General features: G+C 46.0%; 1 protein-coding gene across 1 annotated transcript; it reads right to left on the minus strand.

Moving 5' to 3' along the window:
• Positions 1-9,992: 9,992 nt before the first annotated feature.
• Positions 9,993-47,963, minus strand: LOC141198591 (uncharacterized). Its single transcript, XM_073663013.1, has 15 exons — positions 47,877-47,963; positions 45,846-46,121; positions 37,540-37,842; positions 24,403-24,561; positions 24,097-24,273; positions 23,899-24,022; positions 23,718-23,815; positions 23,429-23,519; positions 19,019-19,176; positions 16,391-16,540; positions 16,085-16,261; positions 15,888-16,011; positions 15,708-15,805; positions 15,420-15,510; positions 9,993-12,370 (listed from the first exon to the last, which is right to left on the minus strand). Exons 4-15 carry the CDS (start codon positions 24,493-24,495, stop codon positions 10,173-10,175), a joined length of 3,579 nt encoding a protein of 1,192 aa, XP_073519114.1. The 5' UTR covers positions 24,496-24,561; positions 37,540-37,842; positions 45,846-46,121; positions 47,877-47,963; the 3' UTR covers positions 9,993-10,172.
• Between the last annotated feature and the right edge of the window lie 24,126 nt (positions 47,964-72,089).

The raw sequence follows: 72,089 nt of genomic DNA on the forward strand, positions 1-72,089 counted from the left end.
GAGCCTTAAGTGATTGGGGGGCAAAAGGGGGAGTCTTCTGAGATATCATTGAACACTTTGGCTAAAAATTGTAATAACAGAGGTGCAAACATGTTATAAAATCTATTATTGAACCCATCTGCCCCAGGGCTCTTCCCGATAGGGAATGATTTAATGGCCTCTCCTATCTCTTATTCAGCAAAAGCTTTGTCTAGTATCTCCTGCTCAGGGATCTGTAAGGAAGGAACGGCAGTGTCCTTAAACCCTTAACCCCCAAGGGTGGTTTGCACGTTAATGACCAGGCCAATTTTTACAATTCTGACCACTGTCACTTTATGAGGTAATTACTCTGGAACGCTTCAACGGATGCCCCTGATTCTGAGATTGTTTTTTCGTGACATATTGTACTTCATGATTGTGGTAAAATTTCTTCGATATCACTTGCGTTTATTTGTGAAAAAAATGGAAATTTGGCGAAAATTTTGCAATTTTCAAAATTTTAATTTTTATGCCCTTAAATCAGAGAGATATGTCACACAAAAGAGTTAATAAATAACATTTCCCACTTGTGTAATTTACATCAGCACAATTTTGGAACCAAAATTTTTTTTTGTTAGTGAGCTATAAGGGTTAAAAGTTGACCAGCGATTTCTCATTTTTCCAACAAAATTTACAAAACCATTTTTTTAGGGACCACATCACATTTGAAGTCACTTTGAGAGGTCTTTATGACAGAAAATACCCAAAAGTGACACCATTCTAAAACTGCACCCCTCAAGGTGCTCAAAACCACATTCAAGAACTTTATTAATCCTTCAGGTGCTTCACAGGAATTTTTGGAATGTGGAAGAAAAAAATGAACATTTAACTTTTTTCACAAAAATGTTACTTTAGACCCAATTTTTTTTATTTTCACAGGGGTAACAAGAAAAAATGGACCCCAAAATTTGTTGTGCAATTTCCCCTGGGCACGCAAATACCCCATATGTGGAGAAAAACACTGTTTGGGTGCACGGCAGGGCTCGGAAGGGAAGGACCGCCATTTGACTTTTTGATTGTAAAATTTGCTTGAATAATTAGCGGACGCCATGTTGCGTTTGGAGAGCCCCTGTGTGCCCAAACATTGGAGCTCCCCCACAAGTGACCCCATTTTGGAAACTAGACCCCCCAAGGCACCTACCTAGATGCATAGTGAGCACTTGGAACACCCAGGTGCTTCACAAATTGATTCATAAAAATGAAAAAGGTTTTTTTTTCACTTTTTCATTTTTACGAATCCATATGTGAAGCACCAGGGGGTTCCAAGTGCTCACTATGCATCTAGATAGGTGCCTTGGGGGGTCTAGTTTGCAAAATGGGGTCACTTGTGGGGGAGCTCCAATGTTTAGGCACGCAGGGGCTCTCCAAACGCAACATGGTGTCCGTTAACAATTTGAGCCGATTTTCCATTCACTTTGTTAGCGGACACCATGTCGCGTTTGGAGAGCCCCTGATGTGCCTAAACAGTGGAGCTCCCCCACAAGTGACCCCATTTTGGAAACTATACCCCTCAAGGATTTTATTAAGGTGTATAGTGAACATTTTGAACCCAGAGGTACGACACAGAATTTGATAACATTAGGTCATCATATTGAATAAGTTGTCATTAGTCTTGAGCGCAAGTGCTCGCTACTTGAGTTTGCATCGGGTACTCAGGTATGCACCATGTTCAGCGTGTGCTCGAGTGACATGCTCGAGTCCCTGCTCCGCATGTTTCACGGTTATTAGACACCCAAAAAAAAAACATGCGGGGATCGCTCGTGCATGGCAGGCAATCCCCGCAAAGTTTTTTTGGCCGCGAAGCATATGGGGCGGAGACTCGAGCATGTCACTCAAATACCCACGATACTCAATGCATACCAGAGCACCCGATGCAAACTCAAGTAGCGAGCACTTGCGCTCAACACTAGTCGCCATATCGTCATCTTTTTTTCTTACTTTTGAAAAAAATCCCAATCCCATCACAACCCTAACCCCAAACCCAGCCCTAACCCTAGCCCAACCCTAACCCGAGAGTTTATTTTTTACGCCGTTCCTCGTGCGGTATAAGTGATTAGACGACTTTATTCTTCGGGTCGGTGTGATTACAGTAATACCAGAATCATATGGGGTTTTTATGACTGACAGCTGTCACACACTAAAAGACACATTTTTTGTAAAATCTAGTTTTTGCATCGCCATATTTTGAGAGCTATAATTTTTCCAGATTTTGGCAGACAGTCATGTGACGGCTCGTTTTTTTGCGGGATGAGTTGACGTTGTTATTGGTGCCATTTTCAGGTACGTGACATTTTTTGATCACTTTTTATTTCGATTTTTGGGAGGCAGAATAAACAAAAACCAACAATTCAGGAATTGTTTTTTTTTATTCTGTTCTGCGTGTGGTAAAATTGATAAGGCAGCTTTATTCTTTGGGTCAGTACGTTTACAGCGGTACCACATTTATATCGTTTTTCTATGTTTTGCACTTTTACATAATAAAAGCAATTTTATAGAAAAAATTATTTTTTAGCATAGCTTTATTCTGAGAGCTATAACTTTTTTATTTTTCGGCTAATGGAGCTGTATGGTGGCTTGTTTTATGCGGGACGAGATGACGTTTTCAGCGGTACCATTTTTATTTATATTTGTCTTTTTGATCGCGTGTTATTCCATTTTTTGTTTGGCGGTAGGGTGATAAATAATTGTTTTTTGCTTCGTTTTTTTTTTTACCATGTTCACTGAAGGGGTTAACTAGTGGGACAGTTTTATAGGTCAGGTTGTTCCGGATGCGGCGATACCAAATATGTGTACTTTTATTGTTTTTGTTTTTTTTATAATATTTATTGATGGGTACATTATATTTTTATTTTTGGTGGATTATTTTTTTTTTTTTTCACTTTCTGATAGTTTTTATACTTTATTACTTTGTCCCACTATGGGACTTTCACTTTTTTTATTCTGATCGCCTGTATAGCGCAGGGATGCAGCACCATTCCTGTGTTATATAGGCTGTCAGGGCTGCACAGGGAGAAGATTCTTTTGTCATGCACTGCGCATGTCCAAAAAATCTTCCTGCTGTCTGGTGACCCGGATGTTGTCATGACGACATTGGGTCGTCATGGCAACATCCTGGAAGCCACGGCAGACAGCGCTGGAAGAAGAGGTGAGTATCTGCGATCACCTCCCCTTGCCACCGCAATGCTGCGATCGACTTCGATCGCAGCATCGCGGGGGTTAATGTGCTGGGAGCGGTGCGTGACCGCTCCCTCCACATAGTACCAGGTGTCAGCTGTGACAATCAGCTGACACCCGGCGACGATCGCCATGACGTACTAATACGGGTCTGGCTCTTAAGTCCCAGGGCACAGACGCGTATTAGTACGTCTAATGTTGTTAAGAGGTTAATATAATTGTCATTTTTAGTTTCAAGACTATTAGGTGGCATGTCGTGGTGTTGTCCATGAATATTATATAGCGAACTATAAAAGAAACTAAATGCTTCCGCTATGTCAGAGGGGTTATGAATTTCTGGCCCGGGTGCCCCTTTTATTTTGGATACGTATGTCCTTTACACGTGTGGATGTAACCTTCTTGCCAATGAGAGACCACATTTATCTGTGAATTCGTACGAGTACCTTCACATGTGATCTTGGCATTTTGTATATGTTTGATCTAGTAAAGACCTTCGCTCCTTTCTTTTTTTCAATCAGATCATTTTTATTTAACAAAACTAAGAATTACCAACATTTTCTTTTTTTAAATAAACTTTGTGACAAAAAAAAATAAAAATAAAAACCAGTAACAATACAAGAACCGGTTTACAATGATATAAATCCCAATATCGCTCTATAGTACAAGGTTTTGGAACAGTAATTTTACATTTGTACATAAATATCTGAATACTTCCTGACGGCTTATTTTTTTCCCTATTGAGACTTCAAAAGAAAAAGAATATATCTAAGAAGGGACAATTGTGTGGACTGAGATTATCATTTGCTGACACCTTGGATATAAGGATATACATTCCTGGTTTACTGTAAGGAAATGTACAAACTATCCAGGATAGTATTTCTGAGAAGGTTCTTTGAAGCAATACCCGGTGTATTTAACCATTGATCCCATATGTGTATGGATTTCTTGAGAGCGTTCCTTTAATATAAGATCCCCTTTCCAAGCATAGAGTGTTATTTATCCTGGATTTTAGTTCTGTTATCGTTGGGGGAGAATTGTCTATCCAATGTAGTGCCAACAACTTTCTGGCTTGGAATAATATTCTTGAGCTAGCTATTGCCATATGGGAGTCTGGATCTACGTCTTCTCCCAGGAGTCCTAGGATACAGATTTTAGGTTCCAACTGAAGTTGCATCCCAAATACAGATAGTACAAGAGCGATCACCCCCTTCCAGTAGTCGCCAATATTTACACATTTCCACGTCATATGCATCAGGTGGGCGTCCTTTTGACCACATCTAGGACATGTGTCATCCGTTTGTATTTCAATTTTAAATAAAATACTTGGGTATCTATATACCCTATGAATGAGAAGAATTTGGGACAATCTTTGTGACTCTGACAATGAAAGATTCGGTGTCAAATCCAGTATTTCCCCCATTGCTCCTCAGATAACGGACTCACATCCTCCTCCCATTTTGTCTTAACTAACAAAGGATATTTATCCAAATGTAGGGCCAGTAACTGCCTATAAATAAGGGTTAATAGACCTTTTGTATCCACTGCTTTAGCAATGGTATCCATTGGGTGATGTATCAATCAGTATGGCGTTTATTCTAGTACCCCTATCCTCCCACTCACTAATATTATTTAGCTTCTATAGCTCTGGTAAGTTATAGGTGTGCCATAAAGGAGTATAGTTTGTGTACTTTCCAATCCCCAGAATATTTTTACCCCTATCCCACACCTTATATATTAACTTTAGTGTACGACATTTTAAGTCATTTTCTCGAGGAGGCCCCATATCTAGTACCGAGAATGGAAGCTTCCACTTGGTTCCTTCCATAAGTAAATGCCCTGAAATTACACAATATTTGCGAGTACCCCATCCATGAAACTACTTTTAGCTCCCTTCTAGTGTTAAGCCGGTCTACATATACCTGGAGGCAAGCAGATCATTTATGTTGTTTGCCAAGGAGATCAATCTGCTCAAGCAAATGAGACTTTAGCTGTTCTCTCCTTTTTTTAGCTTTTATCTAGGTTTTATTATTATACCTCTGAGGACACATGTGAGTGCTTCCCATTTAAATGGTAAGGCAGTTTCATCATGCTCATATATTTGAAGGAGTCTATAGTCTCAAGAAGGTTTGAGACACAGAGCGAGTCTTTCAGCAGATTATCATTTAGGTTCCAACATCTGAAGCCTTGGTGGAGGCCGGCATAGTCAGATCTATAATATAACCGGGGATGCATGTGTCTGTCTGAAGCCTTTATAGACTGTGCAAGCGCGACACGCCTGCGCAGACTGGCTCCAGACAGAAGCAGACATGGAGTCGTTACAGGTAAGAGGAGTGTGTATGGCGCCGGAGATCATGGTATGCGTAGACACTGAATGCATACCGCGATCTCCGGCGCCATACTTACCTGACCGGGAGGAGCGTTTCCGCGGTGCCTCTCTTCGCCGGAGACCGGGGCAGAAGTGAAGGTGTCGGAATCAGCACATACACATAGCGCTATTTGCAGTGTGTCTTCAGCAAAATGGCGCCAGACAGCGCAGTATGGGCATGCACGTACTCTGGCGCCGCACTCCTCCCCCAGCCTCCGGCAGAACAGAACACCGCAGCGCTGGAGCACAAAGAAAGGTGAGATTAAGTGTTTATTTTTTTGTATGTGTGCAGCGTGAAAGGGATGAGGGGAGCCATACATACCAGGATTGGCGGGTGAGGGGGCAACACATCAGGATTGGGGGATGAGGGGAACCAAGCATACCAGGATGAGGAATGGGGTGCCATGCATACCAGGATGAGGGGGACCACACATTCCAGGATTGGGGGGTGAGGGATGCCATACATACCAGTATAGGGATGAGGAGTGCCATGCATACAAGGATTGGTGGGTGAGGGGACCATGCATACCAGGATTGGGGGGTGAGGGGTGCCATGCATACCAGAATAGGGATGAGGGGTACCATACATACCAGGATAGGGATGGGGTAACATGCATACCAGGATAGGGACGAGGGGTACACTACATACCAGGATAGGAATGCGGGGCACCATGCATACCAGGATGAGGGATGGGGTACCATGCATACCAGGATAGGAATGCGGGGTACCATGCATACCAGGAAAGGGATGGGGTACCATGAATACCAGGATAGGGATGAGGGATACTATACATACCAGGATAGGAATGCAGGGGGTACCATGCATACCAGGATGAAGGGTACCATGCATACCAGAATAAGGATGAGGGGTACCATGCATACCAGTATAGGGATGAGGGGTGCCATGCATACCAGTATAGGGATGAGGGGTGCCATGCATACCAGGATAGGGATGAGGAAGCCATATATACCATGATTGGGGATGAGGCGTGCCATGCATACCAGGATGAGGGATTGGGTGCCATGCATACCAGGTTTCTGGGATGAGGAAGCCATACATACCAGAATTGGGATGAGGGGTGCCATGTATACCAGGATGAGGGATGGGGTGTCATGCATACCAGGATAGGGATGAGGGGTACCATACATACCAGGATAGCAATGCGGGGTATCATGCATACCAGGATAGGGATGAGGGGTACCATGCATACCAGGATGAGGGGTACCATGCATACCAGAATAGGGATGAAGGGTACCATGCATACCAGTATAGGGATGAGGGGTGCGTTACGTACCAGGATAGGGGATGGGGTGCCATGCATACCAGGATAGGGATGAGGGAGCCATATATACCAGGATTGGGGATGAAGCGTGCATTGCATACCAGGATAAGGGATTGGGTGCCATGCATTCCAGGTTTCTGGGATGAGGGGTGCCATGTATACTAGGATGAGGGATGGGGTGCCATGCATACCAGGATGAGGGATACCATACATACCAGAATAGGGATGAGGGGCACCATGCATACCAGGATAGGAATGAGGGGCACCATGCATACCAGGATGAGGGATGGGGTGCCATGCATACCAGGATTGGGGGATGAGTGGTGCCATGCATATCAGGATGAGGGATAGGGTAACATACATACCAGGATTGGGAATGAGGGGTGCCATGCATACCAGGATTGGGAATGAGGGGTGCTATGCATACCAGGATGGGGATGAGGGGTGCCATGCATACCAGGATGGGATGGTGGGGACAGGATGGGGGCAGCAGAAATACCAGGAGGGGGGCAGCACATATAACAAGCATGGGAGACCATATACCAATAAAAATGCTCGCCACCCGTGCATAGAAAAGTTAAATAGCTAGTTACAATATACAGGAGCATGATCTGACCATACAGCAGTTCCTACCTGAGATGTAGGTTGCCATGCAGGCAAGTGACGGCTAATTAAGAAAAGGACTATATGGCTATGTATATTGTGTAAAGGAGAATAATAGGTATAATCCTTTACGTCTGGATGTAGTATCCTCCATACATCGCCCGGTTGAGACCAAAGCACAATTAGCAAAGCTTTCGTTTGTGTTTTAGATTGGTGACTCCAGCCCAGGGACGCGTCTAAAGAAGGATCCAAGACAAAATTAAAGTCACCTCCAATGATGATAAGGTCCTCCGCAAAATATTTTAGTTTGTTTAAGTAATGACAGCATGTCTTAATTTGGTCACAATTAGGGAGATAGAAGTTTGCCAAAGTCAAAATTTTGGAGTAGATGGAGATCTTAACAAACACATACCTCTTCTTCGTGTCAGACAGTGTTTCTACAATAGTATGCGGCAGTGATCTGTGGCGGCCTATACTCAGCACCTTAGACTTCAAAACTGCATTTTTCTGGGACGCCAAGATGAATAATATCTATTAGTAATCTGAGGTACAGTATATGATCGCCTCTAAAGTGTGACTCCTGAAGAAAGAGAAAATGTACGTGCTGTTTATGCCTATGATAAAACACGAGCTCCTTTCTCTGGAACATTAAGTCCTCTGACATTCAATGAACAAGTTTTGAGTTGTGCCATATTATATGAAAAAAAGGGGGAGGGGAGGAGAGAAAGATTAAGAGAGGAAGTATAGACGGTAGATAGTAGCGTCTACCTCTCAGTGTCTAAGAAGTATAGATTATGAATATATCAAAACAGTAGGAAATTGCAAAACAAGCAGATCCCAATGCAAGTCCCTAACTGGGGGTTGTCTTTACAGGCGTAAGTCAAACTTTCAGTTCTAGGATTCCTATTAGGTGGAACCATGGAATATAAAGCAAGTAAAGTAATAAAGCCTGATATTACAGTAGTATCATGTGGACTCAACTTATATCCTGGTCTAAGATCTTATATGAACTTAGACATTCTATATAGTGGAAGAGTGGCACCTAATGCTCTATTTAGATATATCTAATTACATGCTTAAAGAAATAAGTAAGCATCTGCAAACTGTCTCTCATCAGGGAAGACAAGATTCATTTCAGGAGCTCATATGATTGCCAGGTTCCTTTCCCATCTGGCTGCATCACCATCAAGTTCCTGATCCATTGAACACCTTCTGCGATGTGCTGGAACTCTCTGTGGCAATGGTGGAGCAGGTGGCCAGTCAGATATATGGAATGTCCAGGGCATCACAAATAGGTCTCATGTTGCTTGGATCTTTGAAAATATACAGCTGGAATGGGTACCCCCAGGAGTACATCAGGCCATTTTCCCGGATGGCATCAAGTAGTGGTTTCAATACCCTTCTTTTAGCAAGTGTCATTCAGGATAGATGTGTGAGCAATTATATGCGTTTTCCATTGAAATCACCAGGATCCAACTCCTCTGCTTTCCTCACAATGGCCTCTTTTACATTGAAAAAATGTATGCGAGAGATAGTGTTCCTTGGACGCTCAGGATCTGGGCCATGATTGCCTATTGTACGGTGCGCCTTATAAATCTCCACCTCCTTATCAATAGGATCACCAAGAATATTAGTGAATAATGATCGCAGTGTTGGCATAATCACTTGTGCATTGATGCTTTCAGGTATACCCCTTATCCAGATATTATTGTGATTTTCTTGATCACCAACCATATTAAACAGATGGTTTATTTACTGGCTGTGAAGATCTAGTGTTAGTTTCTGAGCATTATGATGGCCTCTAACTTGGACATTATCCTCTAATCTCTGTAACTTGTCAGTAAGCTGTGACAGGATAGAAGTGAGGGGACGTATTTCAGTATTGTATGTGGTCTCCAGCCTCTGACTATATTACTCCATATCTTCTTTAGTAGGGCTAGACGCAATCTAATATACAAATAAGTTATGTTGTTCCCCATATCAGAATAACCTGTGGCTGGGGGGTAAATGTCCCTGTGAAGCAAGCACTGCTCAGTATGTGGGCTTTGGTGAGAGTACAGGGAGATTTGTGGAGCTGTTTTCTCGTGAGGCCGACATTAAGAGAGAAGTTGGTGCAGGACTGACAGTCTGGAGCTGTCTGGCATCATGAGGGTTAAGACTGCTTCTTTTTCCACGCTGAGGTGAGGCAGTAATGGCTCCGGAGCAGGAAGATAAGACCTTCCATAAGAAACGCTGCATACCAGACATGCTGACAGAGGTGGAGGACCTCAGATTAACCTCCGATCTCTTCTTTCTTTCCCATATCGAACGTCATGTTTGAGGCTGTAAATTGCTTATAATTGCCCCAGGAACATGGTCTGAAGAGAGTGCTCTCAGTGTGTGCGTTCTCTTATGCTGTGTCCAGGCCATGTCCTTCCTGTTGATGTACAATACGTCTAAAGGTGGCGTTGATTGGCAGCAGGATTGTGTGATGTAACAATCTTGTGTGATGTAACATCCTTACGGAAACGCGAGTTGTGACACCAATGGAACTGCGCCAGAACAGGAAGTGCGTATGAGTGTTTTTATTTTAAAAAGGCTAAACATGAGGAATGAGAAGGAGTTGGTCTAGTAGTGGACAACCCCTTTATGAAGATATAATTTTCGGTTAAAAATGAAAAAGGCTTCTCCCCTGTGTGACGTCTCTGAAGTTTGTTAAGAGTTGATCTCCGTGTAAAACATTTCCCGCATTAAGAACATGAAAATGGCTTCTCGTCTGTGTGAGTTCTCTGGTGACTAAGAAGTGATGATTTCTTCACAAAACATTTCCCACATTCTGAACAGGAAAAAGGTTTCTCCCCTGTGTGAGTTCTCTGGTGCTTAACCAAATCTGATTTCCAGCTAAAACATTTCCCACATTCTGAACAGGACAAAGGCTTCTCCCTTGTGTGATTTTTCTTGTGCGTAACCAAAACTGATTTCCAGCTAAAACATTTCCCACATTCTGAACAGGAAAAAAGCTTCTCCCCTGTGTGCTTTCTCTTGTGCGTAACCAAAACTGATTTCCAGCTAAAACATTTCCCACATTCTGAACAGGAAAAAGGCTTCTCCCCTGTGTGAATTCTCTGGTGCTTAACCAAAACTGATTTCCAGCTAAAACATTTCCCACATTCTGAACATGAAAAAGGTGTCTCCCCTGTGTGAGTTCTCTTATGCTCAACCAAATTTGATTTCCGGCTAAAACATTTTCCACAATCTGAACAGGAAAAAGGCTTGTCCCCTGTGTGAGTTCTCTTATGCTTAACCAAATCTGATTTCCGGCTAAAACATTTTCCACATTCTGAACAGGAAAAAGGCTTCTCCCCTGTGTGAATTCTCTGATGGCTGATAAAACTTGATTTCAATCTAAAACATTTTCCACATTCTGAACAGGAAAAAGGCTTCTCCCCTGTGTGAATTCTCTGATGTCTGATAAAACTTGATTTCAATCTAAAACATTTTCCACATTCTGAACAGGAAAAAGGCTTCTCCCCTGTGTGAATTCTCTGATGGCTGATAAAACTTGATTTCAATCTAAAACATTTTCCACATTCTGAACAGGAAAAAGGCTTCTCCCCTGTGTGAGTTCTCTGATGTCTGCTAAAACTTGATTTCAATCTGAAACATTTTCCACATTCTGAACAGGAAAAAGGCTTCTCCCCTGTGTGAATTCTCTGATGGCTGATAAAACTTGATTTCAATCTAAAACATTTTCCACATTCTGAACAGGAAAAAGGCTTCTCCCCTGTGTGAATTCTCTGATGTCTGATAAAACTTGATTTCAATCTAAAACATTTTCCACATTCTGAACAGGAAAAAGGCTTCTCCCCTGTGTGAATTCTCTGATGGCTGATAAAACTTGATTTCAATCTAAAACATTTTCCACATTCTGAACAGGAAAAAGGCTTCTCCCCTGTGTGAGTTCTCTGATGTCTGCTAAAACTTGATTTCAATCTGAAACATTTTCCACATTCTGAACAGGAAAAAGGCTTCTCCCCTGTGTGAATTCTCTGATGGCTGATAAAACTTGATTTCAATCTAAAACATTTTCCACATTCTGAACAGGATAAAGGCATTTTCCCTGTGTGAGTTCTCTGGTGTATAACAAGTCTCCATTTCCGGTTAAAACATTTCCCACATTCTGAACATGAAAAAGGCTTCTCCCCTTTGTGAGTTCTCTGATGTATAACAAGAGTTGATTTCTGTGTAAAACATTTTCCACATTCTGAACAGGAAAAAGGCTTCTCCCCTGTGTGAATTCTCTGATGTCTGATAAAACTTGATATCAATCTAAAACATTTTCCACATTCTGAACAGGAAAAAGGCTTCTCCCCTGTGTGAGTTCTCTTATGCTCAACCAAATCTGATTTCCGGCTAAAACACTTCCCACATTCTGAACATGAATAAGGCTTCTCCCCTGTGTGAGTTCTCTGATATTTGATTAAACCTGATTTCTCTGTAAACCATTTTCCACTTTCTGAAAAAGAAAATGGCTTCTCCTCTATGTGACTTCTCTGGTGATTAACAAGATCTGATTTCTGGTTAAAAAATTTCCCACACTTGAAACAAAAAAATCTATTCTCTGCTGTGTGAATGCTTTGATGTTTAAGAAAAGACTTTTCGAGGGAAAAACTATTTCCATATTCTGAACATGAAAATGGCTTCTTTGCTTTCGGTGCAATTTGTTTTTTAATGCTTATTTTGTGACTTTGATTTTTCTTAGTATTCGGTAATGAATCAGAAGACAGGACCTGTTTCAAATGATCAGATGATAGCTCTTTGCTGTGAAGGGATGATGGTATATCTGGAGTAATGGCATTCACTTCAATTGTATCCTGTGGGATCTCAAGATCAACTGATTTAAAAATTGAAGATGTCAGCTGTCCCCCTGATCTCCTGGTACAGTCATCTGCCAAGAATAAAACCAATTATTATTTATGAATAACATATCCTTAAAATTTATATTGTTGAATATTTCTACTTAAACTCTCTGTAAAAATGTACTTTATGTAAAAGTATCATTATTTACCAAGAAAACATCACAGAAAAAAATCAGCCTTACCAACACCAAATCAGATAACAAATGCATTAGCATTTTAGTGTTGGTTGGGTGTACTGGGGTGTCTGTCCATGTGGGGTGCACTTATATAGTGCTGGGCAACCTTCCTGATGTAATAGTATGGGCATCATTAGGCTAAGCCAGACACTGTGCATCACACCTACCTGTGTGACTGGCGTCCTATGCAAGCTTCATCTGTGTGCATCTTTAATACTAGGCAACCACCCCCTTCATGAATTGGTACGATTGTGAGTGGTTGCTCCATCAGTATTTTGCACCTGCGCTGCCCCCACCTTTATCATGGGGGTCTGCGGCATCCTGCTAGTGCATTTCTTATATGATTTGTGTTGGTAAGGCTGTATCTTTTTCTGTGATTTTTTTTTATTTTGCCCTATGTTAGCCATCATTATTCACCAAGACAATAACAGTTCACAGTCTAATAGAAAACCTCATAGGATGAACCAGTAGAGCGTGGTGTTCAACTGTTTGTTAATTCTGCCTCCCTAATATGCAATAAAAAGCCACCAAGCAATGTTATGTAGGCAAAAATAATATCAATAAAAACTTCTACTCATCTCACAAAAAACAAGTCCCCACTCAGGTCCATCATCTGTCAGTGGAAAACCAGAGGTTTCCACATTATTAGTGGCTCAAAGGCTCTTGAAAAACAACATGGCTTCCATAAACCAATCCAGCAATATCCGCTCTCCCAAAGTCAGATCTCCCCCTCGCTTCTGAGCCTTGCAGTGTGCCCAAACCACATTTAGCATCCATGTATTTGACATTACTATAGTGAGAAGAACCCACTTAATTTACGGTGTGTGTCTCCTGGAGCACAATCTGGACACTATGTGTTGGGTAATGAAATTATATATTTGTAATTTTCACTCTCCAACATCCACTGCGTGCTAATTTCCGGAAAGTGCCTGTGGAGTCAAAATAGTCACTACTCCTATAGATTATTTCACTGAGAGTTATAATTTCCAATATGAAGTCACTTTATGGGGATTTCTACTGCTCAGGTTTTCTGCAATTTGGTCACATTAGGGCTTCTGTAAATGGTGTGTCCCATCTCCTCTGGGATCTGCTCCTGCGACGTCTGCTTCTCTCACCAGGCGCCGTCTTATTCATCCTGCAGGCGGCGCTGGTGATGGAGGAGATGTCAGAACCAGAAGCTCTCAGCGGCGCAGGCTCTGTCCAGCCACTAAGATTAGGGTGCCTGGGACCTGTAGTACCATCCAGTCTGGCAGTATGGGTGTGTGTGCTGTCCAACTAGAGTAATCTGCTCCCTGCTTCAGCCAACTGGAGAGCACCGCACCCTACTAAAGCTGGAAGCATATTGCCGGAAGCTGCCAGATACAGCCTTGTTCTCCTCTGGTTCAGACCTCTGTGCTCAGCTCCCGGCTTGTGTATTTGTTTCCTGTTGTGACTCCGACCCATTTACTGACTACTTTTGTGTGGTTTCGTATTTTCTCTGACCTCCATGTTCTGACCCGGCTATCTGACTATTCTTCTTGCCATCTCACACCACAGAACATTAGGTAACACTGTGTTCCAAGCTTAGGGGGTCTCTGTCTAAGTCCAAATCCATGTAGAGTGGTTAAAGGATGATGAGCAAGGCAAACCCTGGGATCTGGAAAATGGAGTATATAGCGCCAAGCCTGTTTGTGGTAGCCATCTTTTGAGCTGCGAGGTGACCATGAACAGTGTCCCCAATACATTGTGTCTGCAAACTATCCCAGCAAAATCTGCTTTCAAATAGCTAAATGCCGCTCCTTCCTTTCTTAACCTGCCATGTGCCCAGACAGTAGTGTACAACCGTATATAGGGGATTGTCAGATTCAAGAGAAGTTGGAATATTATTTGTAAGGTCCATTTGTTTCCTATTATCCTTTGTGAAGAATTCCAAAGTTATCACCATATAAAGTGACACATGTCAGATTTGAAAAATGGGCCCAGATAGGAACACAAAACTGGCTGCAGGAAGGGGTTAAATCAGACTATTTTGGGCACTAACTACTATAGTCAAAACTGTGAGTATAGACCATAACACATCTACTGAAATGATCAAACTCAACAGTCTCCATCAGTAAGTAGTGAGTAACTAGTGGTGAAACCTCTCTGGGGTAATTGGAGTATGGGGCTCGGTGGTTCTTGGGAATCTAAACCATCATAAGGGACAATATTTTCTGTCAGACGAGTTTCAAGAAGAAATATTAGACATTCAAAGAGAACTTTTTAAAATAGTGCAGAGCTGAGGTGTCTTAAATTTAGCTTAGAGATCTATCATGGCGCAGGTGTAATGTTTTTTTTTTAGTTTATCACAATCTGGTTTGAAGTTAGTCAGTTTTAAAAGAAACTGAAAAGTCAGGATAAAGGGAAACTCTGCTGTTATTGTACAGAAATTCACACTTGGCCCTCACTGCACATTTAATGTTGTAGATCATAAAAGTGACGTTCGGCCAGAAAGACTGGACCTGGTCTTGTAGGGACCATATGAGCACATTCAGCAGCACAGAAGGGAGAGAAGGTAGATTCATCCAATAAGATATCAGGGATCTAGGAAGGAACACCATCATTACCCTCCGCTTTCTCTTACAGGCCCATCATTATATTTTTCTTCAAGTGATTTTCTGGCTTTGTAGTTTACAGATCTGGGCAGGTAACGTCTCCTAATCACAGTGAGTAGGTGGATCCTCCAGGTTGTAAGTTCTATGGAAAAGGGTTTCAATGCCCAAAATCATTTGAACAGTTTTGGGTGGAGGAGAATGCTGTGGTCTAGAGGAAAAATGGTGATCATATGATTGTGATACGGCCGGACTACACCACCGATAAAGCAGCCACAGCCGGTGACTGAGATAAAACTGTGACTTCTCTGCATTTAGTGGTTACTACTCACCTGGGTAGTCATATGTAGGAATCTCCTCTTTACACCGCTCATCACTCCTCACATATGACTCTATAGTATTAATATGGGGCAGATCTTCACCCTGAAACAAATATTATAAAAGTCACAGACTGATGAGAAGTCCCATCTATGATCAGCTCTAATCCTGACATCTCCACTGTTCTCTTTACACAAGTATAAACCACGTAATACTGGTGGATAAAACAAAACTGAACACAAGACCTTCACAGCCGTCTACACATCATAGGGGAGATCTCATGACACCTTCTCTCCATCTACCTGATGATCCCGAGGAACATTGGGATCTTCTTGTTTACAGTCCTGAGGAAGAAGAGGATGGGGACATCTGTCTGGTGTTGTCCTCTTACTGGATAGATCTGGAGGAAACACATACAGGACTGAATTCATTCTTTACATACAGATAATTATAGGCCGTGTATATTCAGTCCTGTCTATTACCTGGTGATGTGAGGGACTGGGGAACCTCCATCATGACGTCCTTGTACAGATCTTTGTGTCCTTCTAAATACTCCCACTCCTCCATGGAGAAATAGACAGTGACATCCTGACATCTTATAGGAACCTGACACATACAATGATACCGTCATCCACCGATCCTTTCATAGCGTTACTGTATAATGTCCCAGCAGTCCCACCTCTCCAGTCAGCAGCTCAATCATTTTGTAGGTGAGTTCTACGATCTTCTGGTCATTGATGTCCTCAAGTATGAAGGGGTGAGATGGATGCCCTGTGATTGGGCTCAGGGGTCTTTCCCATCCCTCAGACACAGGGTCCTCACAGCGCTCACTAGAGGTCTTCACTAATATGTAATCCTGGTTATGGAAAGACATATAAATCAATCTCACTCCAGACATTTCCAGAGTCCTCACCTCTCCAGTTCTGTCCATGTGTTATTCCCATAGATAAGAATGATGCAATGTGACGTCATTAGAATCTCTCACCTCTCCAGTAAGCCGAAAGAGGATCTCTAGGTTGAGGTGGAATATCCTCTCCGCCATCTTGTCTCTGTCCATATCCATCTTTGATGGGTCCATAAGGAAAATTCTCTTAAATAGAAGATCTTCACTGAGAGGATCCGATATTGTAGAGACCTAAATGAGAAGATGATGAGCCGATGTAACATCATAAAAATCTTGTGTTATAATACAATTACTGGAGATAACAAGGGAAACATATGAGGAGATTTATTATTTTACAGTATTTAGTTTTCTTCTTTACATCTACTAATAAAACCTATATATTTTAGGCCACAGACAACAAGCAGTTTCTTCCTTGGAGTCTGTAGCTGAATACATTTCTCAAAGACTCATCTTCCATAAAGCTAATTCTCGTCTCATTTACCGACACTGCAATCGGCATTAGCAATACTGCAGGAGATATTCATTACACGTAACATGAGAAATAACTACTTCATGAGGAGGACGACATCTTCATCTTCTACTACGGCTCTAGAAACATATTTAGCCAGATTTCTTCACTGATTACATCTCCACCGGCCGTCTACAGTCATGGCCAAAAGTATTGAGAATGAGACAAATAGTAATTTTTCCAAAGTTTACTGCTTCATTTTTTGTAATGGCAATTTGCATATACTCCTGAATGTCAAAGAGTGATCAGCTTAACAGCAATTACTGTACTTGCAAAGTCAATATTTGCCCAGAAAATGAACTTTAACCCCCAAAACACATTTCAACATCATTGCAGTCCTGCCTTAAAAGGAGCAGCTAACATCGTTTTAGTGATTGATCCATTAACACAGGTGTGGGTGTTGATGAGGACAGGGCTGGCGATCAATCAGTCATGATTAAGTAAGAATGACATCACTGGACACTTTAAAAGGAGGCTGGTTCTTGGTATCATTGTTTCTCTTCAGTTAACCATGGTTATCTCTAAAGAAACACGTGCAGCCATCATTGCACTGCACAAAAATGGCCTAACAGGGAAGAGTATCGCAGCTACAAAGATTGCACCTCAGTCAACAATCTATCGCATCATCAAGAACTTCAAGGAGAGAGCTTCCATTGTTGTCAAAAAGGCTCCAAGGCGCCCAAGAAAGACCAGCAAGCGCCAGGACCGTATCTTAAAACTGTTTCAGCTGTGGGATCGGACTACCAGCAGTGCCGAGCTTGCTCAGGAATGGCAGCAGGCTGGTGTGAGTGCTTCTGCACGCACTGTGAGGCGAAGACTCTTTGAGCAAGGGCTGGTTTCAAGGAGGGCAGCAAAGAAGCCACTTCTCTCCAGAAAAAACATCAGGGACCGACTGATATTCTACAAAAGGTACAGGGAGTGGACTGCTGAGGACTGGGGCAAAGTCATTTTCTCTGATGAATCCCCTTTTCGATTGTTTGGGACATCTGGAAAACAGCTTATTCGGAGAAGAAGAGGTGAGCGCTACCACCAGTCTTGTCTCATGCCAACTGTAAAGCATCCTGAAACCATTCATGTGTGGGGTTGCTTCTCAGCCAAGGGAATCGGCTCACTCACAGTCTTGCCTAAAAACACAGCCATGAATAAAGAATGGTACCAGAATGTCCTCCAAGAGCAACTTCTCCCAACCGTCCAAGAGCAGTTTGGCGCCCAACAATGCCTTTTCCAGCATGATGGAGCACCTTGCCATAAAGCAAAGGTGATAACTAAATGGCTCATGGAACAAAACATAGAGATTTTGGGTCCATGGCCTGGAAACTCCCCAGATCTTAATCCCATTGAGAACTTGTGGTCAATCATCAAGAGACGGGTGGACAAACAAAAACCAACAAATTCTGGCAAAATGCAAGCATTGATTATGCAAGAATGGACTGCTATCAGTCAGGATTTGGTCCAAAAGTTGATTGAGAGCATGCCAGGGAGAATTACAGAGGTCTTGAAGAAGAAGGGGCAACCCTCAAATATTGACTTGTTGCATTAACTCATTCTAACTGTCAATATAACCTATTGGTACTCATAATATGATTGCAATTATATTTCTGTATGTGATATAAACATCAGACAAACACTAATAAAAACCAGAGGCCAGAAGATCATGTGAAAATATAATTTTGGTGTCATTCTCAATACTTTTGGCCATGACTGTATATGAATGTTTCCCATCTTCCCCGGACTGTAATCTTCCATCACGTTAGGTTTCATGTCTGAACAGAAAAAAGGCTTCTCCACTGTGTGAGTTCAGGTTTGGTTAAGCACCAGAGATTTCCGGCTAAAACATTTCCCACATTCTGAACAGGAAAAAGGCTTCTCCCCTGTGTGAGTTCTCTGATATTTGATTAAACTTGATTTCTCAGTAAAACATTTTCCACTTTCTGAACAGGAAAATGGCTTCTTCTGTGTGTGACTTCTCTGGTGATTAACAAAATTCTGGTTAAAAAAAATTCCCACACTTGAAAGAAAAAAAATCTATTCTCTGCTGTGTGAATGTTTTGATGTTTAAGAAAAGACTTTTCGAGGGAAAAACTATTTCCATATTCTGAACATGAAAATGATTTCTTTGCTTTAGGAGCAATTTGTTTTTTAATGCTTATTTTGTGACTTTGATTTTCCTTAGTAGTCGGTAATGAATCAGAAGACAGGACCTGTTTCAAATGATCAGATGACAGATCTTTGCTGTGAAGGGATGATGGTATATCTGGAGTAATGGCATTCACTTCAATTGTATCTTGTGTGATCTCAAAATCATCTGATTTAAAAACTGAAGATGTCAGCTGTCCCTCTGATCTCCTGGTACAGTCATCTGCCAAGAATAAAACCAATTATTATTTATGAATAACACATCCTTAAAATTTATAATGTTGAATATTTCTACTTAAACTCTCCGTAAAAATGTACTTTATGTAAAAGTATCATTATCTACCAAGAAAACATCACAGAAAAAAATCAGCCTTACCAACACCAAATCAGATAACAAATGCATTAGCATTTTAGTGTTGGTTGGGTGTACTGGGGTGTCTGTCCATGTGGGGTGCACTTATATAGTGCTGGGCAGCCTTCCTGATGTAATAGTATGGACATCATCAGTATCCTAAGTCAGACACTGTGCATCAAACCTACCTGTGTGACTGGCGTCCTATTCAAGCTTCATCTGTGTGCATCTTTAATACTAGGCAACCATCCTCTCCATGAATTGGTATGATTGTGAGTGGTTGCTCCATCAGTATTTTGCACCTGCGCTGCCCCCACCTTTATCATGGGGGTCTGCGGCATCCTGCTAGTGCATTTGTTATATGATTTGTGTTGGTAAGGCTGTATCTTTTTCTGTGATTTCTTTTAAATTTTGCCTTATGTTAGCCATCATTATTCACCAAGACAATAACAGTTCACAGTCTAATAGAAAACCTCATAGGATGAACCAGTGGATCGTAGTGTTCAACTGTTTGTTCATTCTGCCTCCAAATATGGAATAAAAAGCCACCAAGCAATGTTATGTAGGCAAAAATAATATCAATAAAAACTTCTACTTATCTCACAAAAACCAAGTCCCCACTCAGGTCCATCATCTGTCAGTGGAAAAACAGAAGTTTCCACATCATTAGTGGTTCAAAGGCTTTTGAAAAGCAACATGGCTTCCATAAACCAATCCAGCAATATCCACTCTCCCAAAGTCAGATCTCCCCCTCGCTTCTGAGCCTTGCAGTGTGCCCAAAACACACTCAGCAACCATGTATTTGACATTACTATAGTGAGAAGAACCCACTTAATTTACGGTGTGTGTCTCCTGGAGCACAATCTGGGCACTATGTGTTGGGTAATGAAATTATATATTTGTAATTTTCACTCTCCAACATCCACTGTGTGCTAATTTCCAGAAAGTGACTGTGGAGTCAAAATAGTCACTACTGCTATAGAATAATTCACTGAGGGTTATAATTTCCAAAATGGAGTCACTTTATGGGGATTTCTACTGCTCTGGTTTTCTGCAATTTGGTCACATTAGGGCTTCTGTAAATGGTGTGTCCCATCTCCTCTGGGATCTGCTCCTGCGACGTCTGCTTCTCTCACCTCCTTATTCACCCTGCAGGCGGCATTGGTGATGGAGGAGACGATAGAACCAGAAGCTCTGGGCAGCGCAGGCTCTGTCCAACCACTAAGATTAGGGTTGCTGGGACCTGTAGTACCATCCAGTCTGGCAGTGTGGGTGTGTGTGCTGTCCAGCTGGAGTAATCTGCTCCCTGCTTCAGCCAACTGGAAAGCACCGCACCCTACTAAAGCTGGAAGCATATTGCTGGAAGCTGCCAGATACAGCCTTGTTCTCCTCTGGTTCAGTCCTATGTGCTCAGCTAACGGCTTTTCTCTGACCTCCATGTTCTGACCCGGCTATCTGACTATTCTTCTTGCCATCTCACACCACAGAACATTAGGTAACACTGTGGCCCAAGCTTAGGGGGTCTCTGTCTAAGTCCAAATACATGAAGAGGGGTTAAAGGATGATGAGCAAGGCAAACCCTGTGATCTGGAAAATGGAGTAGATAGCGCCAAGCCTGTTTGTGGTAGCCATCTTTTGAGCTGCCAGGTGACAACGAACAGTGTCCCCAATACATTGTGTCTGCACACTATCCCAGCAAAATCTGCATTCAAATAGCTAAATGCCGCTCCTTCCCTTTTTAACCTGCCATGTGCCCAGACAGTAGTGTACAACCATATATAGGGGATTGTCGGATTCAAGAGAAGTTAGAATATTATTTGTAAGGTCCATTTGTTTCCTATAATCCTTTGTGAAGAATTCAAAAGTTATCTATAATATAATCGGCTAAGAGTCCCTCTGTCCGAAGCCTCGATAGACTGCGCATGTGTGACGCGCAGTCTGGCTCCAGACAGAAGCAGGCATCCAGCCGTTACAGGTAAGAGGAGGTGTATGGCGCCGGAGATCGCGGTATGTGTAGACACTGAACGCATACCGCGATCTCCGGCGCCATACTTGCATACTTACCTGACCAGGAGGAGCGTTGCCGCGGCGCCTCTAATCTGGCCGGAGACAGGGGGCGGAGTGAGGCGTCGGATCGGCGCGTGCACATAGCGCTATCCTTTGCCATTTTACTGAAGACACATTTACAGTGTGTCTTCAGCAAAATGACGCCACTCTCCTCCCCCGGCCTACGGCAGAACAGGACGCTGCAGCGCTGGAGTACAGAGAAGAAAGGTGAGTATAACTGTTTATTTTTTTTGTTTGTGTGTACAGTGTGGAAGGGATGAGGGGGCCACACATATCAGGATTGTGGGGTGAGGGGACCATGCATATACCAGGATTGTGGGGTGAGGGGACCATGCATATACCAGGATTGTGGGGTGAGGGGACCATGCATATACCAGGATTGTGGGGTGAGGGGTACCACGTATACCAGGATTGGGGGTGAGGGGAGCCACGCATACTGGGATTGGGGGTGAGGGGAGCCACGCATACCGGGACTGGGGGTGAGGGGAGCCACGCATACCGGGACTGGGGGTGAGGGGAGCCACGCATAACGCGATTGGGGATGAGGGGGGCCACGCATAACGCGATTGGGGATGAGGGGAGCCACGCATACCGCGATTGGGGATGAGGGGAGCCACTCATACCGCGATTGGGGATGAGGGGAGCCATGCATACCGCGATTGGGGATGAGGGGAGCCACGCATACCGCGATTGGGGATGAGGGGAGCCAAGCATACCGCGATTGGGGATGAGGGGGGCCACGCATACCGCGATTGGGGATGAGGGGAGCCACGCATACCGCGATTGGGGATGAGGGGAGCCAAGCATACCGCGATTGGGGATGAGGGGAGCCAAGCATACCGCGATTGGGGATGAGGGGAGCCAAGCATACCGCGATTGGGGATGAGGGATGGGGTACCACGCATACCTGGATTGGGGATGAGGGTGCCATGCATACCAGGATAAGATGGTGGGGACAGGATGGGGGCAGCACAAATACCAGGAGGGGGGCAGCACATACCACACATACCAGCATGGGAGACCATATACCAATAAAAATGCTCACCACCCGGGCGTAGAACGAGTTCAGTAGCTAGTCACCATATAAAGTGGCACACGTCAGATTTGAAAAATGGGCCCAGATAGGAACACAAAACTGGCTGCAGGAAGGGGTGAAATCAGACTATTTTGGGCACTAACTACTATAGTCAAAACTGTGAGTATAGACCATAACACATCTACTGAAATGATCAAACTCAACAGTCTCCATCAGTAAGTAGTGAGTAACTAGTGGTGAAACCTCTCTGGGGTAATTAGAGTATGGGGCTCGGTGGCTCTTGGCAATCTAAACTATCGTAAGGGACAATATTTTCTGTCAGATGAGTTTCAAGAAATATTGACATTTAAAGAGAACTTTTTATAATAGTGAAGAGATGAGGAGTCTTAAATTTAGCTTAAAGATACACCGGGTCACATGTGTAATGTTTTTTTTTGTGTAGTTTATCACAATTTGGTTTGAAATTAGTCGGTTTTAAAAGAAATTGAAAAGTCAGGATAAAGGGAAACTCTGTTGTTATTGTACAGAAATTCACACTTGGCCTCACTGCACATTTAATGTTGTCGATCATAAAAGTGAAGTTTGGCCAGAAAGACTGGACCTGGTCTTGTAGGGACCATATGAGCACATTCAGCAAAACAGAAGGGAGAAAGGTAGATTCATCCAATAAGATATCAGGGTTCTAGGAAGCCAACAGCATCATTACCCTCCACTTTCTCTTACAGGCCCATCATAATATTTTTTAAGTGATTTTCTGGCTTTGTGGTTTACAGATCTGGGCAGGTAACGTCTCCTAATCACAGTGAGTAGGTGGATCCTCCAGGTTGTAAGTTCTATGGAAAAGGGTTTCAATGCCCAAAATCATTTGAACAGTTTTGGGTGGAAGAGAATGTTGTGGTCTAGAGGCAAAATGGTGATCATATGATTGTGATACGGCCGGACTACACCACCGATAAAGCAGCCACAGCCGGTGACTGAGAAGAATCTGTAACTTCTCTGCATTTAGTGGTCACTACTCACCTGGGTAGTCACATGTAGGAATCTCCTCTTTACACCACTCATCACCCCTCACATATGCCTCTATAGTATTAATATGGGTGAGATCTTCACCCTGAAACAAATATTGTAAAAGTCACAGACAGATGGAGAAGTCACATCTATGATCAGCTCTAATCCTGTCATCTCCACCGTTCTCATTACACAAATAGAAAACACATAATACTGGTGGATAAAACAAGACTGAACACAAGACCTTCACAGCCGTCTACACATCATAGGGGAGATCTCATGACACCTTCTCTCCATCTACCTGATGATCCTGAGGAACATTGGGATCTTCTTGTTTACAGTCCTGTGGAAGAAAAGAATGGGGACATCTGTCTGGTGTTGTCCTCTTACTGGATAGCTCTGGAAGAAACACATACAGGGACGGAATTTATTCTTTACATACAGATAATTATAGGCCGTGTGTATTTAGTCCTGTCTATTACCTGATGATGTGAGGAGCTGAGGAACCTCCATCATGACGTCTTTGTACAGATCTTTGTGTCCTTCTAAATACTCCCACTCCTCCATGGAGAAATAGACGGCGACATCCTGACACCTTATAGGAACCTGACACATACAATGATACCGTCATCCCCCTGATTCCTTCATAGCGTTACTGTATAATGTCCCAGCAGTGTTACCTCTCCAGTCAGCAGCTCAATCATCATGTAGGTGAGTTCTACGATCTTCTGGTCATTGATATCCTCATGTATCAGGGGGTGAGGTGGAGCCCCTGTGATTGGGCTCAGGGGTCTTTCCCATCCCTCAGACACAGGGTCCTGACAGCGCTCACTAGAGGTCTTCACTAATATGTAATCCTGGTTATGGAAAGACATATAAATAAATCTCACTTCAGACATTTCCAGAGTCCTCACCTCTCCAGTTCTGTCCATCTGTTATTCCCATAGATAAAATTGATGTAATGTGACGTCATCAGAATCTCTCACCTCTCCAGTAAGACGGAAGAGGATCTCTAGGGTGAGGTGTAATATCCTCTCTGCCATCTTGTCTCTATCCATATCCATCTTTGATGGGTCCATAAGGAAAATTCTCTTAAATAGAAGATCTTCACTGAGAGGATCTGATATTGTGTAATAATACAATTACTGGAGATAATAAGGGGAAACATATGAGATTTATTATTTTACAGTATTTCGTTTTCTGCTTTACATCTAGTAATAAAACCTATATATTTTAGGCCACAGACAACAAGCAGTTTCTTCCTTGGAGTCTGTAGCTGAATACGTTTCTCAAAGACTCATCTTCCATAAAGCTAATTCTCGTCTCATTTACCGACACTGCAATCGGCATTAGCAATACTGCAGGAGACATTCATTACACGTGACATGAGAAATAACTACTTCATGAGGAGGACGACGTCATCTTCATCTTCTACTACGGCTCTACAAACATATTTAGCCAGAGTTCTTCACTGACTACATCTCCACCGGTCGTCTATATGAATGTTTCCCGTCTTCCCCGGACTGTAATCTTCTATCACGTTAGTTCTCATGTCTGATTCACACACAGAAGTTTGAGGCTTTGATACATGGTAAGTTTTTTAATATTAAGCAGAGTAGGACTATCCAGAATGGGTTCATTTTACCATGGTGGGATAGCTTTCATGCTATTTTTGATCAAAAACAGTGTTATTAGGAACCCTATTTTATTTAAATGCACTTTTGCTTTTTATTTATTTATTTACAGCAGGGTTTAAGATAATTTTTCTTCTTATAGTTTTTTTCTCATTTATGGCCATAGTAAACAAGCATTTATGTGCTGCATGGATACCAACTTAAACCAAGCTCAAATTCTGTGTTTTTTTAACGGGCACCATAGTGGCCCTGTGGGCTGCTGCTATGGATGATACACCCCTAACTATCCAACTATCATATGGTAAAAATCTCATAGGTCCTGTATTTATTAGTATCTGCACGAAGAATGGGGCTAAGTGAGTATTTATTAAAGGGAATCCACTCCCCAAGGCCAGCAAGCATCAGAATCTTCACTGAATAAAAAGCCATTTCTCAGCAAACAGACCTCGAATATGAGGCATAAAGGTATGTATAGATTCACATTTCTATCACCTGTATGCCAATATTAGAGGTCAGATAAGTTCCAGGGGGTGACAGATTCCCTTTCATCAGCCGTGGGGTAATCATAAAACCAGATATGTATCTAAGTATTCTAAGTTGGTTAATGGTTGTGTAGTCAATGGGAGGCATGTGTCACAGAGATGGCTGGTCTGTGTGATGTAACCCGGAGTGTTTCTCTAGGGCAGATAAGCACTAAGAGGATCGTTTGGTGCATCTGGGAGCCGGGTTACGGGTAGCTAGGAGAGAATGGACGTGTCCAGCTACCCCCCACATACCACACCTCTGGGTGTGGTTAACAGCCTATAAAATGGAGGCTGTTGTTTGGCACATGGTCTGTGTGTTTGGAGGGAGAAGGCCTCCTGTGTATGTTTGTCTTCAGACCAAGCCAGGACACTGGACGCTACCCCAGCTTGTGTGCCACACAGGCCTGGCTGAGCAGAGACCTGCTAAAGACATTTACTTTGTTTGCCTGATCTAAAGGCTATTTTCTTTTCTGTTTGGCTTCTGGGTTTATGAAGCAATAAACCCACATGAACTTTTAAAGGAACATGCCTCCTGTTTTCCTCCTGTCACACCCAAGTGAGTAAAACCTCCACAATTAGTGTTAGACTTGCGGGTAGCATTACCAGCAGAGACGTGTGACTGCTACAGGATGGACTGCATGCCCTGGGTGAAGTCTGTCGCAAGCCAGCAAGCATCGCCAGACGAAATGGAGGACCTGCTGAAGCACCTGGTCCAGACGCAGCAGCATCAACAGGAGACCAACAGGCTGTAGTTACAGCAGATCCAGCAGCACTAGCAGAAACAACGTCAGCAGATGCAGCTTCTGGCAACCGCCATCCAGGACAGGATGAGCGCTCCAACCCCAGGTCCGACTGAGGACTCCCATGTCCGGAAGGCGGTATGATGGGCTTTGCAGAAAATGACCCCGGGGGATGACGTTGAGACCTTCCTGATGGTGTTTCAAAGGGTGGCCGAGAGGGAGAAATTTCCACAAGAGCAGTGGGCAGAGGTATTGTCGCCATACTTGACTTGGAGAGCCCCAGAAGTACGCCTAGTAGGCGTACTATGATTTAGCTTTGCAGGATGCCAAAGAGTATGGCAAGCTAAAAAGTGAGATTCTCGCACGCTTGGGGTTGACAATGACTATCAGGGCACAGTGGGTTCGTATCACCAGAACAAACCACCTCTGTCCCAAATGTTTGACCTGCTGCACCTGGTCCAGAAGTGGCTGCAGCCAGAGTCCTCAATGCCTGCGCAGATGGTAGAGTGGGTGGTGATGGACCGGTTTGTGCACTCCCTGCCGAGGCCCATACAGCCTTGGGTTGCCCAGGGTGATCCCCGGTATGCGGATTAACTGGTCGGACTGATCGAGAGATACCAGGGGGTTGAAGGTTCCTTGGGAAGGCAGCCCACTACATGCTGGAGTTCCCAACAGGGGGTGCAGGCCCAAAAGGTGGTGGGACTTCCAAGGTCCAAATGGACGAGGGAGGTGGTGCCCAAGGTCCATACAGGTGATGTTGTTTTCTGGCGGTGCCACGGCCCAGGCCATATAGCCGCCCGTCATCCCCTGACCCTTGAGCCGATGGACTGCAGCATAGGACAACGTTGTTCATATTATGCTTATCCGGCCTGCAGGGTGAACTGTCCACCCAGCGAGGGGCCACAAGCATGTCACATGAAGGTGAACAGATGGGAAGTAACGGCACTGCTAGACTCCGGGAGCCTGGTGACCCCCTCCAAATTATCCCGGGGAAAAAAGTCGGCGTTCAGCGCATTCATGGTGATGCTAAAGACTACCCTACGGGCCAGAGTGGACATTGAAATGGCCCACGGTACAGAGTCCCACGAGGTCGGCGTCGTTCAGGACTTGTTGCACCCTATTATTATAGGCTGGGACTTTTGCTTGTTTTGGGATCTGTGGAGGAAGGGTTCTGAGTTCGCTGGCTCAGATAAGAAAAAAAAACCCTAATGAGATATCACCACACCCAGAGTCAGACAGGTTTCCTTTTTGTGTCCTTGTGGGGGATGAGGAGGTAGTGCCCCCTGAGTCTGCAATTCCAGAGTTAGGGGTGACCAGCGAGAATTTTGGGTCAGCCCAACATAGGGACCTAACTCTGAAGGAAGCCTTTAATAATGTCACTATTATAAATGGGGTTGCACAGGAGTCAGGGACTGACACAAGGTTTCCCCATTTTATGATGAGTAAGGAGTTGTTGTACCGGGTCAAGAAAGTGAGGGAGGAGAGTGTGGAGCAGTTAATAGTGCCGGGCCCCTTTAGACGGAAGGTGTTGGACATGGCCCATTCACATGTCTTGGGGGGACATCTGGGAGTGGTTAAAACGCAGGAACGGATCGTGCAAAGGTTCTATTGGTGAACACTGGACATAATTTCAAAAAACATCACAGTAAAAGATAATACCTTACCCACACCAGGTCAGATTGCCAATGCACTGCAGGATGCAGCAAGCCTGCATCATAAAGGCAGGGCCAGCACATGTGCAAAATACTGAAGCAGACAGCCACTCACTAACCTACCAAATTCATGGAGGGGGTGACTGTGTAGTATTATACATGCACACCGATGGAGTCTGCATAGGGCGGGTGCACAGTGCAAAAAAATGTGCAAAAAAGATTAAAAATAGTGTATAAGATAAATACACCACATGATAAATACCCCACCAGGCCTCTTTAGTGTTGGCTGGGTGAATTGGGGCATATGTCTTGTGTGCTTGCATGTATATAGTGCTTGGCAGCCCGTCTGATCTAAGGCTATGTGCCCACGATGCAGAAATGCTCAGGATTTTTTCCTGAGCGTTTCTGCATCTCCCTTGCAGAAAAAAATGCATGCGGATTGTACATGTCTTTTTCCTGCCAGGGACATGCGGAAGTGAAGCGTTCTTCACTTGCGTTTCCGCATGCGGGTTGACAAGCGCTTTCCAAGCAATTTTAGCATCACTTGGAAAGTGCTTGTCAACTTGGTCACACTATATAAGTCCATGCAACCAGCATGGATTTATATAGTGTGACCTGAGAGAATGTAAAAAAATAAATCTATACTTACCCTCCGATGGCCTGCGCTGTCTTCCTTCGCTCGGTCCCGGCCGCCGGCAGTGGTAGACTGAAGGACCTGCCAACGTCAGCGTCGTGTGACCCGTCACATGACTCTGACATCAGAGCAGGTCCTTCATTCCATCGCTAAGTGCCGGGAAGCAAGGAGGACTGCACTGCGGGCCGCCAGAAGGTAAGTATATATTTATTTTTTATTTTATTCTTCTTTTTTTTACAGCTTTTTTAATGGTACCTGGGTGTGGAGGAGAGTCTCCTGTCCTCCACAACTGGGTACTATCCGCACATTAGAACGTGCCAATTACGCAAGTATAGATGCAGTCTTTCGGAATTGGCGCGTACTAATGCAAGTCAATTGCAGCGAAAACGCAGCGCTTCCGCAAAATAATTGGTAGTGCTGCGTTTTTTCCGCAATGATAATCCGCACCGGAAATTAAATTTGCGGATTATCATTGGGGAACATTGCTGCCCTTCTACATGCAAAAACGCTGCGGAAAATCATTAAAAACGCATCGTGGGCACACAGCCTAATAGTATGGGCGTCATCAATAGGCGCCCTATGCAGACTCCATCGGTGTGCATGTATAATACTACACAGCCACTCCCTCCATGAAATGGTAGGTTAGTGAGTGGCTGTCTGCATCAGTATTTGGCACATGTGCTGGCCCCGCCTTTATCATTGAGGCTTGCTGCATCCTGCAGTGCATTGGTAAACTGACCTGGTGTTGGTAAGGCATTATCTTTTAGGCTATGTGCCCACGATGCAGAAATGCTCTGGATTTTTTCCTGAGCGTTTCTGCATCTCCTTGGCAGAAAAAACGTATGCGGATTGTACGGAAGTGAAGCGTTCTTCACAAGCATTTCCGCATGCGGGTTGTCAAGCGCTTTCCAAGCGATTTTAAAATCACTTGGAAAGTGCTTGACAACTTGGTCACACTATATAAATCCATGCAACCGGCATGGATTTATATAGTGTGACCGAAAGAATGGTAAAAAATAAATATATACTTACCTTCTGATGGCCCCCGGTGTCTTTATCCGATGCATCCTGGCTTGCCGGCAGCTCGCGGTAGACTAAAGGACCTGCCATCGTCAGCGGTCGCGTGACCCCTCACATGACTAATTGACGTCATGGCAGGTCCTTTTCAGACCATCGTGAGCTGCCAGCAAGCCAAGACGCATAGCTAAGGACACCGGGGGCCATCAGAAGGTAAGTATAATGTATATTTTTTATTTTATTCTTTTTTTTACAGGTTCTATGGTACCCGGGTCCGGAGGAGAGTCTCCTCTTCTCCAAACCCGGGTACCATCCGCACATTGAAACGCATGGATTCCGCATCTGCAGATGCAATGATGCGGATTCCATGCGTTCCAATGTAAGTCAATGGCGGCGAACATGCCGCGCTTCCGCAAAATAATTGGTAGTGCTGCGGATTTTTCCGCAATGATAATCCGCAGCGGAAATTTCCGCAGCATGTGCACAGCACATGGGATTATCATTGGGGAACATGACAGACCTTCTACCAAGCGTTTAAGCGTTTCTGCAGCGGAATTGCCGCTGCGGAAACACTTAAAAAACGCATAGTGGGCATACAGCCTTACTGTGATGTTTTTTGAAATTATGTCCAATGTTCACCATTTTTAATGTTTAGTGTTAGGACTCGCAAGTATGAGGACCCTTGACGTTTGGGTTGCGAGCTTCAGTATTTTGGACAAAATATCGACCAACACCTCATGTGGTGTATTTATCTTCTACACTATTTTTCATCTGTTTTGCACATTTTTTTGCAGGATGAGGCCAGGCCTCTTTAGTGTTGGCTGGGGGAATTGGGGCGTCTGTCTTGTGGGGGTGCACGTATATAGTGCTGGGCAGCCCGCCTGATCTAATAGTATGGGTGTCATCAACAAGCTGCAAGCCAGAAACTGTGCACCACACTTATCTGTGTGACTGGCGCCCTATGCAGACTCCATCGGTGTGCATGTATAATACTAGACAGCCACCCCCCTCCATGAATTGGTAGGTTAGTGAGTGGCTGTCTGCATCAGTATTTTGCACATGTGCTGGCCCCGCCTTTATCATGGAGGCTTGCTGCATCTGGTGTTGGTAAGGCATTATCTTTTACAAAGGTTCTATTGGCCCAGATGTCACCGGGAAATATTTAAGTATTGCAGGTCTTGCACTACGTGCCAGTTAACCGACCCCACCTCTCACTTTTGAAGTCCCCTCGTGCCATTGCCCATTATTGAAGTGCCGTTCGAGAGAATTGCTATGGACTTGGTCAGTCCCCTGGTTGAATCTGCTTGTGGGCATCAATTTATATTGGTTATCCTGGACTATGCCACACGCTATCCTGAAGTGATTCCACTGAGAAACTCCTCCGCAAAGAATATATCCCGTGAGTTGGTCCACGTTTTTTCCCCCCAACAGGCTTACCAAAGGGAGATACTCACTGACCAGGGAATTCCCTCTATGAGTAAGGTGATGAGGGAGTTATGCAAAGCCCTCCAAATCTCCCAACTGAGGACTTCAGTATACCATCCTCAGACGGATAGCCTAGTCGAAAGGTTTAACAAGACTCTGAAGAGTATACTGAGGAAGGACATAGAAAGGGACAGTAGAGACTGGGACTGTCTCCTACCGTATCTGTTGTTCTCCAACCGAAAGGTTTCACAGGCCTCTAGAGGGTTCTCGCCATTCGAACTTCTGTATGGCCGACATTCGCAGGGTCTTCTGGATGTCACAAAGGAAATCTGGGAAGCCGAATTCACGCCCCATAGGAGCGTCATCGAGCATGGTTGCTCTGATGCAGGAGAGGATTGTGAAGGTGATGCCCATTGTAAAAGAACATCTCCTCCAGGCACAAGAAGCTCATGCCAGAGTCTACAACCAGTCAGCCAGAGTGAGGCACTTCAATCCGGGAGACCGGAGTCCTCATGCTAATTACTACGGTGGAAAGTAAGTTCTTGGCCATGTGGCAAGGGTGGAAAAAGTGGGTGAAGCGAACTACAAGGTTCATCAACCGGGACGACGTAAGCTGTACCAGATATACCACATCAACCTCATCAAGCCGTGGCAAGACAGAGAGGCTGTGGAAGCTCCATGCTTGCTGGGAAAGCTAGAAGGTGACGTTGGAGGAGCCGCAATAGCGGAAACGCTAACGAAGGCCAAGAAACAGCAGTGTTGGGGGTTGATGCAGAAGAATAGGGATCTGTTCTCGGAATTGTCGGGCTGCACAAGGGTCATAGAACACACGGTTCTGACGGAGCCACATGTGCGGGTGAACTTGAAGCCCTATCAGATACCTGAGGCCCGACAAGAGTTGATATCCAAAGAGGTAGCTTGTATGCTGAAGCTCAGTGTCATTGAAGAATCCAAGAGCAGTTGGTCGAGCCTGATTGTCTTGGTCCCAAATCCCAATGGTGAGTGGAGATTCTGCAACGACTATCGGAAGTTGAATGAGGTTTCCAAATTTGATGCATATCACATGCCACGCGTCGTCGAGCTGATCAAGAGGCTTGGGCCAGCAAGGCACATAACCACCTTGGATCTGACGAAGGGATATTGGCAGACCCCCATGGCACAGGTAGCCAAAGAGAAGACTGCGTTTTCTACGCTGGACGGATGCTTCCAGTATGCCCGTATGCCGTTTGGACTGCAGGGGGCCCCTGCAAAATTCCAGAGAGCTATGGATTGCATCCTTGCATCCCATAAGCAATATGCTGCAACATACCTGAACAATATTATTATCTTCAGTCCAGACTGGGAGAGTCATCTGGAAAAGATTCAGGCTGTGTTTGATGCTCTGAGGAAGGTGGGGTTTTCAATAAACTCGAAGAAATGTGGCATGGGGAAATAAGAAGCCAAGTACTTCGGATATGTAATGGGTATAGTCAAGATAAAACCCCAAAATATTAAAGTAGAAGCAATCCAAAATTGGCTGAGACCGGTGTCGAAAAAGCAAGTCAGAGCCTTCCTGGGAATCGTGGGATACTACAGGAAAATTCATCCCAAACTTCGCCATGATGGCCGCACCCCTGACTGACCTCCTTAAAGGGACAAAATCAGCCAAGGCCAAGTGGACAGCAGAGGCGGAGACGTCCTTTCAAAAGTTGAAACTGGCTCTGTGTAGGCAACCGGTCCTGGTTGCCCCGGACTTCAAGAAAGAGTTTATACTCCAGACAGATGCCTCAGATGTCGTGTTAGCAGCAGTCCTTTCCCAGGAGATACACGGGGAGGAGCACCCTGTCCTCTACCTGAGTAGAAAGCTGTTCTCCTGCGAGAAAAATTATTCGGTCATAGAGAAGGAACGCTCGGCTATAAAGTGTGCGGTGGACACCTTACCGTACTGTTAGGTCGAAAATTTAGATTATTATCCGACTATGCTCCACTCAGATGGATGAGGGAAAAAAGTGAAAAAATGCCAGAGTCACCCTCGGGTTTTTAGCCCTACAGGACTCCTACTTCCCTGTAGAACATAGAGCAGGGAAGCTACATGGTAATGCCGATGCTCTCTCGAGAATCCCCTGTCTGGTAGTAAAAGGTGTCAACCCCACAGGTTTAGGCGGGGGGGTATGTAAGGTGGCTAATGGTCGCGTAGTCCATGGGAGGTATGTGTCACAGAGATGGCTGGTCTGTGTGATGTAACCCGGAGTGTTTCTCTAGAGCACATAAGCACTAAGAGGATCGTTTGGTGCACCTGGGAGCCGGGTTACGGGTAGCTAGGAGAGAATGGGCGGGTCCAGCTACCCACATACCTCACCTCTGGGTGTGGTTAACAGCCTATAAAATGAAGGCTGTTGTTTGGCACATAGTCTGTGTGTTTGGAGGTAGAAGGCCTACTGTGTATGTTTGTCTTCAGACCAAGCCAAGACACTGGACGCTACCCCAGCTTGTGTGCCACACAGGCCTGGCTGAGTAGAGACCTGCTAAGGACATTTACTTTGTTTGCCTGATCTAAAGGCTATTTGCTTTTCTGTTTGGCTTCTGGGTTTATGAAGTAATAAACCCATATGAAATTTAAGAACATGCCTCCTGTTTTCCTCCTATTGTGCCCCAGTGAGTAAATCCCCTACAATATGTATAAAGGAAAGGGTATGGTACTCAGAGAATGTTTCAATAATTCGCCTCAATGCATTTTCCCAACAGGTTCATTAGGAGGGTGGATACAGGGATGATAATTCATGATGTTCAACATAGCGTGCCTAATAGCCAGGTGTCCATGTTTAAATATCCCACTTCATCCAAAACCCCTCCCAGACTATGAGGCTCATTCCCATTCCTAGAGGTGAATTGTCACAGGATATACAGAATAGAGTCTGTCTACAATAATATACTGCACCTACGCTACTTCTCATGAGCTAGAGGTTCGATAATGTCCATCACCTAGTGTGCATGTCCGGAAGTGACGTGCTTTATGCTGAAACACCAGATAAACTGATTGCCGCCGTGAAACTCGTACCTGTGACTGCGCATGCCCGTAGTCATCATTCCATCTAGGATCATTGTCCACAAATGTGCATGCCCATATGTCTGCGTTCCACACCGGAGTGCATATGGTATTGGATTGCATTCCACCAACAGAAAAATCCTCTGAGATCAGTATCATGGGAGACTAAAAACAAGTATTGCACATCCTTCCATCATGCAATCGGCATGTGGATCTACTTTATCACTACAAAATATATGGGATGGTGGCCCACAGTATACTCCTAAATGGTCATATTTGACCCCTATTGCATAATTAGAGATACACAAGGAACACCACACTTGTTAGTTACTAAATAGTATAATTGGGATATAACTGATAAGAAATAATTCTGATATAGAAGCTCAGATCTCTTGATGAAGTAAAACAATATGTGAACCTCGTTCACAGGGAACTGAGTAGCAATGGGTAGAGTATAAAATCCTAAAATGTAATCCAGAATGGGGCTGTATTCATACAAAACAGGCATAGGAAATTTACTCATTCAGTCCCTTAGGGCCTAGTGAATCCAGTCTGGAAATACATTCACTTTCTTTTTTGAGGATACATCTATTAAGATCACCACCTCTCACATTGGGTTTAACCACCTCAATGATGCAAAAGGAGATGTCTCTTGTTTCACCTCAATGTGCACTGTTCATGTGTCTCACTAATGGGGTGTCCCAATGTCACGCCAGGTGTGAGTGCAACACAGAGGAGAAAGGGAAAGGGAGCCCAGACACTATGGAAAAGGGGGAAGAGGTGACCTCCTAATCTGGACTAGCATCACCCTGTCTCCCCCTAACGTCTCTATACAGCCTCCGCAGCTGTCGCCCATCACATGCCTCGCCCAACTATCCCTGTCGTAAGGCTATAGCTGGGGGTGGAAGGAGATGAGCACTAGTCAACCTCCGCTAGCACTCTAAAGACAAAAGGGAAAGACAACACAGGGGAATTAAAACTTTGCTTTAGAAGAAACTCCAACAGGGCACACTGCCTCAAGACTCCAAAGAGGACGTGATACTGCTTCAGCCAAGTTCCAAGTAGAAATGAGTATACCCGGCGACGCCAACATAGACACACCAGGTATATATACACCCAGACTAAATGGAGGTAGAATCTGGGTCCTAAACACAGCCTCTCATCTAGGCAGCTGTCTGCATTGCCAAACGTGGAGATCTCCTGCAAACCCCTGCAGGGCGACTGTCACCTCTGACACACCCGTGACACCCAACCATGGCGTATTTCGCCCAAATGCTCCCCCCCCCCCCCCCGACACTCCTCTTAGACTGCCTCTTGGTCGTGCTTACATAATCTAGGAGGTAGGTGCATGTGGCCACATATACAAGTATACAAGGTTTTACAGTTGGAATAATCCTTCTGGAAAGAGGTTTCACCTGTAGAGGAACTCGAGAAAGATTTACATGGTCTCATCCAATTACATGTACAACTTTCTACACATCTAAAGAAACCAGATTCTTCTATCCAGCCATGTCCCCTTGGGTGCAGTTTTTTTTAGAAACTATGCACTAAACGGTCCCTAATTGACTAACCCTTTCTGAAAGTTATTGTGGGAGCAGATCACAAAGCACCCTCAGGTCCAGGTCAGCCACAAGTACATCCTAGTGTTTTCTGAGGATATTAAAGATATGGTCACAAGTTCCTATTACTTGTGTTATCCCATATTTTTCTTGGCGTCTTGGTTAGGTATGTAGAAGTGTCTCTCTCTCCTGTTTTTCAGCAAACAATCGTGCGGAATCCAAAATGTACTTTGGATACCTTTTTCCCTGAATCTGGTGTTCATGTCTATTGCCTGTATATTAATATCTGTGACATTAGAGCAGTTTCTTCTCAACTGTAAAACATTGGCCCTTGGATATTTTTTTTTTTTTAGTAGGATGCAGTGGTGGCTATCCCACTTTAATAGTTTATGGTAGATGAGTGTCCCTAGGGTCCAAACCAGGGCTGTGGATTCGGAGTCGGTGCCCATTTTGGTGGATTCGGTATAAAATGGACCCACTCCGACGCCTAAAATATATAATAAATTGGGTACAGTAGTTCAATGCAGTTTGTGAGGAATATTTTTTCATAAGAATTTGGGAAAGTTATGAAATGTCCTAGAATCATAGAATGGTAGAGTTGGAAGGGACCTCCTGGGTCATCTGGTCCAACCCCCTGCTCAAAGCAGGATTCACTAAATCATCTCAGACAGATGTCTGTCCAGCCTCTGTTTGAAGACGTCCATTGAAGGGGAACTCACCACCTCTCGTGGCAGCCTGTTCCACTCATTAATCACCCTAACTGTCAAAAAGTTTTTTCTAATATCTAATTTGTGTCTCCTCCCATTTAGTTTCATCCCATTGCTTCTAGTCTTTCCTTGTGCAAATGAGAATAAAGATGATCCTTCTAAAATGTGACAGCCCTTGACATATTTGTAGACAGCTATTCAGTCTTCTCTCAGTCTTCTTTTTTGCAAGCTAAACATTCCCAAATCCTGCAACCTTTCCTCATAGGACATGGTTTGCAGACCAGTCACCATTCTGGTCGCTCTTCTCTGAACTTGCTCCAGTTTGTCTATGTCTTTTTTAAAATGTGGTGCCCAAAACTGTACACAGTATTCCAGATGAGGTCTGACCAAAGAGGAGTAAAGACCGATAATGACTTCACGTGATCTAGACTGTATGCTTCTGTTAATACATCCCAGAATTGTATTTGCCTTTTTTGCTGCTGCATCACACTGTTGACTCATGTTCAGTCTATGATCTATTAGTATACCTAAGTCTTTTTCACATGTACTGTTGCTTAGCTCTATTCCTCCCATTCTGTATATGCTTTTTTCATTTTTATTGCCCAGATGTAGTACTTTGCATTTTTCCCTGTTAAAAAACTTTCTGGTTGCTGCCCACTGCTCCAGTTTATTTAGGTCTTTTTGAATCCTCTCTCTCTCTTCTCTAGTATTAGCTATCCCTCCTAGCTTTGTGTCATCAGCAAATTTAATCAGTTTACCCTCAATTCCTTGATCTAAATCATTGATAAAGATGTTGAACAATACAGGTCCCAGGACAGAGCCCTGTGGAACCCCACTTGAGACATTCATCCAGCTGGATGTGAAGCCATTTACAACCACCCTTTGAGTCCGATCACTAAGCCAGTTATGAATCCACCTAACAGTTGCCTGGTCCATTGCATACTTGGTCATTTTTTCAATAAGGATGGTGTGAGATACTTTGTCAAATGCTTTGCTGAAGTCAAGATATACTATATCTACAGCATTTCCCTGATCCACCCAGTCAGTGATTCTGTCATAGAAGGAAATTAAGTTAGTCTGACATGACTTGTTAGTTACAAACCCATGCTGACTCTGGTTAATCACTTCATTCTTATCCATGTACTTACATACATGTTGTTTAATAATTTGTTCAAAGATCTTTCCTGGTATAGAAGTCAGACTCACCGGCCTATAGTTCCCTGGGTCCACCTTCTTCCCCTTTTTGAAGATAGGAACAACATTTGCTCTTCTCCAGTCTTCTGGGACTTCTCCTGTTCTCCAAGAATTTTCAAAGATTATGGAGAGTGGTTCTAAAATTTCTTCTACGATCTCCTTCAGTACTCTGGGGTGTAATTCATCTGGACCTGGAGACTTGAACTCATTTATGTTAGCTAAATATTCCCTCACAATCTCTCTGTTTACAGATAACTTGGATTCTTCTATTCCTTTAAAAGGACAGTGAAGATCAGTTGATGTTACATTTTCTTTCTGAGAGAAAACAGATGCAAAATAGGAATTAAAAAGGTCGGCCTTCTCAACATCCTCTCTTACCATTTCTCCATTTTCATCCTGTAAAAATCCTATAAATGTCTTGCCTATTCCTGATCTAAGAGTCTAGACTTTTAGCTGAGAAAAGCCTTAGTTACTTACCGGTAACGGGATTTTTCGGAGCCCATGACAGCACCACGAGAGAGAGGATCCGCCCATCAAGGACAGGAAACCTACAGGTTAAAAAGGGCGGCACCTCTCTCTCGCCTCAGTTTAGTTAACAGAGCATGAGAGGACCGCCAAGGTTAGTTACAATAAACACATCATTACATTAAGTACATTACTTTCACCAACTTCTCCCAAAGGTGCACAAAACAAAGGAAAGCCAACTCTACGGGAGTGCAAAACACCAGTGAAGGGAGGGAATATACGGGTGCTGTCATGGGCTCCGAAAAATCCCGTTACCGGTAAGTAACTAAGGCTTTATTCGCTCTCCCATGACAGCACCACGAGAGAATTACAGAGACGAAAGGAAATTAGGGAGGGATCACCGCTTGAAGCACCCTTCTCCCAAAGGTGAGATCAGCAGAGACACCCAGGTCCAATCTATAATGCCTATAAAAGGTAGAAGGAGAAGACCAAGTGGCAGCCTTACATATCTCTTCGATGGAAAGCCCCGTTTTCTCCGCCCAGGAGGTTGCTATCGCTCTGGTGGAATGAGCTCTCAACCCCTCCGGAACCTCCTTATTCCCTGAGGAGTAGGCGAGGGATATGGCCTCTCTAATCCATCTTGCAATCGTAGACTTTGAGGCCTTACAACCCTTTCTAGCCCCCTGATGGCATATAAATAGGGAATTATCCTTCCTAAAACTGCGTGAAATCTGTAGGTATTTGAGTACGCACCTCCTCACGTCTAAAGTGTGTAGCCTCTCCTCTTTTTGATTTTTGGGGGGAAAGCAAAAGGTTGGGAGAACTACCTCCTGAGTTCTATGGAACCGAGTGACTACTTTTGGAAGAAAGGCTGGGTCAGGTTTTAATACAATCCTATCATCCAGAATCTGAGTAAATGGCGGACATATGGAAAGAGCCTGTATGTCACTCACTCTTCTGGCTGAAGTCAGGGCCACTAACAGGGCTGTTTTTAGGAGAATAATTTTTGGGGAGGCTAAATCTAGGGGCTCGAAGGGAGGATTAGTTAAGGCCTCTAGGACCAAATTCAAATCCCAGGGAGAGGATTTTGCTTTGATAATGGGTCTACACCTAAAGGAAGCTTTTATAAATCGTGCTATCCAATAATTAGCTGCAATATCGGAAGAAAACAAAGCTCCCAAAGCCGACACCTGTACTTTTAAGGTACTAGTGGTAAGCCCCAATTCTAAGCCCCGCTGCAGAAACTCTAGTATTTTCCCAATAGGGGGCCCCTCCTCTGATTTAAATTCAGTAAATGATAAAAACTTCCTCCAGGTCCTAGCATAAATGCGGGTGGTAACGGGTTTTCTGCTAGACAAGAGAGTATTTACTACATTTGGGAATCCCTTGTTGGTTAACAGCACCCTCTCAAATTCCACGCCGTCAAATGGAGACTCGAGGCTGGAGTATGGGAAACCGGACCCTGTGTGAGAAGGTCTGGAATCTCCGGAAGGATCCAGGGATCTGATATGGATATTTTTCGGAGACAAGGGAACCACGGTCTTTTGGGCCAAAAGGGGCATATGAGTATTACTCTGGCCATGTCTGCCCTGATCTTCCTTATAACTGCTGGAAGCAGGATCATGGGAGGAAATGCATATGTCAGAGGGAATTTCCAGGGAACCATAAAGGCGTCCACTGTCAGGCTATGTGCCCACGATGCAGAAATGAAGCAGAAAATTTCTGCAGCATTTCTGCATCTCCCTGGCAGAAAAAAACGCATGCAGATTGTGCATGCGTTTTTCCTGCAGAATACATGCGGATCCACATGCGGGTTCACATGCGTTTCCGCATGCAGATTGACAAGCACTTTCCAGGCGATAGCATCACTTGGAAAGTGCTTGACAACTAGGTCACACTGTATAAATCCATGCAAACAGCATGGATTTATACAGTGTGAACCGTAAAAATTAAAACAAATAAAAGCTATACTCACCCCCGAGGCCCCGGCGTGGCTGCAGCGCTGCTTCCTGGCTGGTTCCCGGCTCCCGGCTGCCGGCATATCGCGAGACAGAGCGGTGAAGGGCCTGCGGTCACATGACTGTGACGTCACCGCAGGTCCTTCAGCGCTGCTGGCATTCAGAGAGAAGACGCCGGACAGGTGAGTATAAACTTTATTTGTTATTTTATTCTTTTTTTACAGGTACAGTGGTACCCAGGTCTGGATGAGAGTCTCCTCTCCTCCAGAACTGGGTACCATCCGCACATAGAGACGCATAGAAGCCGCTTGTACAAATGTACAGTCGCGGTTTCTATGCGTCTCAATGCAAGTCAATGGCGGGAGTTCCGCTGCGCTTCCGCAAAATTAAATGACATGCTGCGGATTTTTGTACGTAGCATAAACGCTGCGGAAAAATCCGCAGCATGTGCATAGAACTTGCGGAATCCCATTGGGGACCATGGGGTGCGGATCTATATGCGTTTTTCAAGCGTTTACGCTGCGGAAATTCCGCAGCATATACGCTTGAAAAATGCTACGTGGGCACACAGCCTCAGGGGTTCTTCTCTGGGGTCTAGGGAACAGAATGTTGTCACCTTCCGGTTGCATTTCGTCGCAAATAAGTCCACTGTCGGAAGACCCCACATTGTCACAATTCTGGAGAAGATTTGAGGATTCAAGGACCATTCTCCCTCTTTTATGGAAATAAGGCTTAGGAAATCCGCTGTGACGTTTTCTTTCCCTTTTAGATGAATAGCCGAAAGGGAGAGACAATGATATTCAGCCTTCTGAAGAAGTCTGTCCGCTACCCTCATTAAGTCTCTTGAGCGGGTTCCCCCTTGGTGATTTATATAAGCTACCGAGACTTGATTGTCCGAGAGTATACGGACATGCTGGCCCTGTAAGGAACTTGTTGAACGCATAATCCACCGCCAAAAGCTCCTTAACATTTGATGACAACTGTATCTCACTCCTTGACCAGGTCCCCTGAACTAAGTTCCCATTGAAGTGAGCTCCCCAACCTGCAGCACTCGCATCTGTAGTTAAGACTGCCATCGGCTTACACTCCCAGGGGACCCCCCTAGAAAGATTATCGTGTCATAACCACCAATGAAGGGAATGTATGGCCCGAGGACACAGGGTGAACTCACGGTCTAAATGTCCTTCTAGGACTGAGTTGTTATACAATACATCCCACTGAAGAGCCCTTGAATGAAATTGTGACCAACGAACTGCGGAAAAACTCGAGGTTAAGGTCTCTAATAACGACATGGCTTTACGGAGTGACATAGAGGGTTTATCCATACACTGTCTTACCAAACCCTGGATTCTTGTGATTTTTCCTTCAGATAAATAACATAACCGTTTTTTAGAATCTAACATGACCCCCAGATACTGCTGAGCTTTGAGTGGAGTTAATCTAGATTTTTCCAAATTTAGAAACCACCCCAAGCCCTCCAAGACAGACATGGTCACCCGAAGGTGGGCCTCGCATTGAACAACAGAGTTTCCCACTATCAGGAGATCATCTAGGTAAGGGATTATTAGAATGTCTCTTTCTCTTATATGGGCCATAACCTCTGCCATTAATTTGGTGAAAATTCGCGGGGCTATTGCTAACCCAAAGGGAAGTGCAGTGTACTGAAAGTGTTTAACCACCCCCTCAATTTCAATGGCCAGCCTCAGGTATTTCTGATAGTAACTATGAATGGGAATATGGTAATGCGCATCCTTGAGATCGAGAACTACCATATAACAGTGGGGAAAAAGCAACTTTATTACTGTTTTCAAGGATTCCATTTGGAAAGTGTCTACTTTAAGGAAGCTATTTAAGGATTTTAGATTTATAATTGTCCTGAAACTCCCATCCGGGTTTGGGACCAAGAAGAGCGGGGAGTAGAATCCGAGACCCTTTTCTGAATCCGGAACCTCAATCAGGACGTTTTTCCTTATTAAGACTTGAATTTCCGATATGAGGGCAGTCTGGCGTTCTGGGGAGGAACTAGAGGGAACAATCATGAATCTCTTGTGAGGAAAAGCTTGAAATTGAAATTTTAGACCATATTTAATCAGGCTCAAAATCCAATTACTATGAGAAATCTGTTCCCAAGCTGGGGAAAATAATGACAATCTCCCTCCCACCTGGGCTGATTGTGCATTCCCTGGCTTCTGCTGATTTTTTGGAGATGAACCAAAGAGAAGGCCTCTACCTTTTCGACCTCTTTCTTTGGACTTGTCCGGTTCCCTGAAGAATCTTCTTCGGATGAATTTTCTTTTCCGAAACGATCTCTTAAAGGAGGGTAGAGGTACTGATGGAAAACACTTCTTAGGATCTCCGGCCTTCTCCAATAATTCGTCCATAGTCTGGCCAAAGAGATATTCCCCTTCGCAAGGGATTGCACACAGCCTGGACTTTGTCTGTACATCCCCAAGCCAGCATTTAATCCATAGCGCTCGTCGAGCCGCATTTGACAGAGCTGATGACTTTGCTGCGAATCTGACTAAGTCCGCAGACGCATCAGCAAGAAAGGCCGCTGCACCCTGAATCAGTGGAAGGGAAGAAATAATCTCCTTCCTAGAGACACCATCCCTTAGCTGACTGTTTAACTGTTCCAGCCAAACCATCAGGGCTCTAGATGTGCAGGTGGCTGCTACTGCTGGTCTCAGTGCTCCTGCAGCTGTCTCCCATGCACCTTTTAAGAAGGTATCGGCTCGTCTGTCCAGGGGGTCTTTTAATGCTCCCATGTCATCAAACGGGAGGGAAGTCTTTTTTGCCGTTTTAGCGACAGCAACGTCCAGCTTTGGTGCTTTTGACCAAGAGGAACATATGGCATCCTCAAATGGGTACCTCCTCTTGAAAGATGGAGGAACACTGCCCTTCCTGTCGGGTTTTTTCCACTCTCTATCATTGAGGTCTTTTACTCTTGTATTCACGGGAAAACGTTTTCTCTTTTTCTGACCTAATCCACCAAACATTAAGTCCTCCACAGACTTTTCTGCCCTCATGTCTACAATGCCCATGGTAGACCGGACAGCTTTTATCAAGGCATCAACCTCCTGCAGAGGAAAACACTGTCTATCCGATTCACTATCAGAAGAAGAGAGAGCGGAGGAGGAAATGTCAGATATCTGGACCCGGCTCAGGTTCCCGAGAAATATGAGTAGATTCTGTAGATTCTGAGCCTTGCAAAGCCTTGCCTATTTCCTCTCTAATTAAAGTCTTTAGGTCCAGGGACAACCCAGGGGTTTCCTCCGCCATTACTTTGTTAATACACAGCTGGCACAATTTCTTATTATATGCATCTGGGAGCGGATTGCTGCATAAGGCACATTCTTTATGTTTCGTTTTAGTTGAACATTTCTTGCTCTGAAAGAGGAGTTTATAGAAACAAAAAAGGAGGAGGAAACTATTAGTAGAACTTCCACGAAGATTCCACTTACCCCACAGAATATCTGGTACCGTAGAAGCAGAAGAATCCATCATAAAAGGCGGGGGAATCACGCTGAACCGGACTATTTTTTCTGCTCTTAGTGGTGAACGACTAGACCCAGACCGGGAATAACGTTGCACCACCAGTTGTGAGGGCTCCCCAGAGGGCTGCTCCTGCAGCAGCTGCTCTTGCTGAGGTGAAAGCTGCTCCTATGAATCTCCCATGTCTACCAAGGTAACAATGGGCTGGGAAGCACCTTTGTATGTTGCCAGGACTCTTTTATACTGGCCATGCCAGGTACCATGTGTGGGTTTTTTTCTTTTTTAGAACCCAGGAGGGAGTCAATTGTTCCCACGTGGTTCCCCCCCCCAGGTGGGCTCACCGCCGCCTGCCCAGCTGACGTTGTCCTCCTCGTGGCTTCGGCGTCCTCATGCTCGCGCGCACTTCCTGGTTGCGCGCGCGCGAGCTCCGTCCACTTCCGGTGACGTCCCCGACGCACCGGAAATACGTCACAGGGCCGCGCCTGTCACGTGCCCCGCCGGCGCGGCCCGGATCTCCTGCCTCGTACTGCCTGCCGCAACGCACATGGAGGTGCCCCAATGAGCCCTGCCATGGCGTCTCCAGAGGCCCAGGACAGACAGCTCCATCCAACGCCCTGTGGCTCCCTCTGGGGCAAGAGACCATCTTCTGCAGGTAAGCCTGCGAGGTCTCCCATCATGGACAGGAAACCTAAACTGAGGCGAGAGAGAGGTGCCGCCCTTTTTAACCCGCTGGTTTCCTGTCCTTGATGGGCAGATCCTCTCTCTCGTGGTGCTGTCATGGGAGAACGAATAAAATGTGTCCTACTGTAAATCACTTAAACATGAGCCATGTATGAGGGAGTCGGAGTCATGAAGTCAGAGACGGTGTCATGGAAATTTAGGAGTAGGAGTCAAAGGTTTGGCTTACCGACTCCACAGCCCTGGCTCCCATCCCGTACTTTCTTGATTGGTACATCAAGGAAAGGCAACTGGTAATAATTAAACTCTGATATAAATCTAAGGGCCACTCTATGGATATTGAGTTCCCTGACAAATTAAAGAAATTGTTCACTCGTCCTTGACCAGATGATAAAAATGTTGTCAATATATCTATATCATACCCCAATATATGGTTGCCACTACTTATAATCATCACTGAGTATTTTGGTTTCCTCCCACCAGCCCAGGAATAGATTAGCAGATGAGGGGGTACAGGGGCTCCCCATCGCAGTACCCCTGAGCTCGTTTAAGTACTTCCTGTCAAAAAGTAAGACGTTATGAGTAAGAATGAATTTTAGAAGATCCTCCATGAAGTCATTATGTCTACTACACTCTATTGATATCGATTTCAATAAACATCTTACGCCACTGATATCATCCTCATGCGATATATTACTGTACAAAGCCTCGATATCTAGTAAGGCCTGCTCCCCTACATGCATGTATACATGCTCGAGGGTATATGTAGGGGAGCAGGCAGAGGGAAAACCAACTCCAGAGGGATTATTCCAACTGTAAAACCTCAGGACTTATTCCAACTGCAGGACCTCAGGCGGTACTGTGGGAACATTATACTGTGTGGGGGCATCATCCATACTGCATAAGGGGCATAATGGGGGCATTACACTGTGGGGGGCATCATCCATACTGCATAAGGGGCATAATGGGGGCATTACACTGTGTGGGAGCATCATACATACTGCATAAGGGGCATAATGGGGGCATTACACTGTGTGGGGGCATCATACATACTGCATAAGGGGCATAATGGGGGCATTACACTGTGTGGGGGCATCATACATACTGCATAAGGGGCATAATGGGGGCATTACACTGTGTGGGGGTATCATACATACTGCATAACGGGCATAATGGGGGCATTACACTGTGTGGGGGCATCATACATACTGCATAAGGGGCATAATGGGGGCATTACACTGTGTGGGGGCATCATACATACTGCATAAGGGGCGCATTACACTGTGTGGGGGCATCATACATACTGCATAAGGGGCATAATGGGGGCATTACACTGTGTGGGGGCATCATACATACTGCATAAGGGGCATAATGGGGGCATTATACTGTGTGGGGCATCAAAAATACTGCATAAGGGGCATAATGGAGGTATTACAATGTGTGGGGCATCATACAGTGGTGGTCAAAAGTATTGGCACCCCTGCAATTCTGTCAGATAATACTCAGTTTCTTTCTGATAAAGGTTGCAATCACAAATTCTTTGGTATTATTATCTTCATTTATTTTGTCTTCAATGAAAAAATACTAAAAAGAATTGTCTTAAAGCCAAATTGGATATAATTCCACACCAAACCTAAAAAAGGGGGTGGACAAAAGTATTGGCACTGTTTGAAAAATCATGTGATGCTTCTCTAATTCGTGTAATTAACAGCACCTGTAACTTACCTGTGGCACCTAACAGGTGTTGGCAATAACTAAATCAGCCAGTTAACATGGATTAAAGTTGACTCAACCTCTGTCCTGTGTCCTTGTGTGTACCACATTGAGCATGGAGAAAAGAAAGAAGACCAAAGAACTGTCTGAGGACTTGAGAAACCAAATTGTGAGGAAGCATGAGCAATCTCAAGGCTACAAGTCCATCTCCAAAGACCTGAATGTTCCTGTGTCTTCCGTGCAGTGTCTTCAAGAAGTTTAAAGCCCATGGTACTGTAGCTAACCTCCCTAGATGTGGACAGAAAAGAAAAATTGATGAGAGATTTCAACGCAAGATTGTGCGGATGGTGGATAAAGAACCTCGACTAACATCCAAACAAGTTCAAGTTGCCCTGCAGTTCGAGGGTACAACAGTATCAACCCGTACTATCCGTCGGCGTCTGAATGAAAAGGGACTGTATGGTAGGATACCCAGGAAGACCCCACTTCTTACCCCGAGACATAAAAAAGCCAGGCTGGAGTTTGCCAAAACTTACCTGAGAAAGCCTAAAACGTTTTGGAAGAATGTTCTCTGGTCAGATGAGACAAAAGTAGAGCTTTTTGGGAAAAAGCATCAACATAGAGTGTACAGGGAAAAAAAAGAGGCATTCAAAGAAAAGAACACGGTCCCTACAGTCAAACATGACGGAGGTTCCCTGATGTTTTGGGGTTGCTTTGCTGCCTCTGGCACTGGACTGCTTGACCGTGTGCATGGCATTATAAAGTCTGAAGACTACCAACAAATTTTGCAGCATAATGTAGGGCCCAGTGTGAGAAAGCTGGGTCTCCCTCAGAGGTGATGGGTCTCTCTCAGAGGTCATGGGTCTTCCAGCAGGACAATGACCCAAAACACACTTCCAAAAGCACTATAAAATGGTTTGAGAGAAAGCACTGGAGACTTCTAAGGTGGCCAGCAATGAGTCCAGACCTGAATCCCATAGAACATCTGTGGAGAGATCTCAAAATGGCAGTTTGGAGAAGGCACCCTTCAAAATTTCAGGGACCTGGAGCAGTTTGCCAAAGAAGAATTGTCTACAATTCCAGCAGAGCATTGTAAGAAACTCATTGATGGTTACCGGAAGCGGTTGTTCGCAGTTATTTTGGCTAAAGGTTGTGCAACCAAGTATTAGGCTGAGGGTGCCAATACTTTTGTCTGGCCCATTTTTGGAGTTTTGTGTGAAATGATCAATGATTTGATTTTTGCTTCATTCCTTTTTGTGCTTTTTCATTGAAGACAAATTAAATGAAGATAATAATACCAAAGAATTTGTGATTGCAATCATTTTCAGGAAGAAATTGAGTATTATCTGACAGAATTGCAGGGGTGCCAATACTTTTGGCCACCACTGTACATACTGCATAAGGGTCATAATGGGGGCATTACACTGTGTAGGGGCGTCATACATACTGCATAAGGGGCATAATGGGGGCATTACACTGTGTGGGGGCATCATACATCCTGCATAAGGGGCATAATGGGGACATTACACTGTGTGGGGGCATCATACATACTGCATAAGGGGCATAATGGGGGCATTACACTGTGTGGGGGCATCATACATAGTGCATAAGGGGCATAATGAGGGCATTACACTGTGGGGGGCATCATACATCCTGCATAAGGGGCACAATGGGGGCATTACACTGTGTGGGGGCATCATACATACTGCATAAGGGGCATAATGGGGGCATTACACTGTGTGGGGGCATCATACATCCTGCATAAGGGGTATAATGAGGGCATTACACTGTGGGGGGCATCATACATCCTGCATAAGGGGCATAATGGGGGCATTACACTGTGGGGCCAGTAAAGGGGTCCTGTACTATGAGAACAATACGTTTCCTCCCTTCCTGTCTCCATAGTTGGGTCGTATGTATCTATTACAGGAAACAGAACAAAAACCTTATGATTCTTATAAAGGGGCAACACTAGACCCCAAAAGAGTCTCCGTGCTGAAGGGGTTAATGCCCCCTGCGCCCAGTAATGGGGTCTCCACATACCTCCACCTGCAGAGCCGCCACCACATATATGGCTGCTCTGTGCGCACAGGAGCTGTGATGAGGTCACAGGAGGGGAGGAGTCAGGGGTCACATGATCAGGGGCCTCAGTGGATGCAGGACTCTGCTGTGCTGGTTGTCATGGTGCTGGATGAGCTGAAGTTTATGTGTGGGGTCAGGAGGGGTTTACAGTGTGGATGTAGCAGAGCCGCGTGTGTACGAGGTGTACGGAGCGGAGCCGTGTGTGTACGAGGTGTACGGAGCGGAGCCGCGTGTGTACGAGGTGTACGGAGCAGAGCCGCGTGTGTACGAGGTGTACGGAGCAGAGCCGCGTGTGTACGAGGTGTACGGAGCGGAGCCGAGTGTGTACGAGGTGTACGGAGCGGAGCCGCGTGTGTACGAGGTGTACGGAGCGGAGCCGCGTGTGTACGAGGTGTACGGAGCGGAGCCGCGTGTGTACGAGGTGTACGGAGCGGAGCCGCGTGTGTACGAGGTGTACGGAGCGGAGCCGCGCGTGTACGAGGTGTACGGAGTGAAGCCGCGTGTGTACGAGGTGTACGGAGCAGAGCCGCGTGTGTACGAGGTGTACGGAGCGAAGCCGCGTGTGTACGAGGTGTACGGAGCGGAGCCGTGTGTGTACGAGGTGTACGGAGCAGAGCCGCGTGTGTACGAGGTGTACGGAGCGGAGCCGCGTGTGTACGAGGTGTACGGAGCGGAGCCGCGCGCGTACGAGATGTACGGAGCAGAGCCGTGTGTACAAGGTGTACGGAGCAGAGCCGCATGTTTACGAGGTGTACGGAGCAGAGCCGTGTGCGTACGAGGTGTACGGAGCAGAGCCGCGCGTGTTTACGAGGTGTACGGAGCGGAGCGTTGTGTGTGTACGAGGTGTACGGAGCAGAGCCGCGCGTGTACGAGGTGTACGGAGCAGAGCTACGCGTGTACGAGGTGTACGGAGCAGAGCCGCGCGTGTACGAGGTGTACGGAGCGGAGCCGTGTGTGTACGAGGTGTACGGAGCAGAGCCGTGTGTGTACGAGGTGTACGGAGCAGAGCCGCGCGTGTAGAGGTGTACGGAGCAGAGCCGCGCGTGTAGAGGTGTACGGAGCAGAGCCGCGCGTGTACGAGGTGTACGGAGCGGAGCCGCGCAGGTACGGGGTGTACGGTCGGAGCCGCGCGTGTACGAGGTGTACGGAGCGGAGCCGCGCGTGTACGAGGTGTACGGAGCGGAGCCGCGCGTGTACGAGATGTACGGAGCAGAGCCGCGCGTGTACGAAGTGTACGTATCTGTGCGCTGTAAGGTGGCTTCCGGACAGGTCATGGATGGGAGGTATGTGTCCCCGAAGTACCAACCTTCGGTGATGTAGGACCCGGAGAAGCAGGCTCCAGCACACATAGTGCTGAGAGGGAGTTAATGGGCCCGGATTAAAGGGCCGGGTTTTACGAGCAGCTGAAAGAGCTGGGGGTGGGGGATGGTGGGTCAGCTGCTCACTTACCTTCAGTTCAGGTCTTGGAAGGCCTGATTTAAGACAGCTGTGCCTGTCTCAGTGTGCTGTGTGTTGTGCAAGGTGAGCAGACCTTGCATGTGCTGCTCAGAGTCTGCTGGAGGTAGAGAGAAGCACTACATTTAAACGGCTGAAGCCGTGCTGCATATGGACGGGTTATTTTGAGTTTTGTTCTATTATACCTTTTGTGCCAGAAAAAGGCTGTTATGTTTTGTTTTCCTGGTTGGTTTATGGACATTTTATAAACCACCAGTTTGTTTTTGAACCTGCGGACTGCATTCCTGTGTGAACCTGCGCCGGCCCGAGAGCTTATCTGTCACAGATTGGTGGAGAATGCGGGCACAAATCCCAAGGGGCAGTGTGACTGCTACAGGAAAACGTATATGTCCTGGGTGAAGGCCGCCAGCCAGCAAGGTTCGTCCGGCAACATGGAGGAGCTGATAAAGCAACTGGTGCAGGCGAATATACCTCAGCAGCAAGCTCAGCAGACCAACAACAGTTCCAGCTTCAACAGCAATAGATAAAGCAGTGACAGCAGCAGGAACAGATGACGCTCCTGGCGGAGGCCCTCCGTATCGGAGAAGCCGCACCACCTCCAGGCCAAAGCGATGAGACCCAGGTGAGGAAAACCGTGAGAGGGGCGTTGCAAAAGATGACTCCGGGGGGTTGACGTCAAGGCGTTTCTGGCCGTGTTTGAGAGGGTGGCGGACCATGAGATACTACTACCAGAGCAGTGGGCGCCATATCTGATCGGGGAACCACAGAAGGCGTATTTTGATCTGGCACTGCAGGACTCTAAGGAGTATAGCAAGTTTAAGGCTGAGATCCTGGGGCGGCTGGGCATAACCCTGGCAGTCAGAGTACGAGTCCACCTCTGGGACTTCCACAGGGACAAAACTCCTTTGTCACAAATGTTTGATCTTCTGCACCTGGTACAAAAGTCGCTGCAGCCAGAGACTTGTTCCCCAGCCAGATGGTAGAGAGAGTGGTCATGGATCGTGGATCGGTTTGTCCACTCTCTGCCGAAGCCGATTCAGTCCTGTGTTGCCCAGGGAGATCCCCAAAATGCAGACAACCTGGTGGGCCTAGTAGAGAGGTACCGGGCAGTAGAGGGCTCCCTGGGTGGTCTAGCAGTGGTTAGGTCACCTTTCTGGGGCTCCCAAAAGAAGGGGACTAAATCTTCACTGGGCGTTAGTCCAAAGTCCAAGAGGCAGATGAATCGCAGCTGGGGAATCAGTCCCAATCCATCCTCTGTTGGAGTTGTCATGCCCCTGGCCATATAGCTGCTTGGTGGCCCAGGAACTCTGAGCCAATGGACTGCAGCATAGGCCGGCATTGCTTCTACTTTGCCTACCCTGCCTCTAGTGCGGTTCATCAACACGGCGAGAGCCCTCTGGCGTGCTCAGTGTCCGTGAACGGGATGCAAGTGTCTGAACTGCTGGACTCAGGAAGTTTGGTAACCCTGATAAGCGCCAAACTCCCTCATTGGCTGGTTCCTGGGAAGGTGGTGGGTGTCTGGTGTATCCATGGGAACGCTAAAAAATGTCCTGTTGCCAGGGTGGATGTAAACACGGACTGTGGCACCACAGCTCAGGAAATGGGGGTCGTTAAAGACTTGTTGCACCTGATAATAATCGGACGGGATTGTGCATTATTCTGGGACATGAGGGGGAAAGTGGTGACACCTGGTTGCTTAGATGACAGCCAGAACACCCCTGAAGAAACCTCGCCGCAGGCCGTAACCGAAGAGTTTCCCATGTGTGTTTGTGGGCGATGAGGATGGGGCAGCATCTCCTGACGCCAACATCCCTGAGCTGGAGGTGTCCATGGGAAACTGTGGAACTGCCCAACTCAGGGATTTAACTCTTAAAGGGACATTTGATAATGTGTCTATACTTCACGTTGTTGCTCAAGAGCCGGGGGTGACACCAGATACCCATACTTTGCCGTCAATGGGGACTGAGTCACCAAGGTGAGAGGGGAGCTCGTCGAGCAGTTGCTGGTGCTGGGAACATACAGTCGTAAGGTATTAGACATGGCCCATGCACATGTGTTAGGTGGTTGCCTGGGGGTAGAAAAAACACAGGAACGAATCCTCCAGAGGTTGTATTGACCCGGTTGTCACCGAGAAATTGTAAATTATTGTAGGTCCTGTCCCACCTGCCAGCTGACCACTCTGTTGACACGCCTCCGGTGCCGTTACTTATCATCGAGGTGCCCTTTGATCGCATAGCCATGGATCTGGTGGGGCCCCTGGTAAAGTCCACCAGATGGCATCAGTGCATCCTAGTGGTACTCGACTATGCGACATGGTATCCGAAGGCTGTGCCGCTACTTTACTCCTCCTCCAAGTATATAGCTCGGGAGTTTGTCCATTTTTTTTCTAGAACGGGGTTACTTAAGGAGATCCTAACGGATCAAGGGACCCCATTTATGTCAAAGGTGATGAGAGAGTAGTGGACCTCAGTCTACCATCCACAGACGGATGGCTTGGTGGAAAGGTTCAACAAAACCTTCAAGGCCATGTTAAAGAAGGTCGTAGAGAGGACGGCCAAGACTGGGACTGCCTACTTCCGTACCTTCTCTTCTCCATCAGAGAGGTACCACAGTCCTGTACTGGATTCTCCCCTTTTGAACTGTTGGATGGCTGACACCCCCAAGGACTCCTGGATGTGGCAAAGGAGACCTGGGAGGCGGAGTCTATACCCTGCAAGAGTGTAATCGAACACATGGCCCAAATGCAAGAGAGAATTGCCAGGGTGATGCCCATCGTGAAAGAGCACCTCCTCCAAGCACAAGAGGCGCAATCTAGGGTGAACAATAGATCAGCACAAGTGAGACACTTCAATCCTAGGGATCGGGTACTGGTACCTACAGCGGAGAGCAAATTCTTAGCGAAGTGGCAGGGCCCCTACGAAATAGTTGAAAAGGTTGGTGAGGTCAACTATAAACTCTACCAGCCAGAGAGAAGGAAGCCCTACCAGGTGTACCACGTCAACTTGATTAAGCCATAGTGAGATAGGGAACCCGTGGAAGCTTCGTGTTTAGTGGCGGAGCCTGACGCTTATGTGAAAGAGGTCAAGGTGGCAGAGTCACTGTCACGTGCCCAAAAGCAACAGTGCAAAGAGTTGCTACATTAAAATAAAGACCCGTTTTCGGAGTTGCCAGGACTCAATCAGGCCATAGAGCATGAAGTACTCACAGAGCCTCATGTTCATGTCAACCTAAAACCATATCGGACCCAGAGGCCTGCAGAGAGGTGATCTCGAAAGAGGTGAAGCGGATCCTGAACCTGGGAGTCATTGAGGAGTCCAAGAGTGGCTGGTCCAGTCCTATAGTCTTTGTGCCGAAACCAGATGGAGAATCGCGGTTTTGCAACGACTATCGGAAGCTGAACGAGGTCTTGAAGTTTGACGCCTACCCAATACCTAGGTTAGATGAGCTTATTGAAAGGCTAGGACCCGCTCAGTACATCACCACCCTGGACCTCACCAAAGAATATTGGCAGATTCCCCAGTCCAAAGAGGCCAGAGAGAAGATGGCTTTCTCGATGCCAGACGGATGTTATCAATACATCAGGATGGCTTTTGGGTTGCAGGGAGCTCCGGCCACCTTCCAGAGAGCCATGAACCGGATCTTAGCACCCCGCAAAAAGTATGCAGCGGCCTACCTAGATGACATCATCATATTCAGCCAGGACTAGGAACGTATTCTTGGAAAAGTTCAAGCCATACTTGACGCCCTAAGGAAGGCGGGCTTTACCATCAACCCGAAGAAATGTGCCATGGAGATTGAAGAAGCAAAGTATCAGGGCTACATGGTTGGTAGAGGGGAAATAAAACCACAAATAAATAAGGTCGAGGCGATCCTGAACTGGCCACAGCCCCTCTCGAAGAAGCAGGTCAGGGCATTTCTAGGCATCGTGGGCTACTATCGAAGATTTGTCCCTAACTTTGCCCTGATAGCAGACGGATCTGCTGAAAGGGACGAAGTCAGCTATGGCCAAGTGGTCCACGGAAGCTGAAGTGGCCTTCCAGGAATTGAAACTGGCCCTCTGTAAACAGCCAGTCTTGGTGACGCACAACTTCTCCAAAGAGTTTGTGGTCCAGATGGATGCATCGGATGTCGGGCTGGGAGCAGTCTTGTCCCAGGAGATTAACAGAGACGAACACCCTCTAATGTACCTCAGTCGAAAACTGTCCACATGCGAGAAGAACTACTCTATAGTGGAAAAAGAATGTTTAGCCATCAAGTGGGCGTTGGACACTCTGAGATATTGCCTGTTAGGTAGATGGTGCAGGTTAGTGTCGGACCATGCCCCACTGCGGTGAATGCGAGAAAAGAAGGGGAACAATGCCCGAGTAACTAGATGGTTCCTAGCCCTACAAGATTTTAGTTTCCAGGTAGAGCATAGGCCTGGGAAACAACATGGGAATGCTGATGCCCTGTCAAGGGTCTGTTGTATGGTGGCAGAAGGTGCCAAGGCTCCCGCTTTGGGCAGAATGGGGGTTTGTAAGGTTGCTACCGGACAGGTCGTGGACGGGAGGTATGTGTCCCCGAAGTACCAAGCTTCGGTGATGTAGGACCCGCCGAAGAAGCAGGCTCCAGCACACATAGTGCTGAGAGGGAGTTAATGGGCCCGCATTAAAGGGCCGGGTTTTACAAGCAGCTGAAAAAGCTGGGGGAGGGGATCAGCTGCTCACTTACCTTCCGTCTTGGAAGGCCTGATTTAAGACAGCTGCGCCTGTCTCAGTGTGCTGTGTGTTGTGCAAGGTGAGCAGACCTTGCATGTGCTGCTCAGAGTCTGCTGGAGGCAGAGAAAAACACTACATTTAAACGGCTGAAGCCGTGCTGCATATGGACTGGTTATTTTGAGTTTTGTTCTGTTAACAGCTTTTTTTCTGGCACAAAAAGGTATATGTTTTGTTTTCCTGGTTGGTTTATGGACATTTAATAAACCATCACTTTGTTTTTGAACCTGCAGGATGCATTCCTGTGTGAAACTGCGCCTACCCAATTGCTGATCCGTCACAGCATGTACAAGGGGTGCGAAGCGGAGCCGTGCGTGTACGAGGTGTGCATAGCCGTGCGTGTACAAGGCGTACGTAGCAGAGCTTTACGTGTATGAGGTGTACGAAGTGGAGCCGTGTGTTGTGGTGTTTACAAGGCGTTCTTTATACTCCATTTAAAGTCTGGCAGTTGTGTGTTGTTCCAAACTATTCACACTTGGTCGCTAACCAATACCATACTACAAGGTCAGTACCTAAAACCGTGGTCGTCATACATATCAGATATTACTGCGGTACTAATCCAGAAATTTTTAGGGAACCTGTCAAATATTTCCTCACCTACTGTACTCACCCATCCCTTGTAGATTGTGAGCCCTCGCCGGCAGGGTTCTCTCTCCTCCTGTACCAGTCGGTGACTAATTTTTGTTGAAATTATTGTACTCATTGTTTGCTGTGTATACCCTGTTACACATGTAAAGCACCAAGGAATTAGTGGCGCTATAATAATAAATAATAATAATTATACTCCGTTTAACCCCTTAAGGACCGAGCCACTTTGTAGGTTAGTGACCAGGCCATTTTTTTTCAATTCTGACCATTGTCACTTTATGAGGTAATAACTCTGGAACGCTTCAAACGGATCCCCCTGATTCTGAGACTTTTTTTTTTTTTTTGTGACATGTTGTACAACATTGGTAAAATTTCTTTGACATGACTTGCGTTTATTTGTGAAAAAAAATATGGAAAATTTCTAAAATGTCACAATTTTTATACTTTGAATTCCTATGCCTTTAAATCAGAGAGATATTTCACAAAAAATAGTTAATAAATAACATTTTCCACATGTCTAACATATCTACTTTATTTCAGCACAATTTTGGAACCAAATTTTTTTTTTATTAGGTAGCTATAAGGGTTAAAAGTTGACCAGCGATTTTTCATTTTTCCAACAAAATTTACAAAACCATTTTTTTAGGGACCACATCACATTTGAAGCGACTTTGAGGGGTCTATATGACAGAAAATACCAAAAGTGACACCATTCTAAAACCTGAACCCCTCAAGGTGCTCAAAACAACATTCATGAAGTTTATTAGCCCTTCAGGTGCTTCACAGGAATGTGAATGGAAAAAAATGAACATTTTATTTTTTCCCACAAAAATTTGACTTTTGTCCAAAATTTTGCATTTTCACAAATCTAACATGAGAAAATAGACCATGCAATTTGTTGTGCAATTACTCCTGAATACGCTGGTATCCCATATGTGGTGGAAGACTAGTGTTTGGGGGCACGGCAGGGCTCGGAAGGAAAGGAGCACATTCGACTTTTGCAACAAAAAATTGGCTGGAATCGGTAGTGGACGCCATGTTGCGTTTCAAGAGCCCCTGATGTGCCTCAACAGTGGAAACCCCCACAAATGACCCCATTTTGGAAACTAGACACGTCAAGGAATTTATCAAGATATGTGGTGAGCACCTTGAACCCACAAGTGCTTCACAGAAGTTTATGACGTTGAGCCGAGAAAATAAAAAAATCTTATTTTTACCACAACACTTCTGTTTTATGCCCAAATTTAGCATTTTCAGAATAATAAAAAGAGAAAATGCACCATACCATTTGTTGTGTAATTTCTCCTGAATACGCTGATACTCCATATGTGGTGGAAAGCTAGTGTTTGGGGGCTCGGAAGGAAAGGAGTCCCATTCGACTTTTGGAATGCAAAATTGGCTGGAATCGTTAGTGGACGCCATGTCATGTTGGAGAGCCCCTGATGTGCCTAAATAGTGAAAAATCCCCACAAGTAACACCATTTTGAAAACTACACTGTAGCATCGGCGTCTCTGCCCCCTGCTAGGCAGAGACGCCGTCCCTCTCACCTCCCCGCTCCCCACGCGGCGTCCTCCTGCACTCCTCTTCCTGCTGCTGCCGGCGCGCGCAGCTTCCCGGGCACTGTGCTTAGGGCGCGTGCACTCCCTCTCTCTTAAAGGGGCCGCGCGCGTCGTCCTAAGGAGTCCCCGACCAATAACCAGAGGACCTCCCATATATAAGGCACCTCCTCCAAAATGGAGGTGCCCGAGCAATAGTTGATGCACAGCATACTTACCTCTGCTTCAGCACTCAGGTCCAGTTGCCAGCCTGACTACTGTTCCAGTCCGCCAGTCTGACTACTCTCCAGCCCGACAGTCTGTCTTCCGTTCAACCCGCTGTCTATGGGCAAGTCTGCCTGATTACCAGGAAGCACCTGCCAGTTACCTGCCTGATACCTGCCGTGCCTGCTAGTCTGCTCACCTGGGAGCACTCGCCTGTTACCCTCCTGTTACCTGCTAGTCTACATGGAGGCTCTGCCGTCACTGGCCGTGACCACCTGATGGCCTACCTGGAGGCTCCTGCTGTCACCTGCCGTGACTACCTGTCTGCTAACCTAGAGACTTCAGCCTGCTCTGCCGTCACGTGCCATGACCACCCGTCAACTAACCCAGAGACTTCTGCCTGCTTGTTGTGCCCATCCGCTATACCGGTCAGTCTCAGTCTTCTGACCCGTGGGAGCCACCTGCTCTCTTACAAGGTCATCCCCAGAGTAGCACCTGGTCCCTCTGCTCGGTCCCTCCCTGGTCACGGAGTCGTTAGCCGCCGTACGACCAGGGTCGGTCTGAGTTGATACTTAGTTATGCCCCTCTGGGTCCCTCCTTGCACCGTGGCACAGAGGTTCCACCACCCAGATCCGTAACAGTTTGCTCGGGCCATGGAACCCGGTGGCACCCAAGCTCCCTCGCTCTCAGACCTATACCAGGAGGTGTCCCGTCAGAGATCCCAACAGGAAACCATCCTGAACTTCCTGCGGAGTGTCAACTCCCACCTGGACACACTGCCTGTTCCTCCTTCGTCCACCTCGAGTCGTACGACTCCCGCTCCGGCAGCGCCGCTGCCCACCAATACCATAGCATCCAGCCCCGGTCCCCGCCTTTCTGCACCTCCTCGTTTTGGTGGCGACCCCGCCTTAGCTCGAGGTTTCATAAACCAGTGCACCCTGCACTTTGAACTCTTGGCACATCAGTTCATCTCCGACCGGGTCAAAGTGGCATTCATCATGTCCCATCTCACTGGGGAAGCACTGGTATGGCTAAATCTCTTGTGGGAGAGAGGGGATCCCCTGGTGTCCGACCTGTCGTCTTTCCTCGCTGCTTTCCGGAAAGTCTTCGATGAACCAGGGCGAAAAACCTCTTCAGCCTCCTCTCTGCTACGTCTCCACCAAGGGAGTCTCACCGTGGGCCAATATGCCATATGGTTCCGTACCCTCGCTTCTGAGCTTGCCTGGGATAACGAGGCTCTATTGTCCGTCTTCAGGGAGGGTCTTTCCGGTCGGATTAAGGATGAGCTAGCCGGTCGGGACATTCCTACCACCCTGGATGACCTGGTGTCACTCGCTACCTGGACTGACATCCGGTTCCAAGAAAGCACCAAAGAGACCACCCGGGAGAGAAAGTTCTCCCGCCTTGCTCCTACTTTCCAGAGACCTGCCTCTCAACCAGTCACTCCCTGGGCGCACTCGCCCGAACCCATGCAGATCGACCAGACCAAGATGGTCAAATCTCGCCAAGAGTCACGTCGAGCCGAGGGGAGCTGTTTCTATTGTGGCAGTAAAGAGCACCTGATCCGTTCCTTCCCGGAGAGGCCGGGAAACTTCAGTGCCTAGGACCACTTGGAGAGGTCGCCCTAGGCAAAAGTAAGCCCTCTCCATCCCTGACTTTGTCTGTCTCTATCTCCTGGGGAGAGAACCGTCTCTTTGAAACTGCTCATCTGGATTCTGGAGCTGCTGGAAACCTCATTTCCCAGTCCCTGGTAGAGAGATACCGAATTCCCACCAAACCTCTGGCTGAACCATTGTCTGTCGGCTCCGTGGATGAAAGACTCCTTCCGGTGACCATCCTGCTCATCACTGAGCCCCTAACCCTGCAGGTGGGAATGCTGCACTCAGGGAAGATCTCCTTCCATGTGCTGTCCGGACTCTCTCACTCCCTATTGCTAGGTCTACCCTGGCTCCAGACACATGAACCCGTGCTGAACTGGCAATCCGGTGAAGTACTCCGATGGGGGCAGGACTGCCATAGGACCTGCCTGGTTCCGGTTCGCCCGACTCATCCACTACCTACCCCAGCTAATTTACCCGGTCTACCGGCTCCTTACTGGTCCTACGCGGATGTCTTCGGTAAAAAGGAAGCCGAGACACGGCCACCTCATAGGCCATATGATTGCCCGATCGACCTGGTATCTGGCGCCACTCCACCCCGTGGGCGTATTTACCCGTTGTCGGCGGCCGAAACCCGGGCCATGTCTGAATACATTGAGGATAATCTGGCTAGGGGATTCATCCGGAAATCTATCTCCCCGGCTGGAGCCGGATTCTTCTTTGTCAAGAAGGATGGCTCGCTACGCCCCTGTATTGATTATAGAGGACTCAATCAGATCACGTAAAAAACAAATATTCCCTGCCGCTCATCTCCGAGTTATTTGATCACCTTAAGGGCGCCAGGATCTTTTCCAAGCTGGATCTACGTGGAGCGTATAACCTGGTCTGAATCCGTCAAGGTGACGAGTGGAAGACGGCATTCAATACCCGGGACGGTCACTATGAATACCGTGTGATGCCCTTCGGTCTCTGCAATGCTCCCGCTGTCTTCCAAGAACTGGTCAACGACATCTTCCGTGATCTTCTTTACTCCTGCGTGGTGGTATACCTGGACGATATCTTGGTCTTCTCTCCGGATCTTCCCACACACCGGAGGGATGTTCATCAGGTCCTGCTTAGGCTCAGGCAGAACCACCTCTGTGCAAAATACGAGAAGTGCCTCTTCGAGCAAACCTCTCTTCCATTCCTGGGCTACGTTATCTCCCAGACAGGCTTACAAATGGATCCCGAGAAGCTCTCTGCTGTCCTAAAGTGGCCCCGTCCGGAGGGGTTGAAGGCGATTCAGCGATTCCTGGGCTTCGCCAACTCCTATCGTCTCTTCATTCCGCACTTCTCTTCCCGGACTGCTCCCATTTCTGCGCTCACCCGTAAGGGAGCAAATCCTAAGGTATGGTCGCCCGAAGCTGAGGAGGCCTTCCTCTCCTTAAAGCAAGCCTTCTCCTCTGCCCCGGTTCTGCACCGTCCGGACTGCAACAAACAATTCTACCTGGAGGTTGATGCTTCCTCCTCCGGAGCCGGAGCGGTGCTCACCCAAAAGTCTTCATCCGGGAGAATGGTAACCTGTGGATTCTTCTCCAAACTCTTCTCCTCGTCTGAGCGCAACTACTCCATTGAAGACAGAGAATTGTTAGCCGTTAAATTGGCACTGGAGGAGTGGCGCTACCTGCTTGATGGGGCTCTATACCCGGTGATCATCTATACGGATCACAAAAACCTGGCATATCTCCAAAATGCCCAAAGACTCAATCCGCGTCAGGCCCAGTGGTCTTTGTTCTTCGCCCGCTTCGACTTCGTCCTACATTTCCGCCCAGCGGACAAGAATGTCAAAGCCGACGCCTTGTCCGGATCCTTCCTCTTCTCTGATAAAGAGGAGGAGCCTATGCACAACATCGACCCCTCCAAGGTGATGAAGGTGGCCCCCTTGGATCTGACTAGTCTTCCACCCGTTAATAAGTTTGTATCAGTACCAGATCGTGAGAAAGTTCTTCGCTGTGGTCATTCATCTAAACTAGCCGGCCATGCTGGCCAAAAGAAGACCTTCCTGCTCATCACCCGGCATTACTGGTGGCCTACCCTGTGCAAGGATGTGGTAGACTTCATCTCAGCCTGTTCGTCCTGTGCCCGCAACAAAGTTCCCAGACATCTACCAGCCGGTCATCTCCTGCCTCTTCCCATACCTGATGCCCCGTGGCAACACATTGCTATGGACTTTATTACAGATCTCCCTGTCTCTGCCAGTTGTACTGTCATTTGGGTGGTCGCCGACCGCTTTTCTAAAATGGCTCACTTCATCCCTCTGCCTGGTCTCTCGTCTGCATCTGAGTTAGCTAAGGACTTCTTCCTTCACATCTTCCGTCTCCATGGCCTACCCCTCCACATCGTGTCCGATCGAGGGATTCAGTTCACCTCACGTTTCTGGAGAGCTACGTGTAAGCTGCTGGATGTCACCCTGGATTTCTCCTCTGCTTACCATCCACAGTCCAATGGTCAAGTGGAGCGGATAAACCAGATCCTTACCAGCTACCTCCGGCACTTTGTTAACGCTCACCATACTGATTGGGTGGATCTCCTGCCATGGGCCGAATTCTCCTAGAACAACGATGAGAGCGAATCGTCTTCCAAGTCTCCGTTCTTTATAGTCTATGGTCAACATCCCCGAATTCCGTTTCCCGTCTCCGCTTCTGTGGACAACCCTGCCGCGGAGTCTCTGGTCAGCGATTTTTCCACCATTTGGGAGAATATTAAGTCCGCACTTCTTCAGTCCTCCCAGCGGATGAAGAGATATGCTGACAAGAGACGTCTGGATCCGCCTCAATTCCGTCTGGGAGACAAGGTTTGGCTCTCCTCCAAACACGTTCGGCTCAAAATACCTTCCTACAAGTTGGGCCCTCGGTTCATCGGTCCATTTGAAGTCCTTTAAACAAATCAATCCAGTGGCCTACAAGTTAAAACTCCCAGCCACCTTACGGATTCCCAACTCCTTCCACGTATCTCTCCTCAAACCAGTTGTCTTTAATTCTTTTTCCAACAATCCAGGTTCTTCCTCTGCTCCGGTTTCCGCTGAGGACGTTTTTGAGGTAGAGAATATTCTGGCCACCAAAAGGGTAAGAGGAAAAACCTTTTTTTCTGGTGGATTGGAAGGGGTTTGGCCCAGAAGAAAGAACTTGGGAACCCAGGGAGAACATCCATGCCCGCTTCTCCTTGAAAAATTTCTTTCTGGCCTAAAAAAGAGGGGGCGTAAAGGGGGGGGGGGTACTGTAGCATCGGAGTCTCTGACCCCTGCTAGGCAGAAAATAGAAAATTAGCGTGCACACTGTCAAATAGAGTTGAGGTGCAGATGCAATGGACTGGAAATGTCCTCAAATCACGTAAACATTAATTCATCGCAAACTCATAGGAAGTTTTGCTTTTTAGTGCCAATTTATTCATACAAATGAAATGTAGGAAAAATAACAGTGGTGAAGGCGACAATAGGTAGACGTTTCGGCCACACTGGCCTTATTCATTAAGTCGCTATTGTATCAAGTTTGTTTTAGTAGGAAGGCACCATAGAATGTAGAGAGAAGTTGCTGTCAGAAGCTTAACAAAAGACAGGGGTTCATCAGCCTGTGAAGAGCTGCAGTTCCTGTATCAGGGGTGTCTCTAGATGGGGAGTCCCATAAATGGTAGAAGTGGAGGGTACAGGCAGCGTTCCCACGTTAGGCCTAACGTGGGAACGCTGACTGTACCCTCCACTTCTACCATGACATGAGGGTTGCAAACGGTAGAAGTGAGCACACAGCTTCTGTACTTTGTGAAGCAGCTCATCCAGGCCAGGATAGTGGCGGAGAAATCGCTGTACCACCAGGTTGATTACGTGAGCCATGCAAGGCACGTGTGCGAGCTTGCCTCAGCCTAGGGCCGCTAACAGGTTCGCACCGTTATCGCACATGGCCTTCCCTGGCTCTAGATTCAGCGGAGACAGCCATTGCTCAAACTGAGCCTGGAGAGCTGCCCACAACTCTTCACCTGTATGACTGCGATTTCCAAGGCATATTAATTTGAAGACTGCTTGATTATGGTGAGCCCTGAATGCGCATTATGGAGGTGGTGTGTATTCGCTCCGCACCCTTGGAATGCGTGTCTCGTTAAGGCCGAGGTTGTTTGTGCAGTTGGAGGCCCTAGAGGAGGTGGAGGACGCATAAGCAGGGGAGGAAGTGGGAAATGCAGAGGTTTCTTCTGCAAGCCTTGGGGATTCCAAGATTTGTGGATCAGCCCCTTCCCCCACGGCCACCAGCGTCACCCAGTGCCCAGTCAGCGAGATGTAACGCCCTTGGCTATGCTTAGTCGTCAAGGTGTCTGTGGTGAAATGCACCCAGGCACACGTAGATTTAGACAAGGATGGATGCAGTGCTCCTCGTGCTTGCATCACTCCATGTCTGTGCCATAGGGTGAAATGTAACCTCCTCGTCTTCCTCCTCCATCTCCTCTGATGAGCTACTCCGCTGCATCACTCTGAGTTCACACCAAGTAGGATCTTCAACCTCGTCATCATCCAATGTGTTATTCCATTCCCCGCCCTCAGAGTGATCCCTCTCCTCTTGTTGCCCTGACAGCACAGTACAATCCGCATGAGCCTCAGGTATCCGAGTCTCATCTGGATCACCTCCCTCCCCTGTGGTTAACGTCTGGTGATGAGGTTCAGGAACCTGTTCTTACCCTACTTCGTCCTGCCCCGAATCCAAGCTAAAAAAATTTTGGGCATCGGTGCAGATGCTTTCCTCCACTTGACTCTGTGACTGTTTGGAGTACACTTCTGATGCCCATGGTGTAGAATGGGTGAATAGTTCTACAGACTCGCCCATCTGTGGTTCGCTACAGTCAGCTGGGCAGTTGTGACGAGGGGAAAACATGAGTAATTGGGGTGCCACCTCTGAGGACTGTACTGCGTGTGATGTTGAGGTGGAGGAAGAGGCGGAGACGCCACTGGAAGCAGAGCTTGCCATTCACTGGAGCACCTGCTCTTTCTGGGCCTTATCAACAAGGCGTATCGCTGTGCGGCTGCCAAAGGACTAACATAAGTTGTCAGTTGTCTTTGGATAGGACCTGTTTGTGTTGGTTCACTAGTGCTTTCACTAACATTACCACATACCCCACATACACCTTGAACACCAAGCCTATTCCCCCTTCTACCACGCCCTCTCTTTTTCCCACTCATGTTGGTCAGATACAGACGTAGGAACTAAACAATTAACTAAAGAAAAATACGTTTTTTTCCTGTGCAATAGCTCAGCACACACCTGAATTTCAGTGACACTAAATGACAAGGTAAGATATGGCCTGCCGTATAACATTACTAACAGACAAAAGAAATTTGTTAGTGTGCATGAGGCCGATAAAACCTACGAGATGTTCTCCAAACAATTTCAAACTGAGATGTCCCCTGCTGTATTACTTTAGGAACAGAAGAAATTATTTTTTTTGAATGTGGATGAGGCCAGTATGACATAGAATATATGCTCCAAAGTATTTCAAACTCCGATCTAGCCAGCTGTATCACTTTACTCAGAGCTAAAAATATATTTGGGTTACTCTGCATAAGCTCTGCGTCCAGCTGACTTTGACCACCACTGACGTAGTAGCTGGTTTATAGCACTCTATGACTTTTGGCACAGGAAAAAATATTTTTTTTACTGTGAAACCAGGACAAGTTCAACGCCACTAAAATAGGATCTGCCTTTTAGCAGACTGGATCAACTTTGCCATAGTAAAAAACTTTTGGTGGACTCTGTCTGCCAACCAAAAATATATATAGGTTTGACTGTGCGTACAAGCTGAATTTGACCGCCACTGACGTAGTAGCAGGCTTATAGCACTGTATGACTTTTGGCACAGGAAAAAATATTTTTTGGACTGGGCGTAGCAAGAGTGAAAATGTATTTTTTCACTCTGAAACCACCTGAAGTTCAACTCCACTAAAATAGTATCTGACACTAAAAAAATATTTAGTGCACACAGCTTTCAATATCACAATAGCAACAGAAAAATAGCAGAACACAATTTCAACCCCACTAAATGAAAAGGTGCACTGCGCTTGCTTGATCACATTAGCAAGTGCAAAAAAAGATTCAAGGTGTACTGAGACATGGAGCTCTATACCAGCGGTGCACAGCACTATTGTATGGCATTGGCCCTCTGTTTCTGTCAGAATCTCAGTACTTGCACAAGAACACCAAAAATGTGCTGCCCCAGCGGTTGCAGAGGTACACAGGCCAGGAATTATCTACACTATCTGACTACCACACAAGCGCCCATCTATCTAGCTAATATCTCTGATTACACAGGAGAACACTGAGCTGCGTCTGCGTCCAGCAGTGACATGGATATAATGGAGCTGAGGGAACATGGCCGCTTTTTATATTGAGAGGACATGTGATTTCTGCAGCCAATTGCAGAAGCCCTTATGTCTGGACAGTGTAGATGCTTCCTGCGCTATGATTGGCTGGCTGCGCTTTCCTCAGTTAAAGTTACTGCCCACAGGAAAAAAGAAAAGAAAAGTGCGCCGCTGATCTGACCTGTTCTAAGCTCTCCACAGCCCCCACACTCACCCGACACATATCATCGCCCATCATACACTTGCACTATGCTAGCAAAACTGTTCAAAACGCCGTGGTTGCCCTGTATTCATGGTCCCGTGCAAATTCTTAAACTTTTCAGATTTTAAGAAAGTTTGCTCGCCTTTGTGATCACGAATCCGAACGTGCCATATTCGTGCCGAATTTGAAACTTTCGCACATTCGCCGAACAAATTCGCTCAACACTAGTGACGACCACAGTTTTAGGCTGTGGCCTTGTAGTGTAGTATTGTTCAGCGACCAAGTGTGAATAAGTTCAACAACACACAGCTGGCTGACTTTAAATCGAGTATATTTGGTATGCTCCACAAAATGTCTTATTATGTCAGTAATATGGGATCAGGTGTGACGACCACGGTTTTAGGCTGGGGCCTCTTAGTATAGCATTGTTCAACCACCAAGTGTGAATAGGTTCAACAACACACAGCTGGCTGACTTTAAATAGAGTATATTTGGCACGCTCAACAAAATGTCTATTATTACGGCAGTAATATGGGATCAGGTGTGATGATGGAAAATTGTCTCCGCTTTACAATACAGCAATGTGAATAAAATAAAACAAAATGCCTGTATTCTGCTAACAAGCATATGGAGCAGCAAAATGGTGTACTGTATTGCTACTAATCAGGATTAAGATTAAAAAAAATTAGCCCTGGCCCCTGATATCTGGGGCCATGTCTACAGATATCTGTAACAGCAGGAGCAGACAGAACGTGCAATGGACCCTATTGTGCTGTATACAGTGTCCACAAAACCTGCCTGCCTAACTCCTGCTATCACCACTGAATATATGCAGCTGGATTAGTCCTCAGAAGGACGGTTAGTTCAGATGGATATCTATCTTGGTGTGGAATACCTATACCTAACTATTACACCGCCAATTCTGTCCTTCACACAGCAGCACCTCTCCCTACTCTGCTTGTTTCCAGGTTAGACTGTGATGAGCATAGGGGCACCAGGTCTTATATATACCCGATGACGATATGCGGCCAGCCAATCACTCTAATGCCACAACCAAGATGGCTACGGTATTACAGTGAGTGGCAGACAATCCCTGCATGTTCACTGGCTCTCTTAAGAGTACCAGACATGCAGGGCAGGGACCCGAGCTCCCGCCCAAGCATCCCGGAAATACTCGCCAAGCATGTCGAGCAGCGAGATCCTCAGGTGAGTACCGAGCAGTGTCGAACACGCTCGCTCATCACTACTTCTGATCTTTGGGCATCACCACATCCACATCCCCGTTCCTTAAAGTCACCCTTTCCCATATTGAATGCTTTATGAAAAAAAATCCCTGGCTTTATTTTTCACAAATACCCTCACAGATGTGTTATGTATTAAGTCCCTGTATGTAGCAATGTGTGAGTAATTTTTTTTAGCTTTATTAGACACTGCAACAGCAGACTCAGGAAAATTACTGGTAAATAGTGACGTTTGCGTATCTCAGGAGGCTTTGTGCCAGTCGCACAATTGCTAGATAAATATATGCTATTTCATCAATAGGCCAGGAATATTATTTAGCTGAAAAAATTGTTTAGTATAAGCTGGTACTGAGGAATATTATTTTGCTCTAAAAAGAACTGTTTTATATATTATGGTACTGGATATGAAACCCTGCCTCTCTCCGTACTCCCATAATCTGTTGCTACATTATACACAATGCACAACCTACAAAAAGAGTGGCGTGACAGAGCCCAAAAAAGAGTCAGGTCAACATCATAATGATTCCAGATAAAAAATCTGTTTTATTTTGTATCAAAGGTATAAAAAGGAGGTCCCACGGACACTCCTAAATAGAGCACAACCAATAAAATAGTAGGTCATAGGTGAAAACCACACAAAGGACAGAGAGACAACCATGTGAGTCCACAAATATGGGTACATGAAAAGAAGTGACAATATTATCAATTCAGGTGTCTTGCTGGGGCCCCGACGCGCGTTTCGCGTGAGGCTCTTTGGGGAGCGTTGTGCCAGGATAACACATATGCATGATTGTATACTGTGCTTGTAAGTTATGTTAAACAACCAAAATATCCAGATCAATATATACTAAACGTCTGGACAAAGAAGAGATACCAGCTGCATATAAAAGGTAGGTGGTGACAGATATAAGGTAATTAATTTGTCTACCCATACCTTATCCACAACTCAACTAACACTCTTAGAGAAGGGCCCTATCTATTCTCCCGCTCATCACCTAGACAAGTTCACGACTGTGAAAGATACACATCTATTTGCAAGGAAACTCATTTACAAAAAATTACATTACAAAACAGCGCTACATGACCTATTTCCTACCAGAGAAGAAAGGGAAGCATTGGAAACCCTGGAATCTCTGGAAGCAGAAAGTAATTCAGAGGTTAGTGACTTTCTCCATAATCTATTTAACAAATCTAAGAAATTTCCAGCCCTCAGCTTATGTCCTGCCATTGAGGTATTCAGGATGAAGTTGGGGCCGGGAAAAAATCTGCACTCCTCCGTGGTGAAGAAATTTGACGAGAGATTGTATTTCTATTATATTGTAATTATATTTTGTATTTGGATGATTCAATTCCAGAGGTTATATTACTTGTTTTATGGTTTTTATTATATATCCATAAGAGTGTAACTAGTCGATCAATATTTTCATTTAAACTATTCATCAATATTTCATTTTTTTGTTTTCTGTAAACCGTTTGTTGTTTTTGGCGCCAAGAATAACAGCGGGCTTTTTTACCACGTGTGGATTTATGTATGTAAGACCGTTTGATGAATCGGTCTACATCAGCTATGTACCTGAGGAAGTGGACGGGACGTCCACGAAACGCGCAGCAATCGTAGCTTTTAGTAATAAACTACAAGATTGTTAATTATATACAATCTCTCGTCAAATTTCTTCACCACGGAGGAGCACGGTTTTTATTCCAGGCACCAACTTCATCCTATTACAGAGATTACTGGTTGATGACACTTCTAGACCCACGCTACAAGGAGAACTTTCTATCTCTTATTCCTGCAGCGGACAGGTCTGTTAAAATGGGGTAGTACCAGAAGGCCCTTGTTGTGGAATTATTAAAAAAATGCCCATCTGAAAACTCTGGAAGCAGAGGTCACAGTTCGTTGGACAACCAAGGAGTACAGGTGAGACAGACATAAATCCAATCCAGCAGAGGCAAGGGAACACTGTCAAAGTTCTGGCACAGTTTTCTCAGACCCTAATATCGCACAAGCCCTGATGCGAGTAGTATTCTCACAAGGAGGGAAAAATTTGGGAAGATGCAGAAGGAATACCTTTCCGACCGTACCAAAATCCTCCATGATTCCTCTGTGCCTTATAATTATTGGGTATCCAAGCTGGACACGTGGCATGAACTGGCTCTCTACACCTTGGAAGTCCTGGCCTGCCCTGCCGCTAGCGTTTTGTCATAGAGGATTTTTAGTGCCGCCGGGGCATTATAACTGATATATCTGATAGGAGCATCCGCCTGTTAACTAAAAATGCTGACAGGCTGACTCTTATAAAAATGAACAAGGGCTGGATTGAACCAGACTTCTCAACACAAATACAAATTCTAACAATCTATTCAGTAGGACTATCAGCTGTGTATCCACCAGACTTCTGCACAACACAACTGATGGTCCCAACCCCATTTATAAGGCAAGAAATCCCACTTATTAAACCTGACAGGGCACACCTGTGACGTGAAGACCGTTTCCGGTGACTACCTCTTGAAGCTCATCAAGAGAATGCCAAGAGTGTGCAAAGCAGTCATCAAAGCAAAAGGTGGCTACTTTGAAGAACCTAGAATATAAGACATATTTTCAGTTGTTTCACACTTTTTTGTTGTGGAATTATATACTTGTGTTAATTCATAGTTTTGATGCCTTCAGTGTGAATGTACAATTTTCATAGTCATGAAAATACAGAAAAATCTTTAAATGAGGAGTGTCCAAACTTTTGGTCTGTACTGTATGTGTGTATGTCCGGGATTGGCATCTGCACCGTCGCAGCTACAGCCACAAAGTTTGCACAGTCACACGTCTGGACCCCGAGAGCGTCATAGCCTATGTTGTGAGGCGAAATTTTAACCAAGCGAGTTCCAATTCACCAAACAATTTTGCCCCTATCTACATAATGGGGAAAAAATGAAAGGAAAAGTGTTGAAGACAAATTGACAGCTGCCAGATGTGAACAAGGGGGACTTAAAGAATGAGAGTGATAGTGCCAAAGAGTATAGACTGTACAGTTGCTAAGGTGGGGCCCCGACATGGGATACTCACCACACACGGGGATATGAACACTAGAGTTGAGCCACCCCTGTAGTGTTCAGGTTCGGTTCGGTTCGAACACCGGTATGTTCGCCGAACTGTTCTTCGAAGGGTTCGTCGAACACCGTTAAAACCAATGGCAGGCAAACAAAAACACATAGAAACACATAGAAAACACCTTCAAAGGTATCCAAAACCTGACAAACTGCTCAGAAGACACAACTAACACATGGAAAAGTGACAAGTACATACAGTCATGTGAAAAGAAAAGAGGTGGAGGAGTAAAAGGAGGAGGAGACACAGATATAGGCATGTCATGCCCTTTTAAAATCAAGAAAGGCTGGAGTAAAAATCTAAAATCAGCCTACCAACACCCAGACGTCGTGACAAGAAAATTAAAAAAAGAAATATCTCTAGGTATAATGGCGGTTCCATTCAGAACACTTTCCTTACAAGACGTAGTGGTATCCCCGTTGGGAGTCGTGCCAAAAACGGAACCCAATACATTCAGACTAATCCACCATTTGTCATATCCAAGGGGCAGGTCAGTAAACGACAACATAGTATATACTGTACATCCTTTGACAAGGCAATCAGGCGGGTCAAGAAGTTGGGAAGGGGCACCCTAATGGCCAAAACAGACATTGAGGGGGCGTTCCGGTTACTTACTACCTGTGCCTCCGAATAGTGTCCGCCTATTGGGCTGCTTCTGGGGAGTAGCATTCTATATAGATCGCTGCTTGCCCATGGGGTGCTCCAGATCCTGCTCACTATTTGAGGCGTTTAGTTGCTTCCTCGACTGGGTCGTCATGGACGTTTCTAAGGGGGCATATATTATCCATTAGCTCGACGACTTCTTATGCCTGGGTCCAAAAGATTCACCACAGTGTGAATACATGTGATAGTCCACCTGTGAGAAGGAGAGAGCTGGAGGGAGAGCGGACACCACAGAGCCGAGGGGTTAGATGGAGAACAGAAAAAGGAAAGAGGGTGAGGGAGGTAAGGGAGTACAGTGGAAGGCCGGCCTGAGCTCCCCCACGTTCCTCCTGCTGGGCGGGGAACAGCCCTGGAAAGAAAAGCCGCTTGCGTATCCCTTTGAAGTTACGGGCGCGAGCGGGAAAAGGGACTACGCTGGAGTGTGAAGCCGACACAGCCAAGCCGTTCCTGCCCGTGCGACCTCCGTGTCGCCGAGTTTGTGCCAGAGCTGCGATGGACCCTGACGGCCAGCCCCCCTCTCCCAATACTGGTGCCGGTCCACTGGTGGGTCAAGACCCCCTGCGGTGGAGGCAGGTCTAAGCTCTGTAATTTGAATGAATACACTTTAAATCCTTTTTCAAGGATCTATTGGAGGGCAAGTCTGGTGCCAGCAGCCGTGGTAATTCCAGCTCCAGTAGCGTCCACTAAAGCTGCTGCAGTTAAAAAGCTTTTATAAGGATCGAGCTTGGCGGTCCGCCGCAAGGCGTGCTACCGCCAGTCCCAGCCCCTTTGCCTTGGGGCGCCTCCCCGATGCTCTTCACTGAGTGTCCCGGGGGCCCGAAGCGTTTCATTTGAATAGATTAAGTGTCCAAAGCACAGGTGGTGTACCTTTCTTAACAGCTGGGCTACTTCGCTGACTAGCAGACACTGCTACTAGGCCCAAAGTATTGCCTGGGCTAGATGAAGTTAAAAATTTGTAATTAGATCTACAGGTAGTGTAGCTTGCAAAACAGCTGGGTTACTCCGCTGACTAGCAGACACTGCTACTAGGCCCAAAGTATTGCCTGGGCTAGATGTAGTTAAAAATTGTTATTAGATACACAGGCGGTGTAGCTTGCTTCACAGCTGGGCTACTACGCTGACTAGCAGACACTGAAGCTTTGGAGCAGACCTCTGATTCCCAGGCTATAGTATGAGTAAACAGCTCTTCAGACTCAACCATCTGTGAGTCATGTAAAACACAGCAAGGGGACTCCAAAAAGAGTCTCCATTTTTTCCAAAAATTGTGGCACAGACACCACTTAAGTGGCATCAATTGCCCCAGAGTTGCTTAAAATGGTTGGTGAGGTGATTTTCACAAATCCTCAAGCTTTTAGTCTCCTAAGGATGACACAGGGGTAGAAAAGTCCTTGCGGATCCATGATTTGTTCATCATTATGAACGCGAGTCTGTCTACATTGTCAGTGGACAGCGGCGTGTGCTTATTTGTCAGCACACCACGAGCAGCGTTGAACAGAGAGAACGCTGGTTGTGGGGCATGACAAGATCTCCAAGGAGTAAGTGGCGAGCTCAGGCCATTTTTCTAGATTGGAATCCCAAAAATGAGCAAGGGTCCAGTGACACAGTCATGGCTTCGATGTTCACTTTGAGATACTCCTGTACCATCCTCTCTAGGCGTTCACTATGTGTCAGACTTCTTGTCTCCTGTGGCCTTGCAAAGGATGGTCTAAAAAAGTGGTGAAACGATTCCACAAAATTGCGGTTACCAGCAGATACGGTGTTACTGTTATGGTTTGAGTGATGAAGACTCGACAGTCCCACGGTTGGCAAGTTAGAACTGTGAGATTCACTACGTGCACCACTGGTGTTTTGTGGAAAAGCACATGTAAGATTTTGTAACAGCCTCTGCTGATACTCCTGCATGCGTGAATCCCTTTCTATGGCAGGAATTATTTCAGCAAATTTACTTTTGTTCCGGGGATCTAAGAGTGTGGCAACCCAGTAGTCGGGATTACTTCGAATTCTGACAATCCGAGGCTCATGTTGCAGGTAGTGCAGCAAGAAGGCACTCATGTGTCTTGCGCATCCAGGAGGCCAAGTCCTTGTTGTGTTGGTGGCGAGGTAAGAATCATGCTTCCTTCCTCTGCCCTCTCCCCTCAACCTCGCACAATAGAAATGTGATCAAGGTCTCCCTCATCTGATGAGTCTTACATGCCCATCGCCAGTTCGTCCTTCACTTCTTCCTCGGCTCCTGCACCTTCTTCAACAGTTTGGCTGCTACCATGCGCCCTCGTTAATCACTCTCCCCCACTCTCCCATGCCTGCCGCCTTGGTGCTGCCGACCGTCTGGACCTTGGAGATGTTATCCCTTCCGCATATGACTCCTCCTCTACTTCTTCCCCCTCCTCTTGTCCTACCACCTGACTCCGAATTCTGTTTAATGTGTGCTCCAGCATGTAA

Source organism: Phyllobates terribilis, unplaced genomic scaffold, assembly GCF_046119375.1.
Source record: "Phyllobates terribilis strain yellow unplaced genomic scaffold, ASM4611937v1 Scaffold_98__1_contigs__length_5973952, whole genome shotgun sequence".
In the NCBI taxonomy this organism is placed as follows: domain Eukaryota; kingdom Metazoa; phylum Chordata; class Amphibia; order Anura; family Dendrobatidae; genus Phyllobates; species Phyllobates terribilis.

Bases quoted from the DNA above. Each gene is read 5' to 3' on its own strand.
- LOC141198591 (XM_073663013.1), bottom strand. From the start codon at position 24,495: ATGGACCCATCAAAGATGGATATGGATAGAGACAAGATGGCAGAGAGG. The intron at 16,541-19,018 runs GTCCTGTCTTCT...CTTCTCATTTAG, and splicing joins CATCTGATCATTTGAAACAG to GTCTCTACAATATCGGATCC. The intron at 12,371-15,419 runs GTGAGTAGTAAC...TATTCTTGGCAG, and splicing joins TCCTACATATGACTACCCAG to ATGACTGTACCAGGAGATCA.